The 71,404-nt window shown below is 42.8% G+C and overlaps 4 protein-coding genes across 5 annotated transcripts in view; 2 read left to right on the top strand and 2 right to left on the bottom strand.

Annotated features, from left to right (window-relative positions):
* Positions 1 to 8,002, bottom strand: part of LOC133118459 (RPE-retinal G protein-coupled receptor-like) — a 9,517-nt gene extending 1,515 nt beyond the window's left edge. Inside the window, exons 1-7 of the mRNA XM_061228487.1 lie at positions 7,646 to 8,002; positions 7,113 to 7,269; positions 6,267 to 6,388; positions 5,417 to 5,570; positions 4,756 to 4,873; positions 1,158 to 1,271; positions 1 to 589 (exon numbers count right to left, since the gene is read on the bottom strand). The exon at positions 1 to 589 is cut by the window's left edge and continues 1,515 nt beyond it. Coding sequence (XP_061084471.1) covers positions 449 to 589; positions 1,158 to 1,271; positions 4,756 to 4,873; positions 5,417 to 5,570; positions 6,267 to 6,388; positions 7,113 to 7,269; positions 7,646 to 7,724 — 885 coding nt within the window. The 5' untranslated portion in view covers positions 7,725 to 8,002 and the 3' untranslated portion in view covers positions 1 to 448. The remainder of the gene's footprint in view (positions 590 to 1,157; positions 1,272 to 4,755; positions 4,874 to 5,416; positions 5,571 to 6,266; positions 6,389 to 7,112; positions 7,270 to 7,645) is intronic.
* Positions 8,003 to 12,164: 4,162 nt separating this feature from the next.
* Positions 12,165 to 20,116, top strand: LOC133118584 (leucine-rich repeat, immunoglobulin-like domain and transmembrane domain-containing protein 1). Its single transcript, XM_061228692.1, has 5 exons — positions 12,165 to 12,286; positions 12,709 to 13,169; positions 13,589 to 13,897; positions 18,645 to 18,931; positions 19,340 to 20,116. The coding sequence occupies exons 1-5, from the start codon at positions 12,165 to 12,167 to the stop codon at positions 20,114 to 20,116; spliced, it is 1,956 nt and encodes a 651-aa protein (XP_061084676.1).
* A 748-nt stretch (positions 20,117 to 20,864) lies between these two features.
* cdhr1a (cadherin-related family member 1a) lies at positions 20,865 to 39,172 on the bottom strand. The gene is made up of 19 exons (XM_061228691.1): positions 39,134 to 39,172; positions 38,961 to 39,012; positions 38,215 to 38,310; positions 37,522 to 37,667; positions 37,081 to 37,131; positions 36,904 to 36,993; positions 36,389 to 36,475; positions 35,187 to 35,303; positions 34,224 to 34,367; positions 33,830 to 33,908; positions 33,517 to 33,617; positions 32,769 to 32,963; positions 32,055 to 32,207; positions 31,596 to 31,760; positions 30,749 to 30,816; positions 27,828 to 28,056; positions 27,300 to 27,554; positions 25,050 to 25,561; positions 20,865 to 20,901 (listed from the first exon to the last, which is right to left on the bottom strand). Exons 1-19 carry the CDS (start codon positions 39,170 to 39,172, stop codon positions 20,865 to 20,867), a joined length of 2,616 nt encoding a protein of 871 aa, XP_061084675.1.
* Positions 39,173 to 43,508: 4,336 nt separating this feature from the next.
* LOC133118566 (carbohydrate sulfotransferase 3-like) lies at positions 43,509 to 54,924 on the top strand. 2 transcript variants are annotated; one of them, XM_061228666.1, is made up of 3 exons: positions 43,509 to 43,836; positions 51,643 to 51,854; positions 52,906 to 54,924. In XM_061228666.1, the coding sequence occupies exons 2-3, from the start codon at positions 51,775 to 51,777 to the stop codon at positions 54,185 to 54,187; spliced, it is 1,362 nt and encodes a 453-aa protein (XP_061084650.1). In that variant the 5' UTR covers positions 43,509 to 43,836; positions 51,643 to 51,774; the 3' UTR covers positions 54,188 to 54,924. The 2 variants fall into 2 exon arrangements, with proteins under 2 accessions (XP_061084650.1, XP_061084651.1); XM_061228667.1 differs by lacking the exon at positions 43,509 to 43,836 and adding an exon at positions 48,364 to 48,449.
* Positions 54,925 to 71,404: the final 16,480 nt, after the last annotated feature.

Here is a 71,404-nt window from a genome sequence, read left to right as displayed (position 1 = left end):
CAAATAAATCATGGTGCAGGAAATAGATATGTTCCTATGTGGACATTATTACAGTACATGGATCCCTGGAAGTGAAGAGATGGCACCAAGGAACTCTTCAGCGTTTCAGACGACACATTTTCTTTAAACCTCTGTGCCTCACTGCCCCCATAACTGCCATTACAAAGCTGGTGTGTCCACGCAAAACGTCTGTATCAAACACGCCCTTCAACGCACACACAGTAAAGTCTGTATGAGCCAATGAAATGCATACACTGAACCTGAAATAATGTCACAAGACTACAAAATGAAACAACGCTTTATTGGTCACCTACGGTAAACTCTGTGACAGCTACACACAGCTGCATATGTATCAGAGATAAATATGATAGAAATGGAACTCTGCGAGCTGAACATGGACGTCTTCAGAGAGCTTCGGGACTTGAGGTGTGCTTAACGAACGCTTAGTTTATTTGGACTTGTCAATTTGAGGCACGTCAATCTTTTGCCCTGTGAGGAACCGCCAGATTCCTCCCCGGTAGTTTTCATTTCCCAGGGCGTACAGGAAGGGGTTGAACAGTGGAGAGGTCTTTGCCAGAATAGGAGCAATCTGACAAGCAAAGAAAAATCTTCAGTGGGCTTTTACCAGATGGAGGCCTTTTTGCTCCACCCAACACAATGTGCACAATATGCATGAATATGTAAGTGAATTATTGTACATGAATTTTACATGGATTATGAGAGACATGGATGAATACTCCCCCTGGATTACGAACAAGAACTGATTTTCTTTGTATTACTTAACCCTTGACATTTTGTATACTTCCCTTGTCCTAAGGATCAAACTAAACTAAACCCCTAAAATAAAGCAGTTTAATTGAATTTTTCATGAAGAAACAACACACATCACAAACATCAATCAAATTTCAAGTTGAAAAAATATTATTTAGGGGGTTTTCTCTGCTACTAAACATAGTGGCGGGTCATTTTTGACCCTTAAGGCAACACAAGGGTTAAGATGATTTTAAAAGCTAAATTCCATCACACTATGCCTATCTGGCAAGCCAATCTTGCCCTGAAACAGTGACGTGTGAATTTGACTGGGAATGCATTAAATAAAATGAGAGATGACTGCGAATAACATGGAAATGGGGAGTGACGGAGTGAGGTGGTCTCACCATCCTGACTTTAGGAGACACCAGGGTGGCGTCTTCCACGGTTGCGTACAGAGACAGCACTGCGTACGGGCCCCAGCAGAACAGCAGGGCCTTCAGAGGAGTGCCTGTGTTAAACTGAGACAGGAGAAATCCACAGGCATGTGACACAGCCGCCTGAGGATGAAGGCCTAATGCGCGTGTGAGTCCAGTGAATTCATAATCCCGTCAGCGGAGAGAGGCCTCACCTTGGACCCACTAAAAGTGATCAAAGAGCAGAACAATCGCCGGGCTGTGCTCACTGAGCAGAACAATCGCCGGGCTGTACTCTCTGAGCAGAACAATCACCGGGCTGTCCTCATTGAGCTGGGCTCCAAAGCCGCCTTATGTCCTGCAGTCAGGCACTTGTGTTATTCAGGATGTCTCACGATGTTAGCTGGGCAGTTTACGGTGTATATGAGCGTGCCCTGCGTGTAGCACCCGTTTCACTAATCACCAGCTCAGCACCCCGATGTGCACGTGTAGCCCTGAAGTGTGCTACATTCAGCCAGGCTGTAGTAGTGGTGACAAGTGAGAGGGTAGAATATGTGAATATGGTATGTATAAAGGGTAGGTGTAATAAGCTGAAGCGTCAGCCCACACCTTTTTCGGTCAATATTGTCATTCATTATTTCTATGTGCGTTCATTCTGTAAAAATGGTTAATAAGGACAAAAATAAATAACTGCTACTACTGCTGCTGCTGCTGCTGCTACTGCTACTTCTACTACTACTACAGCTCTTGCGTATTTTACTAGTTATGGATTTGATGCTTTTAACTTGTGGAAGAACCTATGCATTTGTAAATTGCTTTGGATTAAAAGCGTCTGCCAAATCACTACAATATAAAATGTACTACTGCTACTGCTACTATGGTAAAAATTCACTGAGGGGGGTGTTTGTTTTGTAATTGCCATTGTGAGTGGTTTGAAGGACTGGCAGGATCTAAAATGTGCTTATGGGTTATGTAACAGTGAGATACCAGAGTTGCCACTACATAGATGTTTTTGCGGATTCCGACACACGGTCACAGGCTTGCTCATACCGTAATTAATTTAATTACACAACACATGCAAAGCAAAAGCATCTGAAGCTCTGATTCATTCACTGTGGTCGTGGCCTCAGTGTAATGAGGTAGAATAACACAGTGCTTATAAAACCAGGGCTTGCAGATTGAAGTCTTGAGTAAATTGCTTAATTTGCCTCAGTAAATATCCGGCTGTAAAAATTGATTTTATTTACAAAATAAAGCAATTTATCCGTGTAAGTGTCCCTTGAGAGTGTGTGAAATTGAATATATATTGTGTCCTCAAAGTTTGGTACACTGACCTGTATCTCTGTTCATTTCTGCCCATTAGCTTGCTTGTCTACTTGTATTTGTTATTCTAAAAACTGATTGGGCTGTTTCTGAGTTTATTTCTGTGCTGCATCTGGAAAGCATGTGACCAATACATTGAACCTAGATAGATAGATAGATAGATACTTTATTCATCCCGAGGGAAATTTTAGTTATATAAGCTATACGTTACTATAAGCTCTAACAGAAGGAGGAGGTGGGCAAGAGGAGATGTGTATGGATTGGCTACTACAGTTGTGAGCCGGGTTTGCGAGAGATTGGCTATATTGGCTAACCATTAGGCAAACGGCTGGCCAGTGTTTGGTAACATTACAATAGGTGCTATTAGCTAAATTCAGTTTTGTACATCAGCTGGCTGGATATGACATCTTGGTCCCACTGCACAGTACTACTGCTTATATTTTTTTGGAGATTCAACCGGCTTATCTCCTCTCCTGGGCAGAGAGCGCATACCTAAATCCAAAAGTCTCCCGGACTTTCAGAAGAGATGTCTAATAACAATAAAGGGCACAATGAATTGATACATTTGTGTATGCATGCTTGTGTTACAGAACACTAGCTAATTGGCTGTGTGGAAAATGGCTACTAGAGCTTTACAAATCATTATAGCACAGTTTCCTTAGGTTATTGCTATCACACAATAGTCTGCAATATAATCATCTAGGAGTTGTAGGTGGGGTTGAGACTGGGGGAGTAGATGTTTTATTGTGTAAACACAGGAGTGAAGCAAGGAAATAAATCCCACATAGTAAGTCATTTGCATTTGAGATTGGAAGATGAATATGCAACAAAAGTACAGACAATCAACCTTTATTTCATTGCATTAAGATTTGTTTATGTACTTCACATAAACATCTGTTTTGGTGTTGAGACCCCCATTTTCAGCTGTGCAAAATTAAATAAATGGATCAAAGCAATAAAGTCTAAATGATGTAATCAGATCCATCATGGTCTTTGTCTTCATAAACAAAGTGCTGAAAAGTAGTTTACAATTATCAATGTTGTCAATGATATGTTTGTGTGTGTATGTCGTCATTTCCAAGTGGCTATTTCCAAACTGCTAGGACTTCAAAAGAAAACCACCTCCACAATCCACTTCTTTATTGACTTGGACTTTCAATTACATGGGTGGGGCAAATCCATTATCTTAACTCAAACAGGTATTCCAAGTATAAAGCAAGAACATATGAAGCCTTTCTAACCTTATCACAGAGACTTTTTGTCTCCTACAATACCTGCCCCTAATTTTGACTGCAGTCCACAAAATAATTACATTTCAACTGAATTCTTCAAGGCACCAAAACTTAATTCTTTACCATTAGGAATAATCCATGACGAGTAGTGTAACCCTTACTAATTTGTCCCCCTTAGAGGACAATTTCCAATTTTGCCCTGCTTTGCAAATAAGAGCCTGATGAGTCTTTAACAATCTAGCATTGCCATTTTGTGGGTTTATTTTGTCACAGTTTTTTGTGTTCTATAAATATGAACGCAACAATAATTTCAGATGTTGACGACTCAACCACAAGGGGGCAAAGTGGATAAATGGTTGGCATTTATATAGCGCCTTTCTCCAAAGTACTGTACAATTGATGCTTCTCATTCACCCATTCATACACACACTCACACACCAACGGTGATTGGCTGCCATGCAAGGCGCAGACCAGCTTGTCAGGAGCATTTGGGGGTTAGGTATCTTGCTCAGGGACACTTCGACACAGCCCGGGCGGGGGATCAAACCGGCAACGCTCCGCCTGCCAGACAACTGCTCATACTGCCTGAGCCATGTCGCCCCATATAGGGTTAAAGGGTTTGCACAATGTGGAGGTTAAGGAACCACTTGACGAAAAACTGAAGGTGGTTGCCTCCATGGTCTTTTACTCAAGATTAAAATATAAGAATGGGTTGTTTACATTTTTGGCCAATTCACCATCAAGATATAAGGTAAATCTGGCACCAACTACTTTAATTAGACTTGTTACTGTTTCAGCATGTTGTTATTGCTATAATTAACAATATGCATATTAATTTTGTTTGGTGATTAATCTTGAAGTTAAATGGTGGTAAAATAACACCATCCAGCCAATCAGAATTCAGTATTCACCCAGACCATACTGCACATGCACGTGCGCACACACACGCTTATACACACACACACACACACACACACACACACACACACACACACACACACATACACGCACACACACACGCTTGCACATCTTACCTTAGGTTGACCAGTCTTCTTGAATTTCCTCGCAATGGACCGGTATGAAGACAGAACTGTGACCGCTTGGATAACCAGGTTGCAGAAAGCCATGGGCAGCAAATATGACACATAGTTCCTGTGCAAAATCACATGAAGCCTATTTTACAAACCCTCTGAAACCACAGCTTACATAAGCTATTCTGCACATATTGTTTGCAGTGTTTTTATCGATGTGATAGGCCAAACCAGCGAATAACTTGTCTTTACCAGAAACTATTCTGTCTTAATATTTACTTTTAGTAATTAGTATAATTCAGAATAATTATCATAATTCAGTCTCCTGTTGTGTGGTGTCCTGCACCATACTGTACATGAAAATATGTCAATATTTAGAAAGTGAATTCCATGAATGTAATAAATGTATTACCACTTACAGCAAAATCAGTCCTTCCAGTTTGGCACATGAAATACTGTGCATTGTAGCATATTGATTATATGATTCTTGATACAATGTAAGCATAGGTTCTCTCTCCCTCTGTGTGTGTGTGTGTGTCTCTCTCTCTCTCTCTCTCACTCTCTCTCTCACACACACACACACACACACACACACACACACACACACACACACACACTTTAACACATCAGCAGTGTGGCCTGCTCTGCTGGCGTGTGTGAGTACCTGTCGCCCTTAGAGTAGTCCAGGGTGCAGCAGGTCCGCAGGGGTTCGTAGTCGTACTCTCCCCAGCCAATCAGGGGCATGGCAGCCCAGAAAGCAGTGAACAGCCAGATAAAGATGGCCAGAGACACTGCGGTGTTCCACTGCAGTCTCGTTCCTTAAAGAAAGGATTCGTATTACAAGCCTTAGACAGGGCTCTCCTTAACCAATATAAGTGACATACTGTGCACAATATGGTTTCTTTCTTTTTATTTGACATTTGGGAACAATGGGAAATCCTGATTAAGTGAAAAATACTGCGAAGCAGCATAGCTCACTGACCGACTCACTATTTTACTGACTGAATCACTGACTGACTCCTTCACTTATTGATTCACTCATTCACTGACTCACTCACAGCAGAGTGACTCATTTGCTCATTCACTAGCTCATTTTATAGCATGAATGCTCAGTAAAGAATCTGAGGCCGCTGAATGGTGTTTCCTCATTAAGAGTACCGGTCCACTGCCTTGAGACTTTTGTAATGCTAGTTTACAATCCATGGCTCCCATACGATTATACACTTCCTGATCTTCACTGGTATTGTTAATATGAGAACAATTCCATGAAGACGAAACCTAGATCACAGCATGCATGTTGCTTAATTCCTTCCACCCCACATCACTGGTTTCCCATTATGTTGTGCTTCTGATCTCATCTCAAATCCTTGATTGGGGGGCGAGTTGATTCCTGCCTCCTGTCATTGGCACAGACATCGCCTGGCCTCTTTCCACTGAGTGGTTTACACAAAGGGCTAGTCCTACTCCTTGTTTTAAACCTTTTTTCCTGGTTGCCAGGATTGAATGAGACTTACTGGTGCAGTATTGGTTGTATCTGTCCCAGGCAACGGCAGCAATAAAGTTAATGCTGGCCAGAGCGGTTGTGAAGCCTTGGAACCCGTGCGTCTGGCATCCGTCTGATCCGTATGGCCAGTACCTACGCACACCAGGCAGCATTTACGACGTATCAAAGCAAAATAAAGCAGGTGCTGTGCGTTGTGCATTGTTTTGTAGTGTTCACACGACACAATATCATCCTTAGGTTATATCAGAAATACATTTTTCATCAGGGTGATATTGATATTTGAACGGCTCCCTTTCTGCCCAATGCACGTTTCAAATGAATTAATTCAGAAAAAAATACAAATTTCCATATAGCTTTTTTGTATGCAGCCGATATTGGCCACATTCAATGTGTGCATGAATATCACGAATCTGTTTCATTATATTTGTAATCAAGATATGAATGATTGATACAGAAGCACCGACAACCATTGGTTAACAGAAGTTACGCAACAGACATGATCAAATAAACCATGTTTACTAGACTGCGTGCTCCCGCGAATTCCACGTCACTCGTTTAATTCATCCTTCCTGAACTGTCACCCGCATCCTTTCACAAAAATACCGTAACCTGTCTGAAACATCCCTTAACTGCAAAGCTGCAGGTTCCTAAACCCAAATCTCCTCGACGCTATTGCATAGTCCGCCTAAATCTAAATCCAAACTGTATAGCACACCAACTTGGTTAGCTGGAAGTTGCATATTTGTATTATTATTGTATTTGTAGTTCGGGTTTCCAGATTGTGGTATCACAAAATGCCGAAAGAACACATGTGGTTAACGATGTCCATTTCTAAATAAATGCGCGTAAATCCCACCTCAGAAAACTGGAAAACGCTGCGACGGTTGCATTCATGCAGATTCCACAGTCAGCCATAGCCAAGCTGAACACGAGGAAATTGCTTGGGGTCCGTAATTCCCTTATTTTTAGGAACGAGATAACTGTGAGTCCATTGAGAAACAACCCAACCAGACCTTGGGAAACAAGCATAGCAGAAAAACACAACAGCGTACGAAGGTGTGCATCATTCAAAGAAATTGGTACAATACATCTTCTTATACAGACTGGGATTTCATGCCGGTAATAATTTGAAAGTGTTGATCTAATAAAAGCTTATTGTTATTTATAGATCTGATTGAACATCATACTTGCCTAAAGACCTAGGGCTAATAAATGACAGTATAGGTTTGTATTCTGAACGAACCACCCAGACCAAATAAACGAAATCATCATATTATATTAAACGACTCTTCTTGGTTGGTACTGCCCATCCCATTTTAGTCTCTATAGGCGCCTATAAATCCTGAGATGCACAGTAGCCTACTGTTAACTGCGTTTTCGCGCACTTACCCTCTACGAGAAGAGCAGAACCCAAGGAAAACACATCGAATTCAGAGAATCCCTCAGGCAAAGGGTATGAAGTAACCATTTTGAACGGTGTCGTGCAGAGATCCCGGACCACTATTCCACTGTGTGATCGCACCTCATGCGCCTCAATGAATTAACACAAATCCTCCTTTTAAAGGGACATTTCACGTGAAAACGCATGCCCGTTATTATGTAAAGCCTTTTTCTTTTCTGCCAATCCAGTAAAGAATGTCTTCCCTACTGTTCCCGTTAATACGTATTTGCACAGCTCGGCCACGACAGAGTTCAATTAGTGACACAACAAAGCCATTGTGTCTTCAGCGTTTGTGGCAAAAGTAAGTGTTGAGTTGTAGCTGCACGGATTTCTCAGTATGCCAGACATTTGGCTGATGTCTTTGGATACAATCCAACAATTTATCCTTACAGACAATATTGAGACGTTTACAATTCACTGGAATTTAAGGTCCATTACACAGTATTGAAGCACTCTAGACACCAGCCTATCACGCACGGTCGCGCGCACATTCCACAAAACTTTTCAAACCCAGGCCCGAAACAAAGAAGTGTAATTGGCGTGTTTTCAGCCTATGGGACGACACCATAACAGTCCGACACACACGTAGCAGCTTTATCATCGGAGCATTAATTGTAAGAGTAGTAACTCAGCATAGAAATATATTTTCTGAAAGCAAGGAAACCCCTTTAATACTAAATGTGCACAGATACTGTAGATACTACAACTCAGTACATATACGAATTACCATGGAAACGCACATGTAATGCTGACGGCCGTAATTGGAGGCTTTTCATGCCACGGGTTTAGTAACAAAACAAAGGGCATTTTGTCTGGAAAACTCTGCCTTACAACACACTGCCAGATTATCAGATTGTGACCATTGGGAAAAAATATTTACAAGGGTTAATGTGCAAAGTCCGAGCATGCAAAATTAAACTAAGGACTTTGTCCCAGCTCGTCCTTAAGGATATTTTGACTGTGTAGATTCCTTTCATTTTTACCCCCACTTTTCCTTTGTATTCCCACTGGATACTACAAAAAGGCTGTAAATAAAATCCTGTAAATAAAATTGCATTTGAATTGAGCATACAGGTATATACATACTCTGTGATCACTTTATTAGGTATACCTATACAGCAGCTTGTTAATGCTAATATTTAATCAGCCAATCATGTGGCAGAAACTAAAGGCATAAAAGCATGTGGACGTGGTCAGGAGGTTCAGCTGTTGTTCAGACCAAATTTCAGAATTAAGAATAAATGTGATCTAAGTGACTTTGACTGTGGAATGATTGTTGGTGCCAGACAGGGTGGATTGAGTATCTCTGATCTCCTAGGATTTTCACACGCAAAAGTCTCGAGTTTGCAGAGAATGGTGCAAAAAACTAAAAAACATCCAGTGAGCAGCCATTCTGGACATTGTTAATGAGAGGTCAGAGGAGAAGGACCAGACAGGTCAAAGGTGACAGTAACACAAATAATGACACATTTCAACAGTGGTATGCAGAACCTCATCTCTGAACACAATCCTGTGGATAGGCTATGGCAGCATTAGACTTAAGTCTAAAAAATAAGTGAAATAAAAAAAAGTGCTCACTGAGTGTATGTTGCCTGTCTAAGGTGATTTTGCCAGGTGAATGTGGTCTGAAAGAATGGGATTAACATACTGTGTGGATGGGCTAACTCCAGGAATGGGACTGCGATGACCTGTTTAAAGCATGTACGGCTCTCTGTGAATAATTACAGTACGGCAGCCATCCCACTGTCCCAGTTTGCCCTGAAAACTCTGCACCAAAGCAACAGCCAAGTGACTGGGCTTAGCCTTAACACACATATTCAGATGTAATAATAACATACTAAATGTTAGCATTTGCTAAAAGCAAATTAACAAGCATAAAAAACAATAACAACAATATACACAATAAGTTAAATTCATAAGGAAATGTAACAGTTAGATTTTGTGGTTCGGAAACACGGTTTGAAAAATTCAACAATGAGATTCATGTTGATTGAATACAGAAATCACTGCATGGCTGTGGAGTCCTGGAATGGGTGTTGATCGAAAGGGGACACAGACTTCGGACCTACCGGATACACTACAAGCTCCTGTGTTTGGCAATGGCACAAAATAAACAGCACACTATAAATAACGCAATGGCCAGTGCTGTTTCAGTGAAGACTGCACGCACAACACACTTGACATATTAGCCCCCTTAATCACAATTGTGCAGGACCTTAGAAACAGTGATATTGAAGTGGGAGTGGCGTGTTGCATACCACAAGAGTAGACCAGTAGACCTGTCCCGTTTCTCATATGCTCTCTGAAAAGCGCCTCTCTGTTTGCTGTGTGACTATACTCTCTGCCTCGTCTAGCAAAGGCTGCCGACATCTACAAGTTCTGTTAATAGACTGTGATGGACAGGAGGTGTAGTGTGCATTAAACAGAGAAGAAAAGAACCTGCTTCCAATTGGCTTGTTGATATAGAATCTCTGGTTGGTCTAAAAACACACAGCTCACAGTGAATTTTAATGTAAGTTTTTATATGGGAAACGAGGGTCATTAAATAATTCATGCCGTGTTACCACTGATCTCTCATAACCACCAACATCTTGAAAGTAATCCTGAAACTGCACTCTGTGACTCTTTTATAATGAACCTGTTTACTGTGTTAATTATACAGTTGTCTATATTGTATATTGTATCACTTTAGTAATTATACATACCAAGGTTTCCCCTCCCTCTGGGCTATATATTAATTGAGGTGGTGTAGCTGTAATATTTTAGGTTAATGAGCTAAATAGCCCAGTATCAGTCTGGTAGTGTAGACGAGCAGAAGGCACTTAAATGCTCATATCAGTCTACCTCTCTGTCTTATCTCAACTGTAGCCTGTCGTATAACTGCCATTGTGTATTGTGCACTGTGTCATCATGTACTGTGTACTGCATACTTGCAGAGCTCATTGATTTGCCCGTATGTAGCAACATCATAAGTAACATGAGAAGCATTCATATTGTACTGTGGAAAAGCTGACTCACTCCAGACTGTCAATACTGCCTTGGTGCCGATATGCCCTGGTAAGGATTGCATTCTCTCTGCTATTTTAACAACTTGCTGCCTCCTGGCAACAGGACCACATTAAATCTTTAAATCTTTCTGTCTTTGTCCACTAGGTGTCACTACAGGCAGTAACACCACTAGTGGTAACCTGTCAAAGGGACCAGCTGAAAAGACTGTTGATGCAAGTGCCTAAATGAATGTGAAAAGAGTGAGGCGCAGGTTTCTGCAGTGCATGCCCCGAAGTCCTCTCACTCAGGCTTAGTTCCAAAGTCATCTAATCAGAGAAACAGCTTCTGCAAAAGAAGAGATTTCAACTTATACTCACATTCGTCATGAATATTAAACAGACCAGAATCTATTTTAATGTTTTGGAACATTATTATTAAGGTGATGCTGGTCTGACTTTAATTCAGCAAGAGAAGAAATTAACACCAAGAAATGATGGTGGGCAAAGAAAATGAGGACTAGAACTAAACAAAGGTGCTAAGTGCTGACATGACTGCCTCTTAGCTTAGTACAATGGAATTTGAAATGATAAACATGGATCCATTACATTACATTACATTATTGGCATTTGGCAGACGCTCTTATCCAGAGCGACATACAGTTGATTAGACTCCGCAGGAGACAATCCTCCCCTGGAGCAATGCAGGGTTAAGGGCCTTGCTCAAGGGCCCAACGGCTGTGCGGATCTTATTGTGGCTACACTGGGATTAGAACCACCGACCTTGTGTGTCCCAGTCATAACCACTACGCTACAGGCCACCCTGTATCCCACCAGTGCATCACCTGGAATAGTTATGCAGTATAGACATATGCAATATGCATTTAAAATGTCTGCTGAGACACCTAAAATAAAGCTTTTATTTTATGGCAATTTAGCACATTATAATAGTTTAAGATTTAACGAGGAATATCTATATTCTATTTTCATGTATATTCTGCATGACTACACGGTTAAAACAAATCTAACTGTATGCTTGTTTGAAGTTCTGATTAGAAAAATGCGAGTTGCACCGTTGCTAATATGTAATGACGTAAAAGCCACTTATTGTGGGAAATGCAATAAATCAACAGCTTAACTATCACGGCAGATTTCAAGTGGCTTATGAAAAAGGGATATTATGACAAAACCATTACAGCACATTTTGACCTGTTCGTGCGTATTTTCTGTAGATAAACAAGGCAGGTCTCTCAGTGGCCTATAAGGTTCCAGGACGTTGTAAGCATCTGTATTACATGAAAATAGCACGACTCCTAAAACTAATCCCTGACTATCCCTTTTATCATAAGATCCAAAGCTGTTAATATGGGACATCGAAGCAAGAAGGCAATGCGATGCGGCGGATGCTCCCATGACTTTGACAGCAGCCTTTCTTAATTTGACGATACTATAGAAGCGTGATACAGTGCAGTAGCGACGCAGAATGTTACTCCCACTTAGTTGGGTTTTCTCCCTCTCTGTAGGGGTATTTCCTCTTGTTCGGAGTTCTTGCCCATCTCAGTGCAGTTGCTTTTATCATAACCTGAGTGATGGGTCCAAGGCCAGGTGAGTTGGACATCGTTTTTTATGGGAGAGTGTGTGCGTAAATGCGCAATATGTATACAGCAAAGGTTTATACAGAGCAAAGTTTATACAGAAGCAATCGTAATTATGCCCTAAGGTTGTCACTTGCATAGTTCAATTTCAGCATGAACACCGCACATTTTTCTTCCTGTGTTTAGTAATGGATTCGTTTGCGAATCTGCATTAATTTCTGAATATTTGGCTTTGAGCTTTTTGATTAATTTAAAATAATGTATTAAGCTGTGTGTATCACATAACATGCGCGTATAAATACAACCATCCTTAACTTTTTTCATGAATGAAATTGCTTTAAATACTTAAATAACGGTCCTTGAAGAAAAACAATGTGGATTATTATCGTGTAAAATTAAAATGCCGTGACGTTTCACTCTTTTTCTTTCCAGGAGCGTCATTTGCAATGACCCCGAGATCTCTTTGGTCCCCGCCAATTTTCCTGCTGACTCCTCCAAACTTAGAATAGAGAAGACTGCAATCAAGCGGATTCCAAGCGAAGCTTTCTATTACCTCTCAAATCTAGAATGTCTGTGGATGTCTTTCAATTCGTTGTCTAAATTAAATACAGACAGTTTCCGTGGCTTGTACAGCCTTGAGGAATTAAGATTGGATGGCAACTCCCTCACGTCGTTTCCCTGGGAATCGCTTACGGACATGCCCAGGCTGCGGCTCCTCGATTTGCACAATAACCAAATGACTTCAATCCCGACGGAAGCGACCGTTTACATCAGAAACCTGACGTACCTGGATTTATCCAGCAATAACTTGGTGACCCTACCTTCCGAGGTTCTCTCCAGCTGGCTATCTGTAAAGCCCACACAGAGTGTGGATACTTCCAAGATGATTTTAGGTAAAGGACATACAATTTATTCATTAAAAAAAACCAAAAAAAAACAAGTAGGCCAAACCGAAATTGAATTTGCAGACCTATGAATTTAGCAGCTGAAATGTTAGTAGTTTTTTTATTATTATTATTTTGTTGTTCTGGTTTGTATTATTATTATTATTATTATTATTATTATTATTATTATTATTATTATATTAATTTATTATTTTTATTGTTATTGTTATTGTTATTATTATTATTATTATTATTATTATTATTATTATTATTATTATTGTGATGTAATTTATTTTTATAATTTCTCAATAAAAATAGAAAAATTAAATTGTATTGTGATAAGTCGTATTTCTTCTTGTAATTGTTTGCACTTTAGGTTACTGAATGATCTTTGAGATTTGAATGAGACTTTTTGCATGTTGTCTCAGGTCTCCATGACAACCCCTGGGCGTGTGACTGCCGGCTCTTTGACCTGGTGCAGCTGCAGAAGGCCTCCTCCTCCTCCTCTGTGGCCTTCATCGACACGCGTCTGCGCTGCTCTGCGCCGGAGGGCCTGTCGGGCACTCTGTTCAGCGACGCTGAGCTGAGGCCGTGTCAGGGGCCCCGGGTCCACACGGCCGTGGCCCGCGTCCGGAGCCCCCAGGGCAACGGCGTCCTGCTGCGCTGCGGCTCCACGGGGGACCCCCTCCCCCGCCTGTCCTGGAGGAGAGCCGACGGGAGGCCAATCAATGGCACCGGTCAGTGTGAGCTGTGAGTGTGAGTGTGAGCTGTGAGCTGTGAGCTGTGAGTGTGAGCTGTGAGCTGTGAGCTGTGAGCTGTGAGCTGTGGGTGTGAGCTGTGAGTGTGAGTGTGAGTGTGAGCTGTGAGCTGTGAGCTGTGAGCTGTGACACTGTGAGCTGTGAGTGTGAGTGTGAGCTGTGAGTGTGAGCTGTGAGCTGTGAGTGTGAGCTGTGAGCTGTGAGCTGTGAGCTGTGAGTGTGAGTGTGAGCTGTGAGTGTGAGCTGTGAGTGTGAGCTGTGAGTGTGAGCTGTGAGCTGTGAGGGTGAGCTGTGAGTGTGAGCTGTGAGTGTGAGTGTGACCTGTGAGCTGTGAGTGTGAGCTGTGAGTGTGACCTGTGAGCTGTGAGCTGTGAGTGTGAGCTGTGAGTGTGAGTGTGAGTGTGAGTGTGAGCTGTGAGTGTGAGCTGTGAGCTGTGAGTGTGAGCTGTGAGTGTGAGCTGTGAGCTGTGAGCTGTGAGTGTGAGCTGTGAGTGTGAGCTGTGAGCTGTGAGTGTGAGCTGTGAGCTGTGAGTGTGAGTGTGAGTGTGAGTGTGAGTGTGAGCTGTGAGCTGTGAGTGTGAGCTGTGAGTGTGAGTGTGAGCTGTGGGTGTGACCTGTGAGCTGTGAGCTGTGAGTGTGAGTGTGAGCTGTGAGTGTGAGTGTGAGTGTGAGTGTGAGCTGTGAGTGTGAGCTGTGAGCTGTGAGTGTGACCTGTGAGCTGTGAGCTGTGAGCTGTGGGTGTGAGCTGTGAGTGTGAGTGTGAGCTGTGAGTGTGAGTGTGAGCTGTGAGTGTGAGCTGTGAGCTGTGAGTGTGAGCTGTGAGCTGTGAGCTGTGAGCTGTGAGTGTGAGTGTGAGCTGTGAGTGTGAGCTGTGAGTGTGAGCTGTGAGTGTGAGCTGTGAGCTGTGAGGGTGAGCTGTGAGTGTGAGCTGTGAGTGTGAGTGTGACCTGTGAGCTGTGAGTGTGAGCTGTGAGTGTGACCTGTGAGCTGTGAGCTGTGAGTGTGAGCTGTGAGTGTGAGTGTGAGTGTGAGTGTGAGTGTGAGCTGTGAGTGTGAGCTGTGAGCTGTGAGTGTGAGCTGTGAGTGTGAGCTGTGAGCTGTGAGCTGTGAGTGTGAGCTGTGAGCTGTGAGTGTGAGCTGTGAGCTGTGAGTGTGAGCTGTGAGTGTGAGCTGTGAGTGTGAGTGTGAGTGTGAGTGTGAGCTGTGAGTGTGAGCTGTGAGTGTGAGTGTGAGCTGTGGGTGTGACCTGTGAGCTGTGAGCTGTGAGTGTGAGTGTGAGCTGTGAGTGTGAGTGTGAGTGTGAGTGTGAGTGTGAGCTGTGAGCTGTGAGTGTGAGCTGTGAGCTGTGAGTGTGACCTGTGAGCTGTGAGCTGTGAGCTGTGGGTGTGAGCTGTGAGTGTGAGTGTGAGCTGTGAGTGTGAGTGTGAGCTGTGAGTGTGAGCTGTGAGCTGTGAGTGTGAGCTGTGAGTGTGAGTGTGAGCTGTGAGTGTGAGCTGTGAGCTGTGAGTGTGAGCTGTGAGTGTGAGTGTGAGTGTGACCTGTGAGCTGTGAGTGTGACCTGTGAGCTGTGAGCTGTGAGTGTGAGCTGTGAGTGTGAGTGTGAGTGTGAGTGTGAGTGTGAGTGTGAGCTGTGAGTGTGAGTGTGAGCTGTGAGCTGTGAGTGTGAGCTGTGAGCTGTGAGTGTGAGCTGTGAGCTGTGAGTGTGAGCTGTGAGTGTGAGCTGTGAGTGTGAGTGTGAGTGTGAGCTGTGAGCTGTGAGTGTGAGCTGTGAGCTGTGAGCTGTGAGTGTGAGTGTGAGTGTGAGCTGTGGGTGTGACCTGTGAGCTGTGAGTGTGAGTGTGAGTGTGAGCTGTGGGTGTGACCTGTGAGTGTGAGTGTGAGCTGTGGGTGTGACCTGTGAGCTGTGAGTGTGAGCTGTGAGTGTGAGCTGTGAGTGTGAGTGTGAGCTGTGGGTGTGACCTGTGAGCTGTGAGTGTGAGTGTGAGTGTGAGTGTGAGTGTGACCTGTGAGTATGAGTGTGAGCTGTGAGCTGTGAGTGTGACCTGTGAGCTGTGAGCTGTGAGACTGTGAGTGTGATCTGTGAGTGTGAGTGTGAGCTGTGGGCTGTGAGTGTGAGTGTGAGCTGTGAGCTGTGAGTGTGAGCTGTGAGCTGTGAGCTGTGAGTGTGAGCTGTGAGTGTGAGTGTGAGTGTGAGTGTGAGTGTGAGTGTGAGCTGTGGGCTGTGAGTGTGAGCTGTGAGTGTGAGTGTGAGTGTGAGCTGTGAGTGTGAGCTGTGAGCTGTGAGTGTGAGCTGTGAGCTGTGAGTGTGGGCTGTGAGCTGTGAACTGTGAGTGTGAGCTGTGAGTGTGAGCTGTGAGTGTGAGTGTGAGCTGTGAGCTGTGAGCTGTGAGTGTGAGCTGTGAGTGTGAGTGTGAGCTGTGGGTGTGACCTGTGAGCTGTGAGTGTGAGCTGTGAGTGTGAGTGTGAGCTGTGAGTGTGAGCTGTGAGTGTGAGTGTGAGTGTGAGCTCAAAAGCTGTGGGTGTGACCTGTGAGCTGTGAGTATGAGTGTGAGTGTGAGCTGTGGGTGTGACCTGTGAGCTGTGAGTGTGAGCTGTGAGTGTGAGCTGTGAGTGTGAGTGTGAGCTGTGGGTGTGACCTGTGAGCTGTGAGTGTGAGTGTGAGTGTGAGCTGTGGGTGTGACCTGTGAGTGTGAGTGTGAGCTGTGGGTGTGACCTGTGAGCTGTGAGTGTGAGCTGTGAGTGTGAGTGTGAGCTGTGGGTGTGACCTGTGAGCTGTGAGTGTGAGTGTGAGTGTGAGCTGTGAGTGTGAGTGTGAGTGTGAGTGTGACCTGTGAGTATGAGTGTGAGCTGTGAGCTGTGAGTGTGACCTGTGAGCTGTGAGCTGTGAGACTGTGAGTGTGATCTGTGAGTGTGAGTGTGAGCTGTGGGCTGTGAGTGTGAGTGTGAGCTGTGAGCTGTGAGCTGTGAGTGTGAGCTGTGAGTGTGAGTGTGAGTGTGAGTGTGAGTGTGAGTGTGAGCTGTGGGCTGTGAGTGTGAGCTGTGAGTGTGAGTGTGAGCTGTGAGTGTGAGCTGTGAGCTGTGAGTGTGAGCTGTGAGCTGTGAGTGTGGGCTGTGAGCTGTGAACTGTGAGTGTGAGCTGTGAGTGTGAGCTGTGAGTGTGAGTGTGAGCTGTGAGCTGTGAGCTTTGAGTGTGAGCTGTGAGTGTGAGTGTGAGCTGTGGGTGTGACCTGTGAGCTGTGAGTGTGAGCTGTGAGTGTGAGTGTGAGCTGTGAGTGTGAGCTGTGAGTGTGACCTGTGAGCTGTGAGCTGTGAGCTGTGAGCTGTGAGTGTGAGCTGTGAGTGTGAGTGTGAGCTGTGAGCTGTGGGCTGTGAGACTGTGAGTGTGAGCTTTGAGCTGTGAGTGTGAGTGTGAGTGTGAGCTGTGGGCTGTGAGTGTGAGTGTGAGCTGTGACCTGTGAGTGTGACCTGTGAGTGTGAGTGTGAGCTGTGAGTGTGAGTGTGAGCTGTGGGCTGTGAGTGTGAGTGTGAGCTGTGAGTGTGAGTGTGAGCTGTGAGTGTGAGCTGTGAGTGTGAGCTGTGAGCTGTGAGTGTGGGCTGTGAGCTGTGAGCTGTGAGTGTGAGCTATGAGTGTGAGCTGTGAGTGTGAGTGTGAGCTGTGAGCTGTGAGCTGTGAGTGTGAGTTGTGAGTGTGAGTGTGAGCTGTGAGTGTGAGCTGTGAGCTCTGAGTGTGAGCTGTGAGTGTGAGCTGTGAGCTGTGAGTGTGAGTGTGAGCTGTGAGTGTGAGCTGTGAGCTGTGAGCTGTGAGTGTGAGCTTTGAGCTGTGAGTGTGAGTGTGAGTGTGAGTGTGAGCTGTGGGCTGTGAGTGTGAGTGTGAGCTGTGAGCTGTGAGTGTGACCTGTGAGTGTGAGTGTGAGCTGTGAGTGTGAGTGTGAGTGTGAGTGTGAGCTGTGGGCTGTGAGTGTGAGTGTGAGCTGTGAGTGTGAGTGTGAGCTGTGAGTGTGAGCTGTGAGTGTGAGCTGTGAGTGTGAGCTGTGAGCTGTGAGTGTGGGCTGTGAGCTGTGAGCTGTGAGTGTGAGCTATGAGTGTGAGCTGTGAGTGTGAGTGTGAGCTGTGAGCTTTGAGCTGTGAGCTGTGAGTGTGAGTTGTGAGTGTGAGTGTGAGCTGTGAGTGTGAGCTGTGAGCTCTGAGTGTGAGCTGTGAGTGTGAGCTGTGAGCTGTGAGCTGTGGGCTCTGGGTGGGAAGGGTGACCTGTGAGCTGTGAGCTGTGAGCTGTGGGCTCTGGGTGGGAAGGGTGACCTGTGAGCTGTGAGTGTGAGCTCACAATCCAATTGGTTAGAAGAAAAATAAAGATGTATTTTTTGCTGGAGGAAACATGAGTGTACTCCTATCTTGATATGTTTGTCAAAGCTTAGATTGCAGTCAAATATGACTCCAAGCTTTCTGCTACTAGAGTGCAGTTGGTGGAGAGTGTGCCAAGGTCATTTTTAATTCCAATGCTAAAGTGAGAGGACTGAAGAATAGATTGAGAAAGGGATGGGACCAAGTATGGAGCCCTGGGGAACTCAATGCCGAACTTGTAATGTTCGGCATTGATGGCTTCAACATTGCAATGGTGGCAAAGAAAGATCCATTTGTTCCAGGGTCAACCATACAACAATCTTAAAATAAGCCAGAGCCAAAAATGAAAGAGGAATTCATTTTTTCTCATTTTTCATTCTCTCTGCAGTCCAAGAATCTATGAAGGAGGGAGTGGTCTGGTCCATCCTGAACGTTGCGGCTGTGTCCCAGTGGGACTCGGGGAGGTACATCTGCATGGCCACGAGCATTGCAGGGAGAGTGGAGGCGGCCATTTCCCTGATGATAACGGATTCGGTGAGAAAGGATAATGAGACCAGCGGCACAAAGAAACCCAGGGGAAGGAAACCCAGCAGTAAAGCTGCCGCCTACCAGGAGAAACTGCTGGCCCAGTACACAGCCCTGCCGACTGCCGCCCCCACCCCCCTCCTTTACTCTGTGGGCTACAGCCCACGAGCCCCACGCACTGAGAGCTACAGCCAACTGGCCCCACGCACTGAGAGCTACAGCCAACAGGCCCCACGCACTGAGAGCTACAGCCCACGGGCCCCACGCACTGAGAGCTACAGCCAACTGGCCCCACACACTGAGAGCTACAGCCCACGGGCCCCACGCACTGAGAGCTACAGCCCACGGGCCCCACACACTGAGAGCTACAGCCAACTGGCCCCACACACTGAGAGCTACAGCCCACGGGCCCCACGCACTGAGAGCTACAGCCAACAGGCCCCACACACTGAGAGCTACAGCCAACTGGCCCCACGCACTGAGAGCTACAGCCAACGGGCCCCACACACTGAGAGCTACAGCCAACGGGCCCCACGCACTGAGAGCTACAGCCAACAGGCCCCACGCACTGAGAGCTACAGCCAACTGGCCCCACGCACGGAGAGCTACACCATGTCTGACAGTGCTCCAGTCGAGCCCACGCCCAGCCTGGCCGCGGCGGAACAGCTGCTGGAACTGGAGAAGACCAACCTGAGCGGTCTGGTGGCCGACGCCTCATCCCTCCAGCAGGGCCGGGAACGCGTGGTCCGCTCGGTCAAAGTGGTGGGCGACACTGACCACACGGTCATGCTGAACTGGAGGGCCCCCACGGCCAAAAACACCACGGCGTTCAACGTCCTGTACGCCGTGTTCGGGGAGCGGGACATGCGGAAGATCGGCGTGGGCCCGGGGAAGAACCGCATCACCATTCAGGGCCTGGTGCCCAGAACGAAGTACATCGCCTGCGTGTGCGTCCGAGGCCTGGTCCCGAAGAAGGAGCAGTGCGTGATCTTCTCCACCGACGTGGCGGCCAGCGCCAGCGGAGCCCAGAAGCTCATCAACGTGGTGGTGATCACGGTGGCCTGCGTCATCGTGGTGCCTCTCACCCTGATTGTGTGCTGCGGGGCTCTGAAGAGGCGCTGGAAGAAGCTGTTCGGGAGGAAGTCGAAGGAGACCCAGGACTCGTACGTCACCTTCGAGACTCTCTCCCCCGGGACCAGAGCCAGGGCCCAGCAGGGCGAGTACCCGGCCCGGCCCAACCCGGAGGAGTCCAACCGGCTGCTCTCGGCCCGGTCCAGCCTGGACTCAGAGGCCACCGCCAAAATGGAGGGAAACCCAAACGAATATTACTGCTGACCCTGCCCCTGCCCGCTTAAGGCCCCCCCCCCCCCCCCAGCCCCTGTTTCCTGTGTACAGGACATCTCAGAGTTCAGAGGACTGTACGGATTCACCACAGAACCATGGTGGAATGATATCTCATGTGTGGGGTGTTGAGGGAATCTGCTTCTCTTTTTCAGTGTGCGCTGTTCACACATTGTGCTGCATTCAGCACACTCTTCATTGTGTGTTTACAGTACCGAGGCTCTTGCAATGGAATCCAGAGTACTCCCCTCTGTGTGTGTGATATGGCCCAGTTGTTCTGTTTGTTAACTCTCCTGCTGGGGGTTTTAAAAAGGGAAATCATGTTGTTTTTTATTTTTTACATTGTAGAAATCGCATGTCTGCTCAGAATGTGACTCCCGTTTTCCATCTGTGATACACATTTACAAGCATACAAGCACTAACTGTGGCACCCACCCAGTCTTGAGAGATTATGTTTTAACTAACTAAGCAGGATAGGATCAGATTTCAGTCTTTGTTAATGAAGCCGAAGCCATTCATTCAGTCAAGATGTGTGTGGATAAAATAAATGTTTGTATATAGTAATCATATATGTAGTTGTTGGTTATGTATTTTATGAAGTGCCTATTTCATATTTAGGGCAGGAAATCTTTACACATTGAAATGTCCAAGGATTTTGACTCCAACATCAGCCATGATGAACTGATTAATTGGTTTTCTTTTCCAATATGTTTTACTGTAGATGTAATGCAAAACAAAATTGTCAATATTTAACTAAAAGATATGCCTTATTGTAAATAAATATTGAAAAGGGCAGTATTCTTTTTGTATAACATGTTGTTTTTGGTGTACGCTGCACATGACGTTGTACTATTCACAGTATTTTATTTGACCTGTACATTTCACACCTATAAATAAATTTAAGTTTACCATTAGTGCCCGTTGTTTTCTGTTATAAAATGCGAGTCCGTTTATTTTTCTTAACCGCCAATGAAGTCGATTATGGAGGACTACGTTAAAACGCAACATTAGGCTATTCTGTCCGGGCGCCTTTGCACAAAAAGAGATTTAACAAGGATGGAAATTGCGTTGAGAAATTCCACACAATACCCCCCATGATTGAATAAAAAATCGCATTGAGTACTCACAACTCAAGGAATTACCTTGAGTAGGCTGAATGTGAAATGTGAAACGACGTCAGTGCAGTGTAATTCATGTGCAGTGTTTTAGTCAGATGGGACTGGGTAGTTTGGAGGCGAGGTTGCATTCAGTACCATGGACAGCGTTTCCAAACCGTTTAAATAACTCTTGAATGCGAAGTTTAAACGTACGACCAGATATTTCTTTCTTTTATTTTCACGAAGCTGAATTAAAGACTTATCTGTCCGTAACAAACAAATATTACTCTGCCTTTCGGAACGGACATTACCCTGACATGTTTAGCTAAGGCTTGGCCCAATCCAGCAGCATGGTGGATAACTGGACAAATGGACAAAAATAATAGGATTTCGTGTTCCTTGGAGGAATATTTGAAATTGATTGGATGGTGAAGATATTTTGATGAATGAATTGACCTCAAACGAGGATGATGCATTTGACTCATTCATGCGTTCGTGTCATGCATGCTGCAGTGGTGCCAGGCAGACATTCTTCATGAATCTACAGCTGTATATTTGTATAGTAGCGAGTACTGCATATATTTCTAAAGCTAGTGCTAAAGGATTTCTTCAATATGAAAACACTGGTAGAGGATCAGTGGAGGTTTGTTTAGTACATTTTATTCTTCACTTCACATTATTGCTAAAGAGTAACAGTCGGTTCTGCCCCACTGACCACAGTCCAGTGTGATGTAAAAGTGAATTGTGGCCACATTGAAAGAGAGGACTATTTTATTATTATTATACTATATTATTATTATATTATTTTGGATTAATTTTACAACTACCATTTGCTTACACACTGGACCTGTGGCTCAGTAACCATCCAGCCCTTCTCTCCTGTCTCCCAGATCATTGGACAGATGGTAGAAACATATTTTAAAAAATTATACAGAGAATGTTTTCCATGATTTTTTATATTTTTTATATTCGAGACAGTGATATAGAAACACTGTTAAATCAGTCTATACAAATTCCATAAGTTACAAACAGACTGTTATTTTGGTCTTTAGATAATCTGTACAATATAATACCTTGTGTAGCTATCATTATCTTGTAGCATTCAAAAAGATAAAAACAGGTTTGGACCACAGCACAATGCATTTCATGAAACAGATTTTTTAACTTACACAAAAAGAACAATTATCACATCTGATTGAAAGTAGAATTTCAGATCATGTAAGATTTGACTGAACTGAAACCAGCAGTAGGCTATTACTCCTCTGTATTTGGGACAGATATTGAACTAACAAACACAGACCAATACTAAATGAGCATCTGTTCCTGGACCCTACCAACCCCCCCAGAAACCACAAACATGCTGCAAAGTCATTATACTTAAACACTGAAGAATTTACATTTCAATACTACGCGATAATCACATTATCCTCTTGTCCCTTGTTACTCAAATCACAGTTCTCAAGGGCGGATCACTGCTGGTTTTCCACCCTCCCTTTACTTGGGAGTCAAGTTTGAAGGCCGTCTGGCCAATCGGTAGCAAAAACTGTTGAGCAAAGCACCTGAGAGAAAAAGAAAAGCTTAGATTTGGATTTGAGGGCCAGATTCAGCATGCATGCGCGAGTCCGTTTACCCGCAGATTACATCGAGATCTTTATTCGAAACCATAAAAAACGGATGGTAAATTAGAATGGAAAGTATAGTCTACTCAAATAAGTATGATTTCAGTGTTTGGCAAACAGTAGATATCTACATGCTTAACAGATTTTGAGTACATTTCAACATTTGAATACTTTTTAGCCTTTCTGTAGCCCATCATTAATAAAGGTTTTTTTTAATAATTAAGTTGACTTCAGAACTTTCTTTGCAAGTCCCACTGCTTGCTACCCAGGGGTATTATTGATATTGAGGTTCTACTCCCAAGTTTATAATTCTGCCATAATTCACTAGCATTATTTCATAATCTAGTAAAGTAGATATTTGGCATCTCCCCAAGTTCTTCTTTGACATAACAAGCATGGATTCTGGAAATGTGAGAGTGAATAAGGTGGAATCAGACAGTCTGGCAATCAATGCAGATCTAATTCAAAACACTGGGTTCATTTAGATATCTCTATCCTGCTGTAATACACTCGTATTCAGGACTAATTCATAACCTTTCCCCATTTTAGGCAATATGAGATTTCAATATGACAAAATATGTGTTAAAATCAATATAATTACTAACCAGAATACTGTAAGAAAATCATTCAAAGGAATCTCATAATAGGCACCAGCTGGTTCCAGTGAAAAATAAAAACCCAGGGAGCGTGTTCGGTTGTATACAAAAGCATTTAACATGAGCTTTTCCTGCTACCTGCAGCAACCTGCTTGGTTACCTTTTTCAAATGACTTCAAATGAAATTAGCCTGAGAGATATGAAATAAGAAATGACAAATGTTCTTTCAACCAGTGATTCTCAAACTTGATCCTACAGTAGGAACCCCTGTAATACATAATACAGGTTTGGCTTGTTATCTTGTCTTTGAATTCTTCAAACTCTTCTATCTACCAAATAATGAATGGTTAATTTAAGTGGCCACACATCCACTAATTAGGGGTCTATTGATTCCCCTCAGTCTAATTTGATTGATCCCCCAGGAATAAGTCTGAGAACCACCACCATGACTACTGTGTAACACAACAGTTCTTGGTGCCCTATAAGGAGTCCAGTGGTTAACCCATGTGCATGTTAAAAACACCCATTTCTCAAGTTTTAACATCTGTTTAAACAACAGACCTCATTTCATTGCCACACACTCACTGATACAAAAGAGATTACTTACTAAATACCAAGGTAACATAATAAACAATCATAAATGAAGACATTTCTTTTCCACACACTCACCAATACAAAAGAGAATATTAAATATATTAGATAACATAATAAGCAGAAAATGTTTAGAATCTGAGAACTATCTATGATGAAGGTAATGCCCTTAGGATACATTAATAATCTTAATCTTAATCTTAATCTTAAAACCAAATGTTCTTTGTAATTATGACCACAGTTTACCTCATTGTCACACTCTCTACTGCAGGGATACTCAAATCAGCCAGTACTACTGCTGTATTTCTGTTCTACTGGATGGCTAGTTGATCGATTGATGCCACAGATTAATTTAATTGACGGTGTCCCATGTTTAAATCAGTCTCTGAGTACAGGTGAAGAATGAAAACCAATAGCATTGAGTGCCAGATTGACATCTTCCGGATTTAGGTGTCTGACTCTAACACAATCTCATCCAGCGGCGACTGACTGACTAGACTATATTTTCCACACAATCTTTATTTACATTTCTGTGTCAGGACTCTGAGCTGGGCAGCGTTTCACGGTCTTACATTTCCAGAGGGCACAGAGCAGCCACACTGAGTCGCAGTACTGCTGTATGAAATCCTGTCAGATTTATATATCACCTTTATCCAAAGCGCTGTACAATTGTTGCTTCTCATTCACCCGTTCATACACACACTCACTCATGACTGGCTGCCATGCAAGGCACCAACCAGCTCGTCATGAGGGGCATTTAGGGGTTAGGTGTCTTGCTCAGGAACACTTCGACACACCCAGGGCGGAATCAAACAAGCAGCCCTCTGACTGCCAGACGACTGCTGAGATACGTCTTCACTAGGGATGTGTTTCAGAAATCCTGAGCCCATTTACACAAGGGCACACATGCACATTGTAGTACTGACAGTGATGTGCATCACACGGGCTTGTTCTTGGCTCTCAGGTAACAAGCCTGTTCTGACACCAGTGCGGACGGGCTTAACTATCATTTCCAATTTGCGCTCTCTTCTGTTCCAGTCTCATCTTCAGCTCGGAAACAAACGCTGAGTTTAAGCTGGTCTCTTTGGTCCTGATGGACTTCCTGCTGGCTCTGGACGGCACGTGTCCGGGCCAGTGCCCCTGACTGGGCCGGGGGTGGTAGTGCGATGGCGGGGGCATGGCGGGGGCACTGGGGGGAGGTGGGGGCGGGGGGCGGCTCATGTTGATGTTGTTGTTGTAGTTGACGTTCTCTAACTCCTTCTCCGGGTCTCTCACCGTGAACTTGTTGGCGGGGTCGTCACGGCGACGGAACGGCAGTTTGAAAGCCAACGGCCTGCGGTCCCTCTGCCTCTTCCTGATGAGTCGCCGTGCGGGCGTAATCCTGTTGGACTTTTTGTTTCTCATGAACATTACGGTGGAGATCACCATCGTCGTGACTATTATGACGCTAATGACGCCAGCGATCACGCCTAGGACTTTGAGGGGATTGTCCCTACTTTGCATTAAAAAGGCCGCCATCGGCCCCTTGAGCTGGGTCTGTAAAAGAGCACAAAGAGAAGACCTGAATTAAGTCTAGAGTAGGACCCGCTTCTTCATCCAACAACATGTGCAGTGTCAGCCCTGGGCCACGGGGAGACCAGCCAGCGAGTTAAACCACAGCAGGAAGGCAAGCGAGGTAAACACCCACACTTTTACTGCGTTTGCTGTGGTATTGTGATCGCCTCAATAAGTGTGGAGAATTGAGCACTTGCATTGAAGTGAGTATGAAAGTTTAGAGCAGAATTTAAGTGTTAAATGTTGACAAAATACAGGCCTCTGGGCAAACTTGATTGCTTGCATTATCTGGTTGCTTCTGGCTGAGGCAGGCATTGGTGTGATAGAATAAGTGAATCATGGCCTGTTGTATTAGAATGGCTGAATTGTTGTTCTCACAGACATGGCCTGATTAATTTCATATGGCTGAATCGGTGTCTTCACACAACACATGCCTGTTGTATTAATATTGCTGAGTCATTGGCTGTACAAACATTGGCCCAGAGCTTGCACTGCACATACAGACAAGATCAGAAGGGTTGAATGGGGCACCTATGCATGTTCTAAGATGGTGGCCTGTATTCAATCAACATTTGTCCTTAGGTTTTAGTCATGACCAAATACAAATGTTGTTCCTTTTATACATACACAGGTTTGGGACAAAAGGATTGCTTAGTCACATGATTCAGGACTAATGCTGATTGAATACAGGTCTATATGTGGTCTCATGCATCCTTGATCGAATTATAACCATGTACTTTGATCAACACATTACACGTACTGTATATAACTGTGCTCCTGTACTCTTTTACAGACCAATAATGTGCTCTAAGAATATACTTCCTGTTCCATAAGAGTGGGTTTTCTGTTCATGAGAATGCAGTTCCTGTTCAGTCACTTTGTGTCATATTGACATGCAGTTCCTGTTCATAGTTACTGTGATTGTGATATTGACATGCTGTGTGAATGACAAATTTAGGGATAGGCCCTCCGTATAATCTTTCTGATCTTGCCATGCGGTTGGACCCGAGACTTTTTCATTGATGTCCAGTACATTAGCGAGGATATAACGACTGTTATTGAAATGGTGCCGATGACAATGCTCAAACAAATCCAAAAAACTGTCCCCGGACGCTTTCTGAGACCCAGGAAGTATGAAACCATTCGGGATCTGATCTGAAAACATGATACAACAACAAAACAACTTCAATCATGTTCTACCAGCACGCTGAACTGCAGGTTTATGGATAGTAATGGTCATAATGAAGTTGAAATGAAGCTGAAATTGAATATTGCATATAATGAATTATGATAATCAGTTTGAGATGTAATTATAATTATAATGAATAATTATCTTCCATCATAAAATCGAATGATAATAGTTTAGAATCTGTAAGTGAGACTGGTGGAAGAGTTGGTTCAGTTGTTTTTTGTGGAATAGTACATTCTTCCAAAGTAAAACCCAACTTGTTTTGGTCATATTAATCAGCCATTTATAAAATGCTGGCTACGAAAGATACTCATAAATGGTAGTGATGTTTTTGTAATAATTCATTCTTTATACAAAATGTATATAATAACTCATTAGAATATGCATATGTATATTGCCTATTGCCACTGCAGAGCTTGTTGTGACTACTCTTATGATGTGGCAGTTTTGCATCACACCATGATGTCTTTGTAATTTACTGTGTAATAATAATAATAATAATGATGATGATGATGATGATAATGATCTCACCGCCTCAGTGATGTCGATCTTCACCACGGTGGTGGTGCTGAAGGAGGGGGACCCTCGGTCCCGTGCCTGCACCACCAGTGACCAGGTGCAGTCCTTCTGCTTGGTGATGTTCTGCACGATGTCCAGGGACTTGATGTAGGGCTTGAGTTTGATCTCGCCGGTGTCCGGGTTGATCTCGAACACGTTGTCTGGGTCCGCTTTCATGATGGAGTACTCGATGATGTTATTGGGTTCCTCTGCGTCATCGTCCACTGCCTGAAGACACACGCACACACACACACACACACACACACACACAAACGATGCATGTCCAAATTTAGATTTTTCTTACAATAGAAGGCAACAGATATGGACACAGAAACAGAAAGAATGTGTAATATTGATGATGTGCAGATAGACTGATCCCAGAGCTCAATTTGGAGTAGCTGGCATCGTCAGTGAGAGGGATATGAAAATAAAGTCTGTGTGGAAGTGATGTCTTCCCCGATGAAGCTGGCTTCATCTCATTATGCTGCGCTTTAAGCTCACCTCTATCTTGACCGGGGCGCCGATCACCATGGTCTTCTCCAGAAAGTCCTGGTTGAACTCGGGCGGATGGTCGTTGAGGTCCAGCACGGAGACGAACACCTCCGCCAGGCTGTACTTCCCCTCCATGTCCTCTGCCTTCACGTAGAAGCTGTACTTGGACTTGGCCTCAGCGTCCAGGCTGGCCCAGGGCTGTGTGTAGACGATGCCCGATGTGGGGTGGATGAGGAACCTACAGCACACCACAGCGTTTCACCACCACCACCACCACCCACACAGGAGGCCATCTTTAGCATGGTGCAATCATTGAACCTTTGAACGTTTATGTACTGTAGCCTGTAGGTGATTTTCCAGTTCCTGGGAAAATGCAAGACAATCATTCAGATCAACCAACATTAAACTACTTCAGTTTAAAATTCTCACCAGGCTGTATTGGACTTCAAAAAAAACATGTCTACAGTGTACACACAGATGGCACCTGTTCCATGCAATGCAAAACACACAAAGGCTCACTACACATGTAATGGGAGTGCAATTAGATTTCCAAAAATACAATCAGAGATAACTAGCCACTTCAAAATATCAGTACCCTTTTCCACTGAAATGTACAGTTCTGTACACTATTGGAGGATTTATCCAACTGAAATATCTCCCCAAAAAAATTCACCATCATTGATGGATCGGGTAAATTGGGCCATTACTGTCTGAGACACAGATGAGCCTTTTCAAATCCCTTCTTCTGTGAGTGTGTGAGAGAATAAACCAGCACAGCCTGTGCAGATGGAAGTGCTATTAACCCAAGCTGTGGTGTATGCTGCCCATGAGGTTGTGCTAAAAATACAATATTACTTATCCTTATTTCAACCTTAAAGTATTTCACATACCTTTGGGTGAAATATACACTAACTTGTTGACTTTAATTTGAGTGTTTTCACTCATAAGTAGTCAAATTGTTGTTATTTTGCAGATGACAATGGCAGTTTTTGAAAACTGAAAATTCCAGCTTGCAGCTCTGACATTGTGCCTATTACAGGGGATAGCCCACACACACTCTATTTTTTACTCCAATCCCATTACAAGATTAGCCAGTAAAAGTAGGCTGAGTGGACAGTAGTGGGTCTAGTAGTACTGCAACTGAGCCTGCAACCATACCACTTAAAGTGCAAGATCTATTATACTTTTTACAATCATTTTTACAATTCAATCAAAAAGACCACTTCCATCCTTCGAGGGTAGTTGTAAAACATAGACCTTTGATGTTATTAGCAAGTTTTGTGCTGCCTCACACGCAGGTAATAAGTCAAACATGGCCTTGCAGGGCATGGTGACACTTATCGGATTGAGGCCATATACTACTGATGAATTAATAGAAATGCTAGCTAGCCAGCAATGTAACTAACTTGCTTGCTTGTAAGCTATATTGGGTTTTGTGCTGCCAGAAGGCGAACCATCTCTGCAGGCCCTTATGGCAGAGACGGAAGCCACTCCTCAGTAAGGCACATGACAGCCCACTTGAAGATTGCCAAAAGGAAACTAAAGGACTCTCAGACCATGAGACACAAGATTCTCTGGTCTGATGAAACCAAGATTGAACTCTTTGGCCGGAATGCCAAGCGTCACGTCTGGAGGAAACCAGGCACTGCTCATCACCTGGCCAATACCATCCCTACGGTGAAGCATGGTGGTGGCAGCATCATGCTGTGGGGATGTTTTTCAGCGGCAGGTACTGGGAGACTGGTCAGGATCGAGGGAAAGATGAATGGAGCAAAGTACCGAGAGAACCTCGATGAAATCCTGCTCCAGAGAGTTCAGGACCTCAGACTGGGGTGAAGGTTCACCTTCCAACAGGACAATGACCCTAAACACACAGCCAAGAGTGGCTTCGGGACAAGTCTGTGAATGTCCTTGAGTGGCCCAGCCAGAGCGCTGACTTGAACCTGATCTAACATCTCGGGAAAGATCTGAAAATAGCTGTGCAGTGACAGTCCCCATCTAACCTGACAGAGCTTGAGAGGATCTGCGGAGAAGAATGGGTGGAATACCTCAAATGCAGGTGTGCCAAGCTTGTGTCATCATACCCAAGAAGGTGGCTCGACAAAGTACTGAGTGAATGGAGTGAATACTTATGTACGTTTGGTATTTCAGTTTTTTTTTTAATATAAATTTGCAGAAATGTCTAAAAAACCTGTTTCACTTTGTCATTATTGGGTATTGCGTGTAGAAAAAGAAGAATTTAATCCATTTCGGAATAAGGCTGTAACATAACAAAATGTGGAAATAGAGAAGCGGAGTGAATACTTTCCGTAGGCACTGTTTATAGCCACAGAAATTAAGCAGATTAGGGCTAGCAGCCTTTCAATAAACTCCCATAAATATTACAGTCAATGAAACTTGTATATTTTGGTGGGAAATTAGAGGTACAGTGCGTTATTGTACTTCAAAAGGCCACAGTAGCATTCAGTGCACAAGAAAATTAAAGAAAACATTTAACTTAAGGCAGGATGTTGCCATTCAGGAATAGATATTAATCGACAGAAAACTATGCATGGCTAACACACTGCACAGTAGAACACTACCCCACACCATACTATCAGAGAGTTTATAACAGTACTGTCGTGGTATTCTGAATTTGGAGGCACAGCAATGGAAAAGGTTGATCAGATTTCTCTTCACGCCCCTTGGCCTCAGGCCGACAGCAAGTGTAAACATGGCTGCTGTAAAAGGTTCTCTGGCATGGTTCCTCAGTGTTACATAAAGAAGCGATTGTTGCTCTGACCCCCCCCCTTTCTCAGCAAATTGTCATGGGAACTAATGGCATTGCATAAGCCAGCGTTTCAGCTGGATTTACCCCGGGCTGCTGCTGTGAGGGGTATAATCAGCTGACCGGTGTGGGCAGAGAGGGGAGGGGCCCTAATTCTACTCACAGATCTGCACCAGAGCCATAGATGGAGTATTTCACATCGCCCCAAAGACCAGAATCGGGATCTGCGGCCTGCAATGAAAAAAAGGAAAGGAGATTTGGGAAATGTCACATGACTGGAGGGCTACATCCCCTGAACAGTCATTAGTGACTGCATTGTCACACCCCAACAAAGCAGCCATGTTATGGTCAGGTGTGAGGCAATGCAGTTAATAAAACAACAGAACAGCAATAGTCTAGTCTATAAACATGCAAACCCAAAGGAAAGAATAACCTTTTGAAAGTTAATGTGGGTGATTGGAGTTACCTTTATATCTAAACATATGCAAATTAATGTATTAATCAGAAGATCATTTGGATGGCATCCTGGTGTGGTTTGAACCACAGGCTTATAGTCTTATAGGCTCCATAACCATTGACATGAGAGGTGAGCTCATTTTATGTACAATGAAGCCACACACAGTGAGGTACCATTTGAAGACCAGTTGTGTGTGCTGTGCAGTGTGGTGTACAGTGGCTTTGTCAGACCTCATAGGCATTTAATATTGATTTATTTTTTCTGAAATAATTTGTATGAAGCTGTATTATATTTCAGAACAATTTGGAGTGTACTAAGTCATTTAGCATCCTATAACTCAGTGGAATGAGTTTAGCACAAACAAATTCATGCAAATTTGATGGAAATAATATAATGACTATCTGAATGCTTAGCTCCCAAAATATGCTCACCAAATTATGGTGTCAGCTGCTCATATTGTTCATCTCTCTAAAATCATCATTGGATAAACCCCATTTGAATTCTTGCTTCTTTTAAACTATTGCGTTGGCAGTGGAGAAGAGGTGAATCGCACCGTCACAGTGATGACATTGGAGCCTCCGGGGGAGTTCTCAGGGATTCTGGCAACATAATAGTCGGAGGAGAACTTGGGAGTGTTGTCGTTGGTGTCCAGGAGATGGATGATGATATCAGCCGTGGCACTGAATCTTTCCGGGGTGTCAATCTCCACAGCGAGGAGCTGAGGACAAGGGCATAAACAACAATACAAGCTTCCAGAAGTTTCTGAATGTCAGTTCCACAGCCTCGTGTTAATTATTTTTGGTGCAGTATTATTTACAATCAATTTAACTGGGGTATGTTTAGTCCCTGTGACCACTGCTCAATAAAAGAGCTGTTTTATAGAGACTTTAAACTATAAAACAGCTGCTTCTTACAACATGGAAACAAACAAATCTGCTACATCTCCATCACGTTCATAAAATCTGCTTGCTATTAGTGAAGAAAAAGGCATTTATCCCTGTGAATATCTTACCTTGAAGGTGAGGAAGTGGAACTGCTCGTAGTCGATGGCTGCAGAATCTTCCACGATGATGGTGACTTGGGCCTGATTGAGGACCGTCTGAGGGACCACCCGCAGCATGGTGCCTGGGCCCACCAGCTTCAGGTTAAACTTAGCATTGACACCCTGTAGGACACACACACATACCCACATATTACAGACACACTCTCTGTGATCGCTCGCTAAAGTCGCTGAAATTAACTAAAACTTGAATTTAACTTGAAATAATAATGCAAAATGCTGATTGTTTTCAAGCCAATGTGTATTACGGTTTATTCTTTTTGTAAACAATCAACCTAGAATGCAAATCAATGGTTATGATTCCACCAAAAACCCAGTGTAATATGATATAATCCAGTGTTAGACTAGTATGCAGCTGTGTTAATTTGAATAGCATACAGTGTATCAGAAATGACATTTTCAGGTTGATTGTCAGTTCCTTCAAATACAATATGGAATGCTAATCCTGGATCATTATTTAGAGACATTTCCAGATTACCAGCCCAGCATCAAGCTTGTCTTCACCATGTGACCTTCACCAGGGCTGCATCATGTGACCTTCACCAGGCCTACATCATGTGACCTTCACCAGGCCTACATCATGTGACCTTCACCAGGCCTACATCATGTGACCTTCACCAGGCCTGCATCATGTGACCTTCACCAGGCCTGCATCATGTGACCCACCTGGTCCGAGTCGTTGACCGTGACCTTCAGGCTGCGCAGTATCTCTCCCTCGGGGGGGTGCTCGTACATGGTCAGCTCAAACTTGCTCTGTGGGCCGCTCTCCCCAAAAAAGGTGGGTGGGTGGTTGTTCAGGTCCACTACGCGGACCGTCACAACTGTGGTGGAAAACTGTCCCTCTGTGCCCAGCTCTGTAGCCTGCTCAGAGAACACAGTGATGAACCAAAATCAACTCTGTACTCCAAGTACAACTGTATGCTTAGCAACTATGTGCTTAGTTTGTAAAACATGTCATTTCTTAACCCAGCCTATGGGGGCAGCTTCAGCACATGGACATTGTTTTCTACGCAGCACTACAGGAGACAGAGCAGAAGATTGCCTCTCATTAGTTGCAGCTGAGAGCCGCAGGCCTCCTGGCTGTTCATTGGTCGGAGATTCAGCGGAAGCCTGGCTCACCTAAACCCACCCTAAACTGGTGGGATGAATTTTAATCTTATAGCCCAGATTAGAGATAGCTGTGTTCAAGCTAAAGAGCTGTAGTTTGACTGAAGCTTGCAGAATGTAAGTGTCATTCTCATCCATCAGGAAAGAGTGCATTCTCATCCATCAGGAAAGAGTGCATTCTCATCCTTCAGAAGTGACACTGACACATACATTTGTATCATATTTACCATGAATATGATGCATTAACTATAGTTTTTGAGGTAACAGTAATTTCAATTTAAGTTATTGAAATGAAACCAACACTCACCTTGACTTTAACTTCATATCTTTCTTTTTTAAGATGAGCTGGATACGCAAGAAGCTTAATGCATCCAGTGGATTCATTGATGGTGAAAACACCATCAGCCCCTGCAAGAGCCCAACACCTTCAGAATATTACATACAGCAGCACGCCACACACTACAACCTAACTTGACTCAATCAATAGAGCAAGGACTAATACAATGACCAAAGTAATGGCAAAACCATTTTTTTAAATGAATGACTTGATATATTTTTTTATTCAGGCTCTATAATGTTTAAAATTTTGACTGCAATTTCATATTTTCATATAAGCTCACCGTTCACTATTGAATATTGGATTGGATTAGGGTTGCCAAGATCTCCATCTTTGGCATAAACAGTGTAGATTTCAGAACCCTGAAAACACAGACATTTCACACATGCATAATCAACATACCAGCATACTAGTGCAATCAAACAGTTTCAGAGTAGAGTATGTTGTGCATCTAGAGATTTGGTCAGAGTTATTCATTAGAATACTGTAAAGCTCTTTTTCCCCTGTAATTTAATTAGTGCTAACTATTTAGATATGTTTCTGAGGGTTGAAAGCTGGGATATTTGCGAAACTAAGGTACAAACAACATGACACATGTAGAATTATTATTCATGGCAATAATAAGTTTGTGTGTCCTTTTGTTGGGATAAGTGCTAGAAACATAAAGATTTACTTACTGGTACTGAGACCTCGTAAACGTATCCGAAATATGGCGTGCCAACGAAGATGGGAGGTGTGTCCTGGGCATCGATCACATTGATGGTGACAGTGGCTGATGATGACAGCACCTGTTCCCTCCCTTTGTATGTGCCACCCCCATCCTGTGGCAGAAATGCATGCGTTACACCACCGTGAGAAACTACACGTTTGATTTGCTCAGCTTAGGACAGCAGGACTGTGGATACACATGCCACCCCCAACTCCAACTCTTTTAGTCTGGCCTGCATTCATGCCACCCACCACTCCCACCCCCTCTCACCCCCTGCAGGTGAAAAGTAGCTGTGGTAGCAGAATCAGGTCAAACTTTCAGTTTCTCATCCCCTAGGAAAGAGTGCATTCTCATCCTTCAGGAATCGATCGCATTCTCATACTGTAATTGATCATATTTACACCTGACCCTTCATATCAATATAGGACACATACATTTGTATCATATTACACTCCCACCCCCTCTCGACCCCTGCAGGTGAAGAATAGCAGTGGTAGCAGAACCAGGTCAAACTTTCAGAGACACTGAGAAGGACTTTGCAGCGTCATTGGCTTAGGAGGTAAGAGCAGTTGTAAGAGCAGTCATCTGGCAGTCAGAGGGTTGCTGGTTCAATTCCACCCTGGGTGTGTCGAAGTGTCCCTGAGCAAGACACCTAACCCCTAAATGCTCCTGATGAGCTGGTTGGCACCTTGCATGGCAGCCAATCACCATGAGTGAATGGGTGAATGAGAAGCTTCAATTGTACAGCACTTTGGATAAAGGCGCTATATAAATTCCAACCATTTACTTACTCCCTTCTCAGTCAGTGAAGCGCTAAAAACACTTGACGGCCTTAATCTGTTCAGATGTCATTTTGATGGCAGGTGGGTGATCGCTCTGCCTCAGAAACCAGACCTGCAGCAGCCCACAGAAACCCGCAGAGCCGTCTCACCTTGGCCACCACGGTGATGAAGTGGGTCCGTGACTTCTCATAATCCAGAGTGCTGTGTGGTCCAATCCGCAAGACCCCACTGTGCCCGTCAATGGCGAACTGAGTCATGTGAGAATTCTGGGGGAAAAATGTTCATACATTTAGAACACTGTACAAACCACCATAAACACAGGGCCATCTCTGTACACTAAACAATAGAAATATGGACAGAGACTCACAGTAAAATATCCAGTGTTCATTAGGGGGCAACATTGGCTCAGGCGGTAAGAGTCGTCTGGCAGTCGGAGGGTTGCCAGTTTGATCCCACCCTGGGTGTGTCAAAGTATCCCTGAACAAGACGCCTAACCCCCAAATGTTCCTGATGAGCTGGTTGGTGGTTTGCATGGCAGCTAATTGCTGTTGGTGCGTGTGTATGTATGAACAGGTGAATGAGAAGCATCAGTTGTACAGCGCTTTGGATAAAGGTGCTCTATAAATGCCAATCATTTACCATTTAGCATGATTCAGCTCTTGAAGAGTACATTTGAGTCTAGTAAGGACTATGTGCTCTGTATGAGTTGATGTAACGCTGAACATTTGCGCTGTTTTTCTAGGTCACAGATTATACCCATTTTAGCATGTTCACATATCCTGTGGCACGGGGCACACAGAGGAAGTAAGCAGTATTATGGGAGTCATTTTAAATTAGTGATACTGCACATATCTGCGTCAATCCACAATATCCGTGAGCCTTACTGTAGCAGTTTTCTCTGTTAGAATCCCCGGGGCCAGATGCACACTGCTACAGTGCGGCTCATACCCGGAGGTTTCTGTGCGCGTAACGTAAACACACACAAAGTGCCACCTCACATTTGCCACCAGCTCCCTACAAACGTAAGCTGCGAACTAAGCCGTCCGGATCTTACCCAAATGTAATTGTAATTTAATCCAGGAACGCACTAGTGCATCTCTGACCACGTCTGAATTCAAACGTGCTTATGCTGTGTTATTGTCATTATGCTGAGATTAACCTCTCAATCCACCCTTTTTAACAATGCTTTTTTTATTTTTGCTAAAGGCTTTCAGAAGCATTTTACAGGCATTTATATGACCACTTATGCTGGAAGCCTGCCAGGCTGTAGGATAATGGAGGTGGCCTCTCGTTTGGCGGATAATGGCGGTGGGCGGGGGTCAGCTGAGGTTGTGGGGTCACCAGATGTTACCTGGAGGAAGTAGGAGACACTCCCGCCAGAGCCGGTATCTCTGTCCACAGCCTCGACTTTATAAACACTGCTCCCCGCGGGGGTGTCCTGTGAACAACAGTCACATCATCGTGAGGAAAAACACTGCAACATCCTGCTAATGCTAGCACTACACACCGCAACCCCCTGCTAATGCTAGCACTACACACACTGCAACATCCTGCTAATGCTAGCACTACACACACTGCAACATCCAGCTAATGCTAGCACTACACACTGAAACCCCCTGCTAATGCTGGCACTACACATTGCAACATCCTGCTAATGCTAGCACTACACACTGCAACCCCCTGCTAATGCTAGCACTACACACACTGCAACATCCTGCTAATGCTAGCACTACACACTGCAACATCCTGCTAATGCTAGCACTACACACTGCAACATCCTGCTAATGCTAGCACTACACACACTGCAACATCCTGCTAATGCTAGCACTACACACACTGCAACATCCTGCTAATGCTAGCACCTACTTCTGGGACATCCACAATGAATGGCAGGTTTTTAAAGAAGGGCCTTTCGTCATTGGCATCTGTTACGAACACCCGCACTTTCTCCACCACCTAAAGCACCAGAGAATTACCATCAACCCACTAAAAACACTAATCTTACATTATTCATTTTATGTGCTTTTCATCAGATGCACTTACTTTATTAGGGCCATCTGAAATGCTGAGGGACACTCGAATTTCATCTTGTGTCTGAGGAAACAAAGCATAAGATTTTATACTTTATTATGGCTTATTCTACTTTTTAATGAATGGATATCTGTTTTTTTTTGTTTTTGGTTTTTTTCAAGCTAGTTAATGCTCCAATTTGAGGTGATGAAATCCTTTTTCTCCCTAAAGAAAGAAAAATCGAATTATTTTTTTAATTGAATTGGAAAATAATATATTGTTTTATGATAATTTTTTGTTGAGGAGAGAGACCAGAACATCGCCCCAGGTTTTAGACCACAACACTGAAAAACATGGTTAATTAAATTAGATATTATTTTCCCTACAGACCGGACACAAAATAAATAAAAAGAAGAATCAAAAGAACAGAGTAGGACTGTTATTAATCTGATGTCTGTTTACTGTTAGACTTACTTCTCTGTCCAGTTCATCAATGAGGCTGATATTCCCAGAAATAGGATCCACTTTGAAATATTCCTTAGATCCGGGTTCAAAGGTCAACCCATATCTCACACGCTGGCCTTCTGGGTCTGTTCCGTTCAGAATATATATCTGAGTCCCTGTGGAGGATGCAGGATTTTATATTTCCTATTTATTTTATCCTCATTCAAACATCTGAAGAGGAAAAGTACTGCAGATTACATGCTAAAGTGGTTTAATGGCCTAAATATCAACTGTCTATTGGTCACATAAAAAGATCAACATCCATCACAGTAGATCAGTCTTGGCAGTTTCTGAAGAAACTGTTAAGAACGGTATATGATTTAAATCGCGAAATGTTTTCTTAACGGAGCTGAATGGAGCTGCCAGATGATTCGTGCAGGTTCTGTTTGGCTGTGCGGCCTGACTACTTGTGCTTTACTCTGTAAACTCTGTTTACCTTAAGCCCTGTCAAGAGACGTCACTGGAATTCCCCTAATCAGCCTGCAGCTTAAAGTCAACTGTGATCTCAAGCTCATCCCTACTTTTCTGTCCAACTGTATGTGTGTGTGTGTGTGTGTGTGTGTGTGTACATAAGCAAATGCTATACATTTTAGCCACCTTTTTGTTGATCTGAAAAGTTTTGGGTTGCCAGAAATGTGGCGATTGATCGCTGTTTGAGCTTACCCACTGGAGTGTCCTCAGAGAGGCTGAACAGAGCCATGTTTCCATTTCCACTGCTCACCCCATTATCAAAGAAAGAGGGCGCGTAGTCAGCTTGCACTACAAGAAAACAATGCCATTCCAAGTGATTATTTATTGATAGGCAGCTACTATAGCATCTAGAAGAGATTCAATACTGTATATTTCCCTGTATTAAAAATACCCCAAAATGATAATATGAATTAAAAAACCGATAATTTATCTAGGCACTGCAATCCTCTCATTTAGAAGAAGAAAAAAATTAATTATTGCCTTTCATTTCTACTCCCACTTACTGAAGATTAAAATTAAGTTACACTGACAAAAAGATGCTAGGAGAACACAATGTGTATTTACTCCTTTGACATTCTCAGGTTTAAATGCAGCCATTATACTCTGTAGTATAAGAAATTCTCCCAGTGCGAGCCTGTTTAACGCAGGAATGCGTGTCTAACCAACTCCCATTACAAAGGAATAAAAGACCAAGTGGCTCTACATTGTTAAAAAAAAACACTCACTTACTAACAGCGGAGTAGAGTAGCAGACAAGGCAGACGATAATGGATTTACCCACACATACACAGTATGAACAAAAGACTGTGAATAAACAACTCATGAAGCATCGCACAGGGCTGTAATCATACGGTGTTAAAGAAGGAGAAGTAATCGGAGACGCTCACCGAAGCACACGAGCAGCAGAGTTATAAAGAGCGGGAAAAGTGCGGTTCTCACATTCTTCATCATAAAGGACGGAGCGGAGACTCTGGAAGCTGCATGAAGGAGCCTGAGGGTCACGCACACACAGGTGTCCTTCTGGAAGTTTCTGTGCTCCCTGCTGCGGCCGAGGCAGATGCTCTGGGGCTAATCCAATCACGTCTTAATGCTCCGGGCTCCTGTTTTCTCACCCTCTCCTGATTTCTCACAGGGACGAGGACTGAGGCCATCACTGAGATCATCAGACGGTTTACTGTTATTTATGGTGCTGTTTCCAGGGAGAAATTCAATTCATTTTGCCTGAGGGAATTCATATAGTAACATGCATACATGTGTAATGAGGGTTTTAGGAATGAGAACCTTGAGAAGAACCAATAGGGGGAACTCATTCTCCTGTTGGATAGAGGTATGGGTTCATGGAGATTAAACATGGTCTGTCTCAACAATTCACAACCAGTTGTACAAAACAGCTGGAGGAAAGGTAATATATTCTGACCTGTCTTTAATGTACAGGATATATTTAGTCAGATATATTATCCCTGAGAGTTTTATCATCTATTGAGTTTTGTAACATTTTGTCATAATTTCAGCGTAGCAAGTGAATACTTCTTCAGCACTTCTGGCCACCATTAAAAAAAATGGGAACACCAAACCTGTTTCTAAAGAACATTAAACCCGTTTTTAATAGGAATACCAAAAGTGTTTATTGAGTGTGAATCCACTATGAACAGCTTGTCAATAAGTTATTTTGTACCTATCAGTAAAAACAGGTAGTATGTTAGGTTAGTCCAGGGGTCGGCAACCCTGGTCCTGGAGAGCCGCAGGATGTGCTGGTTTTTGTTTTTACCTTAATACCAGCAACTGATTCAGACCCAAGAAACCAGGTGAGGCCAGTTAACTGAGTAATTGATTGCTTTAATTGATCAATTAAGTGCTGAGTAACAACAAAAGCCAGCACACCCTGCGGCTCTCCAGGACCAGGAGTGAGGACCCCAGCACACCGTGCGGCTCTCCAGGACCAGGGCTACCGACCCCTGGGTTAGTCTAATGCCTACATTGCACCAGACTTAGAAAGCCTGCTGATAATAAGCAGTTTCCTATGGGTTGGAAACCTAAACACTAGTCAACGGGGTGGGCTATTCTATAGTTCAGAATATCCCACTACACAGGCACAAGTTTTAATAAAATGTCTTAAATAAGAATGTATTGAATATCAATTTGGTTTTAAATATTCAGTTTCACCAACTTACAAGTACAATCAGAATTTTTTTAATGTATTTGCATACATGGAGTACATTTGATACAGTTCTGATATTTTGTTAAACGTAGGCTGTATTGTACATTGTGTTGATACTGTTTGGTAGAGCATGCAGTGCAAACCACAGCCCCTCATGGTTGGACCGGAGACAAGAGCACATGACACAACAATAGCCAATCAGAGTGGATTAGCTAACCTTTCCCTTTCACTGAATTTTAAGTAGTGGATCAGGCTAAGCCACTCGCTCGCCAAGCCAATTAGCCTTTCAGAGCGGCCCTTAAAACACAGTGTTTAAAACATTGTGTGATATTTTATTAATATTATAGATGGTAAGATTGAAGTATTGTTGGATATTGTGTCATCTGAATATCGAGTGATCTGCTGGATTGGAAAGTCATAGTAAAATGATTAATATGGTCATGGAACCCTAATGGAACCGCCTGGTAAAACTCCTTGTTTGTGACTGTGGGTATACTGTATTTTAGTGCCATCTACTGGTGACCATCGCAGAAGCAGCTGATAAGTAAAGGAAACAAGAGGAGGATCATATGCTCTTGATTAATACATTATATAACATTATTGGCATTTGGCAGACGCTCTCATCCAGAGTGAGGTACAGTTGATTAGACTAAGCAGGAGACAATCCTCTCCTGGAGCAATGCAGGGTTAAGGGCCTTGCTTAAGGGCCAAACGGCTGTGTTATTGTGGTTACACTGGGGATCGAACTACCGAACTTGTGTCTCCCAGTCATGTACCTTAACCACTACGCTACAGGCCACCCTGTACGTACTTGTAACATACAGACTTTTTGCTCCTAATGGAAACTAACCTTGGGAAAATACATTTGCATTACATGTTGTTCTTCACACTTTAACAAATGACTACTACATGCAGTCCGTTGAAACAGCTTTTTTTACTAAAGCAATTCACATTTAGTAACTTGCTCAAGGATGCAATGGCAGTATCTCATTTGAGAATTCAACCTGCAAACTTTGGGCTATAAGAGTAGATAACCTAGAAGATTTGGAAAACATATTTTCTACATTATTTATTGAAATCTGCTGCCGTGTTAGCTAGGCCCTCTCAGGGTGCTAAAATGGCTCTTCGGGTGCTAAAATGGCTCTCAGTGGTACCACCCAATCTGCTGCTGTTTGCAGATAGGATAACGGCACATTGACACATGCTGAGGACAGCTGTAAGTAATAAGACTGGAGCTGTGCTGGCCCATGGGTGATCATTTTGTATTGAATGAATGAACTCTACACAAAAAACCAACAAATCTTCATGTTCTTGCTTCAGTTGAAGCACCTGCTAATTTACAGCTGTAATCATCTGCCTGGGGCCTGGCTTTGAGCTGTAAGAAGATGAAGTGCCTGTAACTCCTGGGTGTGCTGTAAGGGATGGGGTTCTATGGAAGCAGGGCACATAGGTACATGATTAACTTTAAAGCATAATCCTTTTCCACTTTCTCCCCTTTCATAAATTGCCTTAAGTTATCTTATTTCTGGCTTTGTGGTTGTTTTGTGAGTTTCTGTGGACATTGGCTTATTTTTTTAGTTCTGTATTTGTGTATGGTTAAGAATTGTACACTTCTAGCTACAGAATGAAGAAAGCCGCATGCTTTAAAACCTGTCACATAATTGACATCTTTTTCAAATATGCAGTTCAACAAAATATTGACTTGGCAAAAAATAGGCTTTAAGTAAATATTGTGATGTATTTCCACACACATTTAAGTATAAATTCCTATATTTAATGTTAAATTACATTGAGGTTACAAAAGAACACCCAGGAGTTTGAGAAAATGTAACTAGGCTATTAAACTGTACTGCTGTGGAACCATGCAACATTTCACCCGGGTTATGGTGCTGCTTTCTCAAAGAATTTGTGAGCTGCAGACTCAATGGCTCAGAAGGGGTTAAATTCGATTTTATTTGTATCGTGCGACTTACAAAAGGCACTGTCACAAAGCACCTTTGCAGAGATCCAGGCCTGAACCCCTAAGAACATGCTTACGATGGCAGTGGCAAGGAAAAAACTCTCTGGCTGGTAACAGGAGGAAGCCTTGAGCAGAACCTGACTCAGAGGAGGGGCCCAACTGCCACTGGCTAGAACTGGTTCATTTGAACTGAAATAAGTACGCCATTTTGACTCAAAAAGGCGAAAGTTATGAAACCTAGTTAAATTTAGAATAAATACACATTGCTCGGTTTGTTTATGTTTTACCTCTGAATGTGTCTGACTTAGAGAAGCCAGAGCTGGCACAGAACATAAAGAACAAAAAGAACAGCTTTATTGAACCCCATGGGGTAATTTGTCCTCTGCATTTGACCCATCATAGTTACTTGGGTGCAGTGAGCTGCAACCACGCGGCACCTCGGAGCAATGTGGGGTTAAGGGCCTTGCTCAAGGGCTCAACAGCTGTGCAGACCTTGATCCACCAAACTTACAGGTCCCAGCCATGTGCCTTAGCCACTACGCTACAGGCTAAAGGCACACCACTGCTGAAGCAGACACACCACTGCTGAAGCAGACACACCACTGCTGAAGCAGGCACACCACTGCTGAAGCAGACACACCACTGCTGAAGCAGACACACCACTGCTGAAGCAGGCACACCACTGCTGAAGCAGACACACCACTGCTGAAGCAGACACACCACTGCTGAAGCAGACGGAGCAGGCAGACTGCAGCTGAAGTCCCTGTCATTATCATTAAAATGTATAAACAAAAAAAATGTATAAACAAAAAAAATGTATAAACAAAAAAAAACAACCAGACGACTGCACAGACATTTAGCAAAGAATCACCAAACTCTAATGCGCAGACACACACACACGCACACACATACGCACACACACACACACACACACACACACAAACCAGAAATAAAGTTATAAAATTGTACCTGTCTAATAACTTCCTTGCTGCTGTTTACATGACAGAAGCAAATAGCTATGACTAGGATCCGAAGTGGCACTTCAAAAGCATCACATCCATGTCCCAATATTAATAGATAAAGGGTTGTTTTGCCTTTTGAAAATATTTTCGATTGTCGTTTATTGATACTGTTTGAAAATATAAAAAAAAAGACTGATTAAAATAAGATATTTCCTTTGAATACATTTTTCTTTGACCTCCAAAGTTTTCCACATCTTGGAAACGTAAAGCTCGACAAAATGAATGACAAGAATGGGCACGTTTGTGCAGGTGACCTTAATGCTGAAGATTGTATGTGCTACTACTGAACCGAATCACACAAGAAGTCCTGTGTTAATGCACCTGAACAGCGCGACCCTTGTCTAGAGACCGTCGACCTACGAGGGGGTTGGTCGCACTGACCACGTGACCATCTGCGGGCTCTTTTTGATAGAACAGTGTGCTTTTTCGTTCACCCAACCCACGTATACTGGGGGACGCAGGACATGTGTTCATGAAGTTTTCGTTTCCTTCACTAATTCATGTTTCAAAGAATAGCGTGGAAAATACATGTTTGCCGCTGAAATATTCGGTGCTGAAATATAAGGTCAGTATTACGGAGTTTCAGCTACGACGTTAGCGGACTGGGACAATGAGGGATGCCGTGGGGCGCGCAATTGTTCATGAAAAACCTTTGTCAAGAAGACACTGAGTTAAGTAAGTAATTGAAATAATATCAATGTACCTTTCGCATGTGTGATACTTTATATGTGTTTGGGTATATTTGTTTTGCACGCGTAATACCCTATGTTACAACAGTGGGGTAATATCAATGTGACTTTATCGATATTACTGAGATGCGGTATGGTCGTATATATCTGACATCAGGGAAATTACTGCTTCGGGTAAGGACCTGTTTTATGAGCCTGTAAAATTGACCGTTCGATTGCGGTGCACAGCTTAACTGAAAACCCGCAAACCATTGTTGTTAGCTCAAGCTAACAAAGGCGATCTGTGAGCAGGAATGTGACGGTCCATCACCATACGGTAGCAAGGCTACCCGCAACCTGAAGCTTCGTGTATCCTGGAGTAAAAATATTCACTCGGTTTGGATTTTTCCGCTCTTCTAGCGGAAAGGGGCATTATCGTCGTCACAGATTGCCTACCCAACACAAAATGCCATGCTCTAATATTTGATACATTTCACATGTAATCGTTTCTGTACACGGTTTGTTGATTGAAAGTAATCATTTGTATTTGTATATGTATTATTTATGCTCAGTTTGGTTTTAAAATGACAATCGTCTGCCCTGTTTCTTTCCATTGTTAGCACCATTATCAACTCTAAATATCTAAATGAAACTATCGGTTTATTAACAGGTATTATTATTATTATTATTATTATTATTATTATTGCTATTGTTATTATTAGTAGTAGTAGTAGTAGTATTGGTATTATTAGTATTATTATAATAAATTATACTAATACTAATAATAATAATAATAATAATAATAATAATAATAATGCCTATAATCACTGTCATAACTTAGTTTGTTGAAGTTATGTTAAATTACTGTTAATACTCTAAATGTTTAAGTTCAAGAATTTAATTAGAATTTCCCACCAGTGTATTATTTGCAATGGTACATGTGAACTGGAATCTTAAATGAAAATAAACAAATGTCTTTATTCACTGTTATGCCTCATTGATTGAAATGACATCAATTCACAAATCTCCATTGCAGCCATTTTAGCGGTCTGTCCCAGTAACCATTTGCCTCATTTCACGTACTGCTGTGTGAAGCCATGAAGGAGAATCCACTGATACCTCATTCCCCGCAATCTTGGTATCATCACAAACCTGAAATATACTCACTGACCACTATATTAGGTAGACCTGTACACCAGCTTGTTAATGCAAATATTTAATTAGCCAATCATGTGGCAGGAACTGAATGCATAAAAGCATGCAGACATGGTCATGAGGTTCTGCTGTTTCTCCGACCAAAGAAATGGGGAAGAAATGTGATCTTAGCAACTTTGACTGTGGAATGATTGTTGGTGCCCGACAAGGTGGTTTGAGTCTCTCAGAAACTGCTGATCTCCTGCAATTTTCACGCACAACAGTCTCTAGAGTCTTCAGAGAATAGTGCGGAAAACGTGTTGTCCTGCGGGCAAAAACGTGTTGTTAATGAGGGACGTCAGAGGAGAATGGCCAGACTGGTGGAAGTTGACAGGAAGGTGACAGTAACACAAATAACCACATATTGCAACAGTGGTATGCAGAAGAGCATCTCTGAACACAAAACATGTCAAACCTTTATGTGGATAGACTATAGCAGCAGAATACTTAATTAGTCAAAAAAATAGGTGTAAAATGCCTAGCAAAGTGCTCACTGAGTGTACTTGCTATATACCGTACACAGCAGGACTGCAGCATTATTCAAGACTGTACAGTAATGTAAAAAATGGCTTTTGGGGTTGAGGTGTTCTGTAGGAGATGGCTTTTTGGGTTGAGGTTCTGTAGGAGATGGCTTTTGGGGTTGAGGTTCTGTAGGAGATGGCTTTTGGGGTTGAGGTGTTCTGTGGGAGATGGCTTTTGGGGTTGAGGTTCTGTAGGAGATGGCTTTTGGGGTTGAGGTTCTGTAGGAGATGGCTTTTGGGGTTGAGGTTCTGTAGGAGATGGCTTTTTGGGTTGAGGTTCTGTGGGAGATGGCTTTTGGGGTTGAGGTGTTCTGTAGGAGATGGCTTTTGGGGTTGAGGTGTTCTGTAGGAGATGGCTTTTGGGGTTGAGGTTCTGTGGGAGATGGCTTTTGGGGTTGAGGTGTTCTGTGGGAGATGGCTTTTGGGGTTGAGGTGTTCCGTGGCAGATGGCTTTTGGGGTTGAGGTGTTCTGTGGGAGATGGCCTTTGGGGTTCAGGTGGTCTGTGAGAGATGGCCTTTAGGGTTCAGGTGGTCTGTGGGAGATGGCCTTTGGCTCAGGTCGATGCAGTTATTCCATCAGGGTTTTGTGAGTTTTGAGATAAAAACATTGGTGGGCAGATCGATAGTTGAAGGTTGGTAAACATCTGCTGTGTCAGTAAAGTGGGTCAGTAAAACAGTGCGTAGGCTGTGGGGAGATGAACAGTAGCAGATTCAAGGTTTGGCAAGTTTAATGAACAGTAGCACCTGGATTGAATCAATGGGACCACTTTACCTTCAATCATTCTGCAGTGATGATTGACAGTTTCACTTCTGTTCATACACACACACGCACACACACACAAAAGTATTCAGACCCTTTGCTGTGGCACTCCAAATTGTAGTCAGGTGCATTTGGTTTGCTTGAATCATCTTTGATGTGTCTAGAAATTGATTGGAGTCCACGTGTGGCAAATTGAATTGAACTGGGCCGACAATTCACCTTTCAGCACGACAATGACCCGAAGCATACTGCCGTGGTGATGCTGGAGAGGTTTTGGGACGAGTCTCTGACTGTCCGTGAGTGGCCCAGCCCAAGCCCAGACTTAAACCCCACAGAACACCTGTGGAGAGACCTGAAGATGGCAGTTCACCAACGCTTCCTGTCCAATCTGACCAGCTTGAGACGATATTGCGAGGCCAAGAAAAATGGGATAAACTGCTCAAATCCAGGTGTGCAAAGCTTGTCAAGACTTCGCCAAGAAGACTCAAAGCTGTAATTGCTGCCAAAGGGGCTACTACTAAGTACTGAATACTTATATACATGGGAGATTTCAGTTTTTTCATTTTTAATTTGCAAAAATGGCAAGGCCATTGTTGGTAATGCTTTTTGTAAAGTACTAAGATATGTCAGTTGCTTTATTTTGTTTTATACTGGCTTTAATATGTTTCATTGAATTTTTATGATCATAGAATTGCCATTCACCCAGTGAAAATGAACTGAGCTGTATACTATATACCTAGATTAAACAAGAAGCATCACGCGTTGGCAGTGTACACATCCGGAGGAAAACTGAAGAACGTGGTTTAGGAAAGAATTGTCTGCATAATTAGAAACAGATCTCAGGTCCTGTTACTGTAGTTCAGCACACACCAGCATTTGTTACCTTTTTTCCTTTTTTTTTTATTAGCACTGCGTTTAATCCGTGACTCAGCTGGCTGTGTGTTTAATGCCCCTGTGTGCAGCATGCGTAGTACTGGATATGTACACATCTGTTTGTAATAAACATCTGGGCCAGTTTCCCAGCCTCTCACTCTTCCAAGAGAGACTAGACAGACTCCAGCAATACAGAAGGGTTTTTCTATGGTCCAGACAGTTGCAAGCGTTTTTTTCAACAATGCCTACATTCAGGAGTGCAAGACAAAATGTGGATTATTCATTTGTATTGAAACATATAGACATTCATAAGAGGACGTGTACATTCCCTGCTGAAAAAAACGTCTCAAGCTCGGTTTTGAAACAGCTGGTAGCTGGTTGACCTGTTAGACCAGGTCTATACTCAACACGGTTGGACCAGCTCCGGCTATCTTTTGAAACAGCTGGTAGTTGGTATTTCAAGCCGGCCATAGCTGAATTTTACAGCAGGGTTTATAATAAAATATGCTGACATGTATTTTTTAAAAGCCAGTGCTGAGAGAGCTTAAAAGCTCTGGAACCGAATTTGGTCTTAAATAATGGCGGGATTCTTTTTTGCTGGTCCATGCGAGACCAAATGTACATTTAATTTGTATGTTGGCATGTTAGCATTCTCACTAACATTCTGTGATTTGCCCTATAGAGTGCTTTGTTGGTGCTGTACTTGTATTTTCTCATTATAAACAGCGTTATGATATCTAGTGTTAAGCAATCTGGCTCAAGCTACCTGGTAACCTTTCTGGAAGCTAGCTTGTTATCTAACTAGCATTTAGCATGTATTAAAACAACTGTGAAGCTAGATGCAGAGTATGCAGGAATTCACTTTTCCAGCTTGTGCGTGTCACATAAATACTCGTGGTCAGTGGCAGATTTAAGTCTTAGCTAACACTTATAACAGCCTGACTTGCATATGGGTTTGCTGTTTGAATGCTCTGCATTAAGGAGAAATCCTCACTGGTGGGATTTCAGCTCGCCGTTTAAGAGGAGGCATCCTGTTCTTCTGATCCTGCCCTGAAGCAGACTCTCTGGACTTGATGTGTTCAGCGGCTGTTTTCTGGCTGCCCCGCTGCACACTGATCTTTACAGTACTGCTGAGGCTCCGTAAATCTGAACAGGCACATGTCTTTGTCCTGCAGCCTATATCCGAGCCTGGTAAAAAGGACATACAGCCGACTAACACAGGATCTTTCACCTTCACTCACAGTGCAGTGCAGCAGTGATTCAGAGCGTCTGGTAAGGAATACACTTTTTCAGCTTAGTTTATTCCTATTAAAAACTAAAAAAAAATAACAAATGTTTTCATTGTACTAGAGAGTGTCTTCTAGTCAGGCTTTAGCAGTCTGGCCTTTCCCACTTGCGTAGTTTGCTTGGTTCTCCTGCTGCAGCGCTCATCAGAGCAGGGCTGTTCCAGCCCCACATTGAGGAGCAGTCCCAGCTCCTGCTGCTCCTTCTGTCTGCTGCTCCTTCTGCTCCTTCTGCTCCTGCTGCTCCTTCTGTCTGCTGCTCCTTCTGTCTGCTGCTCCCTGGCAGAGCGTGAGCGGGGCTCTACATGGCCCCCGCCGGGATCACAGGTCACTCCACTCTACGGGGGTTTCAAAGGGAGCGTGATAAATCTCCCTGGTTCCGTGCAGGAGTGCTCCAGCTCCGTATGAGCCTGTTCCTGCTGGGCTGGACCTGGTTCCAGAGGGACTGAATGAAGTCCATTTACCAGGTGTTTCTCAGCCCCGCTCCCTCTCTTAGCTCACACCTGCTCTTTGGAAAAGCATGGCTGATGTTACAATTCATTTATCATGTTTTATTTGCGTATAATTTATTCCGTAAATGTACGCGGCACGACAAGCACACACATTTTGGCCGCAGCCATCAATGTGCTGAACTACTAACGAGGTCCAGTCACACACAGTAAAACGAACTTGTGTCAACTTTATTTAACAATTTACTGTCCGGGTCCCTTAAAATTTTAAAAAGGTTTTACATTTTTAGTTAACACCAAGTTTGTCGTATCAAATACCATCTCGGTTGAAGGACAAACAATATTTTTTTCCAGACAAAGCATCTTTATGTGGAATAGCCTACTACTGTACATAAATGCATAGTGGAAATGCAATCATCATCACAAAGATAATCTACTGCTGACAGTTTATTTAAAAACAGTAAAAGACAGTAAAAAGACAGTAAAGCGTAAATTAAATCTCTAATGTTATCAACATGTGAAAGTGGTTGGGTATTTAGTTTGTTTTGCCATCTCTGATAAATCAGTGCTGATACCCAATATCTCTCTGATAAATCAGTGTGAAACCCTGTATCTCTTTGATAAATCAGTGTGCGACCCTGCATCTCTCTGATAAATCAACACTGATATCCTGTGTCTCTGATAAATCAGTGCTGATATCCTGTATCTCTGATAAATCAGTGTGAGACCCTGTATCTCTCTGATAAATCAGTGTGAGACCCTGTATCTCTCTGATAAATCAGTGTGAGACCCTGTATCTCTCTGATAAATCAGTGCTGAGACCCAGTATCTCTCTGATAAATCAGTGCTGAGACCCAATATCTCTCTGATAAATCAGCACTGAGACCCAGTATCTCTCTGATAAATCAGTGCTGAGACCCAGTATCTCTCTGATAAATCAGTGCTGATATCCTGTATCTCTGATAAATCAGCGCTGAGACCCAGTATCTCTCTAATAAATCAGCGCTGAGACCCAGTATCTCTCTGATAAATCAGTGCTGATATCCTGTATCTCTCTGATAAATCAGTGCTGATATCCTGTATCTCTCTGATAAATCAGTGCTGATATCCTGTATCTCTCTGATAAATCAGCGCTGAGACCCAGTATCTCTCTGATAAATCAGCGCTGAGACCCAGTATCTCTCTGATAAATCAGTGCTGAGACCCTGTATCTCTCTGATAAATCAGTTGATTTTTCTCTGTGTGAAAAGAAGCCCTCACACTGCTGCCTACGCATGGTACACTCCGGACTCACGCTGAACGAGGGTTATAAAAGTAACCTCCCACTGGCAAAGGGCAATAAAGCTAACTTTCCATACAGGAAGGGCAGTAAAGCTAACCGCCAGTACTGTTGGCAGAAAGGGAGGAAAAATGAACATGAGTGTATGCTGTGCGGGTCTACTATATTACAGACCATATCAGATACTTTCAATTTGGCTAACTATTATGCAATAATAAAGTAACAGAGAAATGTGCAGCTCTTATATTGGAGTGTAGCGTCCTCACATTCTGCATGAAAACAAAAGGAGCTCTTAGTTACATTTATTAGTTTGACATTATACGTAATTGAGTGAATCAGGGAAGAAAGTCTTAATCTAACCCAGAACCTTTCCTTGGCCCAGAGCTTCTGCTTGTGCCGGGAAGGATTCGCAAGCCCTCAACACTTCCTTTAAAAAGCAGGGAAGCAGGCGTCCTCTATTTACCAAACGCACAGAGGGGGTTCTGTATCAAACTCGAACATTTTAGATGAGAGCTGCTCTGTTTCACTGCAGTGTTTAAAGCCAAGGAAAGATTTTTCCATCTGTGTCTCGTTTTCAGTACCAGTTTCAATTTGGCTGTGATATGGACGGTTGTTTCACAGTTCTTTAAATAATTAGTTTTTGTTTCAACCACTTTAGTCCTCGTTTTTTTTTTAATATGTTTGTGGAAGCTTAAATGTAGCACAGGGATTTCAGATTAAATTGACATAGCCTTGTAACTAGTTTAAAAACACATACAGGTACTTTAATTCTTGGAACAAACATGGCTTTATTTGCTAATTTTGGTCATTGCTGAACTATATAAAACAAATGAATCACAGATAAAAGTTGTAAAGTCACAGGGGCAGCCTGTCTAGTGGCTAAGGTTCAACACTGGGACCAAGAAGCCATGATAAGATCCACACAGCTGTTGGGCCTTTGAGCAAGGCAACCCCACATTGCTACGAGGGGGATTGTCCCTTGCTTTGACTGCAAGTCGCTTTGGATAAAAGCATCAGCTAAATAACTCATTAAGTACAAATATTAACTCTCTGGGCCTTTTTAAACAGGGGCCCCAGACTCTGGCTCAGAGCCAAACTCTGACCAGCCTTGTTCCAGTACTGAAAAAATATACTTGAGCAGATCTTTGAACAGCGCACGTGTTGATGCACCGAGACAGCACTTAAGGCTAGAGAAGACCTCATAGAAAGGTGTGGAACTGGAAGAACTGGATGGTGAAATGACAGCCCTCCGGGAATTGCCCGCCCTTGAAAGAAATGTATTAATAACATTAGCTCTCAACATCAGAAACAGCTCCGCAACTATCCTGAAATGTCTCTGGTTGTGTTTTATTAGGGAACCCCCCCAGTTTAAACACTTGTCTGCGTTTTATTGCGTTGTGATATTGATTGTCTCCACATGCGGAGTGTGTTGATCTGCCCTTTGTCGTTGGCAGGATGGAGCTGTACGTGAAATGAGAAATGCATCAGGGCCACAGGCTTTCTGAAGAAGTGCTGGAGCCTCATACTTTGGACACCACCGATTAGAAAAGCAGCTTGTGGTTGGTGTGGGTCGACTTCATCCAAGAATGAGGAACAAGTATGCAGTGATCTTTGTCTTTATCGTGGCACTCGTCATTATTGAAAAGGAGAACAACATTATCGCAAGGTACGTGTGAGACCACTCCCGGAGATTATCTAGAGCAGGGGTGTCACACTGAATCCCCAGGGGGCCGCAGTGTCTGCGGGTTTTTGCGGTTTCCTTTCAATCTGCTGCCAATTAAGGCCAATTAAGGCCTTGAGAACAAGGCGTGTGGATACTTTAACCAATCAGTGACTTGAATGAACCCAGAACACCCCAAAAACCTTCCAGGACTGGAGTTTGACACCTGTGATCTAGAGGTACCTTAGAGCACTCTTGAACTGTACATTATTTTGAGGAAAGTTAGAACGCTCATGGAGATTATCTTTATATACAAAAGTCTTAGGTACCTGTATAACATTCTATACAGATAAGATTCTTTAAAAAATAATTAAATGAAAGGTCCTAAATAAACTTACTGTACATTTTACATTACATTTTGGTAATTTGGCAGAATAGTTAAAAACTGAATCAAATCAATATTTTTTGTGACCACCCTTCGGCGTTAAAACGTAAGACAATCAGCAGGGAGGTTGTTCCAAGCATGTTGGAGAACTTGCCACAGTTCTTCTGCAGACTTTGGTTGGCTCCTTGCTTCTGATCTCAGACAGCCTTGATCAAGTTTTTATGTAAAAAGTAGTCAATTGCTTACAGTTAATATGATACTTTTTTAAATTAAATACTTTTGGAAAATGAATATTTGGAAATCTCAAATGTGTTCTTTTATACTCACACACACCAAAAAATGAATATATATATAATAAAGTCTAGGGTGCCTAAGACTTCTGCACAGTACTGTAGGTCATTACAGTCACCAACAAATAATTTGTATGTGACAACATGTTAGGCAATATGGATAGTATGTTTTTCACCCTTTTTATATCATTTGTGTGACTTGTGTTGAATAGCTGCAGGTAGATGTTGGTAATAGCGCAAGTTAACTTGACTGGCTCCTACAGTGATGGACAGCATATAGCAGCCCCATTCACAGTGAGGTTCCAGAAGCTTCTCCTAGGTTTCAGATTGATTCAACAGCTCTTCTAACTGGGACCTGTCTGTCTGTATGTCTGTCTGTCAGGGTCTCTGATAAACTCACCACGAGGCAGAATCCTCACACTCCCCTGAAGCCCACTGTTTCCTCCATGGATCCACTGAAGCCCACTGTTTCCTCTGTGGATCCAATGAAGCCCACCGGGTCTTCCTCCTCCTCCTCCCCCTCCTCCTCCTCCTCCTCGTGTCCCCCCAGGGAGCCCAGCACCACGGTCCAGCCCCCCGGGAGGCGTGAGGTGACCCTCACGGAGGCGCCGCGGAGGCGCAGAGACGTCGGGAAGCACATCCTCCTGCTCGCCGCCACCAGGACCGGCTCGTCGTTCGTGGGCGAGTTCTTCAACCAGCAGGCCGGCACCATGTTCTACCTGTTCGAGCCGCTGTGGCACGTGGAGAGGAGGCTGGTCTCGGCCCCCGGGGGCACCAACTCCTCGGTGTCCTCCCGCACCTACCGGGAGGTCCTTCAGCAGCTGTTCCTCTGCGACTTCTCCCTGCTGGAGCGCTTCATCGAGCCGCCGCCCGCGCGCCACGTCACGGCCGCCCTGTTCCGCCGCGAGTCCAGCGCCTCGCTCTGCGAGGAGCCCGTCTGCACGCCCGCGGTCAAGGACGTGTTCGAGCGCTACCACTGCAAGGAGAGGCCCTGCGGCCCGCTCAACTTCACCCTGGCCTCGCTGGCCTGCCGGCGCAAGGCCCACCGGGCCATCAAGACCGTGCGGGTGCGGCAGCTGGAGGCGCTGCGCCCCCTGGTGGAGGACCCGCGCCTGGACGTGCGGGTCATCCAGCTGGTGAGAGACCCGCGGGCCGTGCTGGCCTCCCGCATGGTGGCCTTCTCCTACAAGTACAAGAACTGGAAGGTGAACGGGGAGGTGCCCATCGACGACGAGGAGGTGAAGCGGCTGAAGGGGAACTGCGAGAGCGTGCGCCTGTCGGCCGAGGTGGGCCTGAGGCGGCCCGCCTGGCTGCAGCGCCGCTACATGCTAGTGCGCTACGAGGACATCGCCCGCTACCCCATGCAGAAAGCCACGGAGATGTACCGCTTCTCCGGCATCCCCTTCACCCCGCAGGCGAGGGAGTGGATCCGCAGGAACACCCAGGCCTCCAGCGAGGCTGGCGGCGTTTACTCCACGCAGAAAAACTCCTCCAAGCAGGTGGAGAAATGGAGGTTCACCATCCCCTTCAACCTGGCACAAATGGTGCAGAAGGTGTGCGGTCCAGCCATGAAGCTATTCGGGTACAGATTTGTTTACAACGAAGACATGCTAACTAACAAGTCATACAGTTTGCTGGATGAAAAGACATTTCGATTTGTATAGTCTATTAATGCCAGGGGTTTTGTTGTTTTTCAGTACAGTTTTTTACCTTTTTTACCTTATTTCAGTTTTGTTGAAATAAAAAATGTTTTACAGGAAAACCTAAAACATGCGAAGGGAAGACCATGTACTGTTTGAATTTCAAGATGTCGAACTCTGTTGAGCTGCGTTTTGGGGATCAAGGTTTACACTGCTGTCTCATTGATTTATGGTGAAGCTTTATTTATAAATGCCTAAAAATGGAAAAGTTTAACTTATTTTGAATGGGTTAACTGGTTACTATTATGTACTTTATTCAAAGGATCATAGTCATTCTCCAGAAGATGCTGTACAACATATTAGCAGCGGGTAATGGTGGGTTTCTGTACCTGTGACTTCTGTGTATTTGCATTGTGTTGCTGTCACATACAGGACTACATCCACCATTACCAGGGTATAACTCCAAACTGAACGCAGTAAGGACACCAGTGTGTTAATGGACAAAGACCATTGAAGCTGCTTGTAGACCACAGGCGCGGTCTTGAGATTGTGGATATTTAATATGAAAATGTGTTTTCAAAAAGAAAACTTGAAAAGAAAATCTACGTTCATTGAAGAATATTTTCTTGTGACTTATTTAACAGGCTGTTTTACAGTGTTGTCCTATTGGAATGTGTAAAGTCCATGGGAGTTATCCTCTTTATGGAGGTGTGTGTGTGTGTGTGTGTGTGTGTGTGTGTGTGTGTGTGTGTATCCATGGCGTTTCATACTTGGAATTGTCAATGGTTATTTGGTCTTTTGAAATAAATGAATGAGACATTTGTGTCAAACAAGGATTTGTGTAATGTGTTTGTGTGCTATTTGTCATACAAAACTATAAAGATACATCCAGCTCTTTTATTCCGAATGGAATTATCTTTTATTGTATTATTGCAGCCAAATTGCCCAGAATCCAGGGACACATAAAGGCTGCATGATATGGTTGTGTATACACAGTACAGTAACACACAGTGCAGGCTAATTGATGAATTGATGAGTCCACTCTCACCAGTTAAAGACGTCTTGTAGATGGTGTCTGTTTCTCTGGCGTGGAGTACAGGTAATAAAGTTGATGGTTGCCCTGTTTATGATTTTGTTCCTCATTTTGTCACTCTGAAATTAAGCTGTAAGAAACTCAAACTGTATATGCCAGCAGGTCCTCACTAGAGTGTATATGTTCACGAAAGTCTTAGATATAGTCTACATTACATTACATTACATTACATTACATTATTGGCATTTGGCAGACGCTCTTATCCAGAGCAACGTACAGTTGATTGGACTAAGCAGGAGACAATCCTCCCCTGGAGCAATGCAGGGTTAAGGGCCTTGCTCAAGGGCCCAGTGGCTGTGCAGATCTTATTGTGGCTACACCGGGATTAGAACCACCGTCCTTCCGTGTCCCAGTCATTTACCTTAACCACTACACTACAGGCCACCCTTCTATGCTACAGGCCGCCCCTCTATGCTACAGGCTGCCCCTATCAACCAACTAATGCCAGGATTTGATTTTAAAAACTTGATAATGTTGACATTACATCCTGGAAATGTGACCACTCCAATTTTTGCCAAAATAGAATTTCTCATTGTAGAGGTATTGTCATTCAAGCAGGAAATAATCTTAAGAGCTGAACACAATTTTATGTCTACTTTATGTCTACTAATACTGCTCAGAACAAAAGTTATGGTCATTCAGAAATGATCACTCATGCCACTTAGCAATAACTTTTTTATATTTGATGGCTTACTTGAATGAATGACTTGAATGAATTCCAAACTTCTAAAACCAGTTGATATTTTGGTTAAGAAGAGCCACAAGGTAAATTTTCCCAATCAAAATTAAACTTGGTGTACTTCATAAGGTATAATAAAGAGTTGTTATTGCTATGTCTTGGCATGTTTTGATCATTTCAAATAGAACCTTAATTCATGAAAAAAACATACTACATCAGTTGTATGGCATCTAAACTAAACACTAGTAAATAGCTTGGTTAGGAACAAGCAAAATGTAGTCAGATAATTTATTTAAAAATGCCCACAATTTGGGCCATAAAATGGGCCATAAAATGACCAAAAGTGTTAGCTATTCAACCAAGTAGATTGTAAGGTAGAAAGTATCTAATCACTATAAAACTTTATGTTCTTCAAAAGGTATAATAGTCTTACTTATGTCCAAAAATTTGAATTGATACTGCAATGGCTTTGTATGTTTAGCTCAGTTAAAATATTTACCCAATGTTACCGAAAGGCTCCTATCAGCCCAGAATCCACAGAACGCAGGAGCAATCAGTACAGTCTGTTTAATCAGGTTTAAGGAACAGCTGACATATATTCATCTCCATTAGACACTGTGCAATACATTACAATGCAAAGCACCCCAACATAAATTAAGAGTTTGAATGCACCCTTTATAACTTTTTAACGAGTTACTGTTTTAAAGGGAATTGTGAGTAGTCTGGTCTTCACAATAACCTCTTTCTCATATGTGTCCTGTGTGGACTGAAGTTCACAAAGAAGTGTTCTAGGTGAGCAAGCATATGTCCACCTTAAATAATTAATCGCTATGTGCAACAGGTAACAAATCACAAATGAAAGCCAATCACACACCTGGCAGTAATATAATTAACCAGGGTTAAAATCAGATGTGTAGCACTTGTGTCTGTCTGGTAAGAAGCAGAGTAGGGTGTGATATTGTTTGTGTGAAGGCGCCTTATTTTTTAAAATATATATATATTCTATAATGAGGTTTCATTTGGTGCATTTTGTTAGTACCTCTGAAATTATTTGAACAAATTATTTTAAAATGTAACATGGAGGGTTCCAAGCTGAACTTGGTTAAAACACTAGATTTTCTTTTTATTGGAATTGTGTGTTTGTTACTGGTGCTTGAGAACATTTGTTTGTACTTCAGGAAGAAAAACAAATTTAACATGACCACGGGCTATGTGCCACTTAATGAATGCTCCTGTGTGCACCATCTGTTCAGCATTACCATGCCTTATCGTTTGGTCCATAAGCGTTTAAACTCTAGCATTTTATAGTACCTGTTTCAGACTAATGCCTACAATTATGGGGGTAAACCACGTATAACTCATTCTATAACTTTGTGTTTAAAGATGGGCCAGTGAGGACTAGTATTGCACAGAACTAGTGATTTGTTATGATTTATGTGAAGGCCTTTTTTGAAAATGTATTTCATTTTGATAACATGAAAGATTCCCACAGCTGTTGAGCCCTTGATTAAGGCCCTTAACCCTGCATTGCTTCAGGAGGGATTGTCCCCTCTCCTTACAGTCTAATCAACAGTAAGTTGCTTTGGAGTGTCAGCTAGATAACAAATTATTTGCTATCTTGGTCTACAAGCTTGAAATCCTAGCAGTTTTTCCTTTAGGGAAAAAGAACGGATTAAAGAAATCTAAAAAAAATAGTTTGGTGGCTGAAATGGTGCACAGTAAGTGGGTCATGCACTGTGTAGATGTGTAGAGCCGTTCTGTTCCTCCGTATTGAATGCTGGGTGTTAACATGTTTATTTCATGCTGGCTTCCTGCCCTGCTTGTTCCTAGTGCAGTATTCCTGCTGTATCAGTGTAGTATTCCTGCTTCAGGTATGTGGCATTCCCACTGTATCAGTGCAGTTTTCCTGATTTATTAGGGCAGTATTCCTGCTGCATCAGCGCAGTGTAATATTTCAGCCCTATCCGTGCAGTTTCCTTGATTTATCATTCAGAATTCTTGTCCAGGACAAATGGGTCCCGTTTCCATTAGTCTGGGAGTGCAGCACATGCTGTGCTTTTGACCAAACTGGCTGAATCTTTCACTGAAATGGTTTGTGTTGTAGGACAGTGTTTTGGAGTCTTGTCTTACCCAATTAACACGCTCTATAAGAATCATTTAATTCTTTGTAAGCGCCTATGGAGAGCCCGTTTCCACGGTTGCGCTGGTTTTGGGTGGTTCTCCGTGTCCGTAGAGCAGTGCGAAGCAGGCATGCTGATATTCAGCATTTTTGTTTCATACAAAATGTGGTCTGAAGAGTCTTCCAAATTGTAGCCTTGGGGAACTGAGTCTCAAACAGTAGGGGTGCTTATGTAACTGAGACTTGCCGGGTAAAGAGGGCCTTTGAAAGGGGGTGTGTTGGGGGAAGGGGCACTGAAGGAGATTTATTCAGGACATTCATCAGTCCCTTTCCTGAGAGAGGAGGGCGGAAAGCAGGGGGGCCGGGTGCTAAAGGCAGCTACATCTCCTCAATCGGGCCACGGCGCCCGCGACTGTCCTATTGCTGCGATGGTGAAATACACACCGCGTCAAGACCGTTCCTACAGCACCGCCTGCTCTGCCTGTGTCTGTGAAGGCGCTTCCTGCTTAACACAGGTTAAGATTGTCAGATAATGTTATGATGAGAACTCAGAACATGTATATTATTTCAAACAAGTCACATGCTTGTCTCTATAATTTGTGAATTATGAAAATATTATAGTTTTCATTCAAGGTGAGGGTGTAGCTCTGTTGTACAGTGCGTCTATGTGCACTGCGGAACCACCCAAAATCAGCGCAGCGCAACCGTGGAAACGGGCTCTCCATAGGCGCTTACAAAGAATTAAATGATTCTTATAGAGCGTGTTAATTGGGCAAGAGGAGACTCCCAAACACTGCCCTACAGCACAAACCATTTCAGTGAAAGATTCAGCCAGTGTGGTCAAAAGAAGCACAGCATGTGCTACACTCCCAGACTAATGGAAACAGGACCCATTTGTCCCGGACAGGAATTCTGAATGATAAATCAAGGAAACTGCACGGATCATGGTATAGCACAGTGTATGTGCACTGCAGATGGTATAGGTGCGTGCGTGCGTGCGTGCGCTGCTGATGGTATAGCACAGTGTGTGTATGTGTACTAAAGATGGTATAGTTGTGTGTGTGTGTGTGTGTGTGTGTGTGTGCACTGCTGATGGTATAGCACAGTGTGTATGTGCACTGCTGATGGTATAGTAGTGTGTGTGTGTACTGTTGAAGTTTGATCAAAATGCTCTTATTGAAAACCAGGAATGTTTAGAATAATGATGAAGTTTGATTTAAATGCTTTTATTAAAACTGTGAAATGGTTAGAATTGAGAATAAGTCAGCATGAGTAATTAGAACTGTGTGTCTGTTCAAACACATTGAGCTCCGAAGTACAGTGCAGAGAACATTTAATCAGGTGTTTAAAAAGCCACAGCATTGGATATGACCAGTGATGCCAGTCAAGCAATATGTGTCTTTGCAGAGAAATGTTTTGAGTTATTATAGAGGCGAAAGGTTAAGACGGCTCAGCTGTCATAGAGTGACAGAAAATATTAAGGCGGGTTAAGAGAGACAATGTGATGTTATATGACAAATGATTGGTTAGCTATAATGCATAAAGACTAGGATACTTCCTACTGTTACTTTGGAATTCTCTGGTCTCTGGAAGCTTCTTGCATGGAGCACACAGACTCCCGAGATTAATCTGTTTTATTTTAAACTAAAGATTTGTAATGAGCAACTATTGACTCTGAATATTTCTTCAACATCATTGCTGCCAATACAACTTCACCAACATAAAAGGGACAAAAAATATTTCCTCAATAGTACTAGAGATGGTATATTAGTGTGTGTGCACTGCAGATGGTATAGTAGGGTGTGTGTGTGCATGTGCGTGTGCACACTGCAGATGGTATCGTAGATGTGTGCTGCAGATGGTATAGTAGTGTGTGTGCACTGCAGATGGTATAGTAGGGTGTGTGTGTGCGTGTGCGTGTGCACACTACAGATGGTATCGTAGATGTGTGCTGCAGATGGTATAGTAGTGTGTGTGCACTGCAGATGGTATAGTTGTGTGTGTGTGTGTGTGCGCTGCAGGAAGGTGGGGAGTTGAAGTGCATCATGCACATGGCTGAGCCCCTGTAGTATTCACCATGGCGGGTTCATAAAGAACGCCCTGTTCTCTCGATGTTGACCGTTCATGCAGGGGCCCTATCATCAACCACACACACAGCGGCCTTTACAAGCCAACACACTGCTCCTTAGTTTTACACTCCAAATCTCCAATTCATAAATATTGGATTATGTTTATCACTTCCAAAATAAATAACTTGGGGCCTGAGCCAAACACATAATGAGTATTTCAGTTGGAATGGGTTCATAAGCTAATGAGGATTGATTAATGAAAGGTTCATAAGGTAATGACAGTGCATAATGAGGGGTTCATAAGCAAATGGGGATGGTTAATGAAGAATAGTAAGCTACAGTAATGAGAACGTATAATGAAATGTTCATAAACTTATGACAATATTTAATGAAGTGTCAGCTAATGCCAGTTGTTAACAAAGGGATCATTAACTAATGCAAATTGTGTGTGAGAGAATGGTTAATGATGGGTTCATGAAGTTTTGAACATACTACTCTGTGCCCACTTCAAAACCGAACCCTTCAACCCCCCAACTCAATTCTTCCCAGGAGCAAAAAGCATGGAATTAATTTCAGTGACCTACAGAGGGCACTATACCCTAATATAAATAAAATTCCACTGTTATCACCCCTAATAGTGAAAATATTTACAATGAGGGACATACTTATGGAGGGTTTCTTGCTTTTTCAGTCTTACCTCAAAATCTACTGTGGAAATGAAGACCGTGTTATTACCGGATTACGCATTTGTGCGTTAACAGGTTTTACTGCGGTTCTAAAAATAGATTTTAAATATGCACTCCAACTCTCGCATTCCACTGAGTGAGACCCAGGAAGACTGTAGTGAATAAATACCGTCTTCTCAGCATCGTCAGTATCCAAGCCTGGCGTCCCCTGATGGCTGAAGCTGGGTATTGCAGGAGGGGAAAACGGCAGACGTACTTGCTGCACTGTATTTTTACTATTGGGAAATAAATTATAATTTGGTTGTTTATGGCCCTATAATGTACATGAGCCACACAATATAAAACCAAATAGATAACTATGTATTAAGGAATCGAAAGCCTTTCTGTACGGAAAGCATTTAGCCTAAAATTCCACACCCCATGCGTTAGCGTCATACACCGATGAGTTAAAACATGATGGCCACTCACGAATAATGTTTGCGATGAAGCGAATAATGTTTACTATTTACTTGTAGCTTGTAACTTGAACATACTTTAGTACTGTTTTAGTACTCCCACAGCAGAGCTGCTGGAAGAAATTCCCAAGACAAGACGCATTTTTCTATATGTGTATGATTCAGTTATATTTGCCACAATTATATTTATGACAGACACTGTACTCAGCTGAATTATAAAACCCTGATTACCACGCATGCACACACAAACACACAGAGACACACACACAAACACACAGAGACAGGCACACCCACATACACACGCATATAAACACACACACAATTTTACCTGTACTGACATTATTGGGTGGGAAAGCGCGCAATGTCTGATCTCTAGTTATCCAAATCCTTAACCCACCACTAGGGGGCAGCAGAGGACTTAATTCGGCGTTGTTCCATGAGCGCGGACCACCTTCATGGTAAATTATTTCTTAATTATTAAATTAAATTATTAGTTCAGGATGTGACTTTACAGTGAAAGTAGAATTGAATTAAAACAAACAAAGAAACAAACAAAAAACAGGTTTAATACATTTTAAATAAGTTATTTTGTCTTTGACTTATTTTTGTTTTTGACAACTAATTTATTTCAGGTTTATTGAATGAAACCGATACTGTTGTTTGGTTGGAATTAGTTAAGTCTAGTTGTCTCTTCACTGATACGAAACGTAAAACATTCAACAGGCAGCAGAAATAAATACAATATCCACTTTGATAACAGTGCTTGTACAGTAACTGATGACTCACATACTTAAATTAAATATATTTTCATTTGCGTCGTCCCCAGTTGACTCCCGAATTCCTCCCCAGCGCGAGGAAGGACAATGAGCCACTGACCTTCCGAGTTCAAGGCTACCGTAGTCCTTGCCGCTGTTTTCGTCGGAAGGAATGAAGAGTTTCGCGATGAGTGGGAAGCTATGTAGGGGGTGTAGAAGGAAGTCTAGAACAGACGCCTGAGAGGGAAGCGTGCGACATCAGTGTTTGCTGTAGGTCTGCGGCTAGATCAAAGCAGGAACTCTCCCTCCCTCTCCTGTCAGCACTTTTTAATGTCAGCTTTGATGTCAGCTTCGCCGTTGATTGTCAGGCGATTCTCTCCCCGGAAATCTGTGTGTGTCAGATGGATTTTTGATTTCATTGACTTGTGTCTTTTTTTCCCTTTCATTCAGTTTCAGTTTGAGATGGGAAGTGAGTTTGTGTGATGGCTGCGCTGTGGTGTGAGTGGTTGTGGGTGTACGAGTGGCACAGTGCTGAGTGTTCCTCTCCTTGGACTGGTTCAGTTTTTATATCCATGCGCATGTTATGAGCGTCTTACTGCATTCACTAAACACTGAATTGAAAATCAAGACTTGACTTGAATTCATTAGATACATTCTCATTAAATTGGGGTAATAATGATATGTGTATAAAACACACACACACACGCACATACACACACACACACTGACAGACACACACACACACACACACACATACACACACACAAGCACATACAGGGATACTTTAAAGTTATTTTACTCCCCAATGTGCACTAAGTTCAAACAAAGGGTTAATAATGCAAATTGCATTCTAAAACACTACTTTATTTTTACTTAAGATATGTTTACTCTGGGACATGGTCCTTAACAAAGGTCTGTATTGGTTTACCCCAAAGACATTTATAAGTCTCATTAGTAATTCTTCACTTTTAAGTGAAGTCCGTTGCATAATGAAAATCACTAACTAATTTACAAAGTTTGTTACAATGTATAATTTTTTTGTCAATGTTAAACTCACTGACATAACACCTGATTTCAGGTGTAGTGGTATTATGCAGTATAGCCTTTTGATTGTCTCGTTTTTATGCATGTGTTTTTTCTGTGTTTATACGTGTATGCATGTGTGTGTTCTCTAGGGTGTTTTTGTGCATTTATTGGGTCATTGTTCATGTGTTTTATGACTTTAGACCATATCAGATCATCCCCCAGGTCATTCCGTACATTGCTCCTGCAGATTAGGGGAAGTGATATCTGAGTCCCCACAGAAATCCAGTGTAGTGTTTTACTGTTTGACCTCGAGTCTGGCCGAAAGCTGAGTCTCCTTATCTCAGTCCCATTTCCTAGTGATTAATGCATTAGAGCAACACAGTGTGATGTGTATATCTGATTTAGGAGGAACCTTGGCTGCATAATAAGAAAACAAGTCATAAAAATAAATATTGTACAGTGGCTTTGTTTTATGAATTTGTTTTATCTACATTTATTTTGGAAGAACTATAATTCAAATATTAGTGAACATTGCCATTTTCCTCTATATTTCAGAGGAAGAAACAACATACACAAAAATAATTGTTATGAACTGTTTTAAATATACAGCTTTTAAGCCAGCAATTCTATAATATAATATATTTATATATTTCGCTTAAATTATGAAAACAAGAAAAAAGACTGTTGAATGTTCAGTTTGAGAAATTTTCTTGAATAAAAAAACCCAAAAACAAACATTGATCACGAAAAAACTTGCAGATGGACCCTCAGGTTTTACCCTTTTTTGGGTGAGTTGCGTTGGGTGAGTAGCGTTGGGTGAGTTGTGTTGGGTGAGTTGTGTTGGGTGAGTAGCGTTGGGTGAGTTGCGTTGGGTGAGTTGTGTTGGGTGAGTTGTGTTGGGTGAGTAGCGTTGGGTGAGTAGCGTTGGGTGAGTTGTGTTGGGTGAGTAGCGTTGGGTGAGTTGCGTTGGGTGAGTAGCGTTGGGTGAGTTGCGTTGGGTGAGTAGCGTTGGGTGAGTTGTGTTGGGTGAGTAGCGTTGGGTGAGTGTGTTGGGTGAGTTGTGTTGGGTGAGTTGTGTTGGGTGAGTTGTGTTGGGTGAGTTGTGTTGGGTGAGTTGCGTTGGGTGAGTTGTGTTGGGTGAGTAGCGTTGGGTGAGTTGTGTTGGGTGAGTTGCGTTGGGTGAGTTGCGTTGGGTGAGTTGTGTTGGGTGAGTTGTGTTGGGTGAGTAGCGTTGGGTGAGTAGCGTTGGGTGAGTTGTGTTGGGTGAGTTGCGTTGGGTGAGTGTGTTGGCTGCCAGTGTGTGTGTCCTGAGGTGGGCTGAGGCATAGAGTGCAGTCATATGATGGATCTCTGCAGCGGGATAGAAAGGATCCTCCCACTCACTGGGATCTCTTCTTTTAATTAATAATATGCCTACAAGCAAGGGAGAGATCATTTAATTATGTATTATCATTCTAGCATTAACTATGTATGGCAGCAAATTTGATTAGTAGGCTATAGTATTGATAAAATATAATACTGTGCAGGCAGCAGTTTCTATTTAAGGGGCATTCTCCACTCCTGAGAGCTCTTGTGATTTCTGCATTTACATGTACATTTAGAACACAGTAGAGGGGTCCCAGAACCTGCTAGCACTATTAAATCCATTACTTGAGGGTACCATAGAGTTTGTGTTTACACCGTCCATTACTCAAGGTACCATAGAGTTTGTGTTTACACCTGGTGCATGAATGATCAATCCCTGCTCACAAACCTGGCTAAGGAGGGAGAAGTCCAGACTTGGTAAACTCATCATGCAAAGAGAGGCCAGTGTGGTCCACACTCATTAGGCTTGCGGAGAGAGAGGCCAGCAGTGGGTGATTTTAAAAGGGCAGCGAATAGCAGGATGTATGCTCCAGATGAGTAATCTCATTACAAGCTCCAAGATTACAGGCTTAAGACGACAGTGTTTGTTACGGCAGGAAAGCCGCTTGTGTGACCGAGCTCAGAGCGTCGGAGCTGTGGCGGTGTGGATTTCCTCTGAAAGCGAGGAGCCTGTTTGTTTGGCTCTGCTCACTTTCACTGTCAGCCAGCCTGACATCCTCCATGGGTAGGCCCTGCTGCCATAGTGACCCTGCTGCCATGGCAACAACATGGTCTGAACTTGGCCCACCTCACACATGTAGTGAAGTTCTCATGTGATGTTGGGTCTGAAAACTGCTGTCAGAAAAGTGCTTCCACCCGGCCAAACTGAACACAGACTCCAAAAACAGCCTTAAATTGTCCACAATCAACAAACAAAAGTGTTCCGGTATACGGGCAACAACCATGGTTAAAAACATAAGCAACGTTAAACTGGTTACAAGACACATTATTAAGTGTTTTGTGTGTGATTAATATGTGTATCTGTAATATTTTTGACCAGGCATATTATTTTCACAGCCATGGGCCTGGAATTTTGGGCTTCTGCTTTCAACAGTGATTCATGATGTGTATCTCTGGGATATAGGAACGCAATTATGAGCATTAAAATTCAATAAACAAATAAATAAATACATATTTTTATGCTGCTGTGATGTGCTTACCCACATATTCTCACATATTGTTTTAATAACATATTGAAAACAGATTAGAAGAGCGAAATGAAGTCACTGTCCAGGAAAATATGTATTTTATCAAATTGTCAAAAATGGAAACAATCCAATAAAGGCACAGTGATTAGATCGATGTTGAGCAGATCTATAACCCTACAGAGTGTCTGTGTGTGGCAGAGGTCAAGCCTGACTAGTGGGTGAAGGTGATTGATTCTGGTGCCTCAGAATATTAAGAGATTATATTTCCAATCTATATACGTAAGACACATATGTACACCCACCCCTACAATTATGAAACATTCTGGAGATTATCCTTTAATTGGCCTGTTAAAATACTATTACACGACTGCCTATTGTATAAAAAACATGAGAGAGAGAGAGTAATCATTATTAGTCCAAAGCCCTGCAATGTCAAGAGCTAAACACTGAAAGGAGACCCGTTAGCCTACTTGTCCATACTACTAACCAACACAAACATGATACTCACACTAATAACACCTATCTGCCTCAGGCAATGATACATTAGTTCAATCATCAAACCGAATGATGATTCAGAGAGGGTAAAGAACTGACCACACACTGAGTGGGCGGGGCTTGTCCTGGCTGCCCAATGAGGGCTGGCTGTGGTCTGCTGTGATCAGCGGGCGGTGGAGACAGACCTGCGTGTCCTTACAGAACTCCCCAAATTACCCAGATGTAAACAATGGCTTCTATTTTTACACTTCCCAAATTTCATTAATATAGAAAGACTATACTATAACCCGACGATGTTGTGGAAGAATCTACATGAGAGGGTTGCAATTATTGCAGCAAAGGTTGGTGCAATCAGTTCATTTCAAATTAAATTACTTTTTCACTGGGGTGATTTGGGCGTTTGATTACTTTTTTCAATAAATGAAAAAAATTCTAATATTGTCTAACATTACATTTTGTCTAAAGTTCTGAAAGCATTCAGTGTGAAAAATATACAATGATAGAGGAAATCAGGAATTCCAGGAAAAGGCAAATATTTTTCCCAGTACTTGTACACCTTTGGCACCTTTGACACAAACAGCAGCCAAAGCAAAGTGTCCAAAGCAAGTATACCTTGGGGGTAATTAAAAGCCTGCTTAAACTGATAGGCCTTTAACCTCTTTTTTAAAATGCTAACCGAGCTCTTTATCCTAGGAGTGTTGGACATTTTAGGGGCGTAAGAGCAGAAGGCGGCTTCAGCAGCTCTGTTGTGTGAAACCGTTCTCCAGGTCACGCCCGACCCACGAGGTAAAGTAGCAGCCAGGAGGACAGGTTTTACACCCATCTCCGCTAATACTGGATGTTGGAAAGCTATCGCTCTGCTCTGACCTGCAGGTAAGAGCTTAATGTGTGAAAGTACACACAGACAGGTCACCTCAGTCTTACTGTATGATTGTATAGTACATGCAGACAGATCGCAAAAGTAAACAAACCGCATTAGCATTAAAATCATGCTGCATTGGATAGCAATGCATCAGCATTAGCATTTTAGCTGTATTGGCAACATACAATAAATTAGGATAAGAAAGGTGAAAAGAAATTTTAGGTTTAAGTTTTTTTTGGTGCTGCTAGTAACCAGTTTAGGTGTAAATGTGTGACAATGTCATTTGGCTCATTATAGGTCAGAGGTTAATAGCATGTCAGGCTTTAATGACATCTCTAATTGTTTAATGGTGACCCACAGTCTTAATTAATCAATGTTGACTTCCAAAGAGTGCTTTTAATTGTACTAAACATGTTGCTCTCTTTAATCACAGAGGAGTCAATTATTTACGTGTGATTGTCCATTATGTCAGGAAAAATTGCCTTTTAATGTCATCAACCTGTAGCCAGGCAGAACTTCATTAATAAGCACGATTAATTGACCTGAGGTTTTGTCATCAAGTTGTAACCTTTAACTTACCACTAGACAAGTAGCTTTTACACTAATTACTGTCCAGTCCTTTTAAGGGTCATGAATTAATCTCCGTGCTCACCTGTCAGATGCTAATACACATGCAACTAATTGACTTCAGAAGCTATCAACACACAAGGACTAATTAAAACGAAGGCGTAAATAGATTTAAGATTGTTTTATCAATGGCCTGTCACAGGTTTCACATTAGAAGTGCTCACATATAGCTACTTAAGAGTAAAAGCACTTTTTTATAGCAGCGTGTGCTATTTGTGTTTCTGGTTTATTGGAGGGCTATGGTCACATGGCCCCCACACTGAACTGCATGATGGGGGAAAGAGCAATCGGGCATCATATGGTCATGAACCAAAAGAGCTGGAAGTGCCATTAAGTCCCTTAATAGAATGTTGGGCCAGTATAACCTGTGTAGTGTGCTAAGATAGCGTCCGCGCATTTAGCACTATACCAGTATGACACATCAACAAACGTTGCAAAAAATATTATTTTGATTCAAAAATAGAGGATATGAAAATTTTTTATATAAGCAATTGTTATACCAGTGATATCACACAAATGAGAAATGCTTGAATGTTTGAATAACAAAATAGTTCTAAAACCTTGCCTGTGTCTGGCAACGCATTATACACTTTTTACAGTTTCACTGACTTTGCTGAGTTGCTGAGTGCTACATGTTCAAACCAAGGATGGAAAAAGAATGATTAGAGAGAGATGAACTTGCCAGGCAAGAAATATTTGGTGTCTCTGACGCATGACAAGTTCAATTCAATTAAATTTTACTTGTATAGCGCTTTTGTCACAAAGGCGCTTTACAGAGAAGACAGAAAAGGAAGATTTAGCAAAAACCAGGTCTATTGTAAGCCCAACTGTGTGAATTTGATGTGCAACTGTGTGACTTCACTGCACAGTATTATTTAGCAAGGTGTGTGGGCTATGTGACTTAGTCACTGAGGAAATATGTATGTGCTGCACATTAAATGAAAGATAATTATTGTCTTGTTATTTTTTATTCCAACCTGTAACTTTCCTGTTGCCTTCTTTTCCTGGAGTGCATTCAGGTACCCTGCAAATACAAGTTTTTAACTGTAAGAACTGTAAGAAGACCACGTGTAAAAGGAGCACACATAAACACATTTATTTTCAATCTTATAATATACAGTAGTCGTTTTTCACTTATTGTACAACGCTTTGAATAAAAGCGTCAGTTTTCATCAGATGCTGTTAAGACTAATAATTTTAATTTAATGCAAATAAATGTCATGTAATGATAGGAATATGATAGGATATATGTGTAAGAGACCACTTTATAAGGTACGCCTTTCTAGTATTGGACATGACTTCCCTTGAACAGTCCCAGAGCATTCTTTGTGACATGGATGAGACAAAGTGCTGCAAATATTCCTTAGAGAGACTGGTCCAAGTGTTAGTTTTCCACTAGCTTTACTTCCATAAATGCATAAAAGGTGAAAATATTACAACCTTAAGCCTCTGAACTGTTGTTTATGTGACAGCCCAACTCTGACCTGGCCATCGCAGGTTAACACTTTTTACAAATGGCAAAAAATTATATTAGCACCCAAATCAATAACCATTGTTCTTTTGTTGTGTCATCTTTAAAAAAAATCAATGACACAAACCACAGCAACAGTAGTCTTTAGACTGGTAGGGCACAGTACAGTTAATTGACATTTGAATGGCACTTTTCTGCATTAACGTTGATTGCAGAGAGGTCATTTGCAGGATTAATGGTATGTTTGAAGGAGCACCAGGGACACTAATGGCTGTGCTCTGTCATGTGCTCTGTGCTTCATCAGTGTCTCTCCGCAACACACCACAGCTATCATCTCAGGAAATTGCGAGAAATTCAATTAAAAAATGTGCAGCAATCCAATGGCAATTCAACATGGTATAAACTACCAAAATGTCTAATACCAGTATTGCAAAATTTTAATTGTGCACTTTAATACTAATTTCAAAATGTCAATAAAGTCCTAACAGCCATAAAGCCACAACGGATATGAAATATACTTGACGCAAAATGAGTGATGAGTGTGTTTGCTCAAGGTCTCCATTTTGGGGAGGATCCACTTTGCTTCATTAGTTAAACATGCTGAGTGGGTTGATCCTCTTCGCAGAGAACCTCAGTTAATACGTTCAGGGCCGGCAGCATAATTTCAGTATGAGTGTTGGTTTAAATTGGACTTGAGTGCAAGCAGCTGAATTCAGCTGAATTAATGTCTCTTCCTCACAGCTCACTGGAAAAGCACTGAGTCCATGTTCCCAGGGACCCTTTTGGTAAATGGTAAATGGCAGGCATTTATATAGCGCCTTTATCCAAAGCGCTGTACAATTGATGCTTCTCCATTCACCCATTCATACACACACTCACACACCGACACACCGACAGCGATTGGCTGCCATGCAAGGCCCCGACCAGCTCGTCAGGAGCATTTGGGGGTTAGGTGTCTTGCTCAAGGACACTTCGACACAGCCTCGGCGGGGGATCAAACCGGCAACCCTCCGACTGCCAGACGACTGCTCTTACTGCCCGAGCCATGTCGCCACCCTTTTCTTTATCAAGATGCCTGTCTAGGTCTAAAATGTGCTTGTCTGCTTTATGGAGGTCTAAAATCAGACCTTTGAGATACTGATGTGTGAATCGGCAGGTTTAAATGATGTACTTACTTTCCTTAGTGATTGCGAGCTGACTAACATGTAAACGATCAATTCAGAACCCCGGAACTAAAAAATGTTATTTGAATGAAATAGTAATGATGTAGTAAACACTACATAAAACTGGAACAGATTGTTCAGTTATAAATTGAATATAGACAGTTTATTACCATTTATTTTATTTTACAGTATATAGACAGTGAATAACAGGTTATTGTGATAAGCCTATTGTTTGGCCTATGTCTGTGTTTTGTTTTCTTCTAATTTCTTAGCCTCATAATGGCTTCCTTGGTTTTCATTGGCACAATTCTGGTCCTCATGTTGATGAAGGACAATAACAGACTCCAAATGCAATCAAAAGCCAAGAATCAAGACCAATATGGAAAGGTCTCTCATACCTGCACTAAGCAAGCGAATGAACACACTGTGTATAAAAAGGACTGTAACTCCTACAAGGGCCCAGATGTGACTACCCAAATTAAAGTGAGAGTATCCTCATATTCATTGTTTCATTTCTAACCCAATATGCTGGAGTACAGATTCAAAACAAAATGGATTGTGCCACTGTCCCAATTCCTATGGACTAGTTTTCTATTGGCAGAACAGCTTGTTTTGTTTCCTATGCAGGCACGATTATTTGAAACATTTGCCAGGATGATGTAAGACCAATAAGAGGACGGCTGCTAGCCTGTCTGGAACCGTGCGCTTTTGATGTTCAGAGTTGCGGAGATATACTGCAGCGGGGAGTGTTAATTCTGGAAGATTCCTGGACACTGTGGGCGATTTGTCATGTCATTCAAAGTGTTTTTGTAAGATATGGGCTGTTTGCGCAACTCCTCAGTACTAATTCATTTATTATTAGCAGGATGAAATATGTGTGAGCTTTTCATCATAGCAGGGCTTCTATCTTCAATAAAGGATTTCCATTGAGTGAATAAATCAACAAATTAATTAATTAATTTTGTATGTAAAATATGAATTCAGGACAGCTCCAACAATCAATCAGTAGTTTAATGTAACCACACACTCCCACACACACGCACACAGACACACATATTTTTGCCGGATGTCAGCACATACAAATGGTAAATGGTTGGCATTTATATAGCGCCTTCATCCAAAGTGCTGTACAATTGATGCTTCTCATTCACCCATTCATACACACACACTCACACACTCTCAGACACCA

The sequence above is a fragment of the Conger conger genome, chromosome 18 (assembly GCF_963514075.1).
Source record: "Conger conger chromosome 18, fConCon1.1, whole genome shotgun sequence".
Taxonomy (NCBI): Eukaryota; Metazoa; Chordata; class Actinopteri; order Anguilliformes; family Congridae; genus Conger; species Conger conger.
This window is presented reverse-complemented; position numbering and strand designations above follow the sequence as displayed.

Coding starts and splice junctions, on each gene's coding strand:
- LOC133118584 (XM_061228692.1), top strand. CDS start 12,165: ATGTTACTCCCACTTAGTTGGGTTTTCTCCCTCTCTGTAGGGGTATTT. Junction 13,898..18,644: donor GAGGCCAATCAATGGCACCG/GTCAGTGTGAGC, acceptor TTCTCTCTGCAG/TCCAAGAATCTATGAAGGAG. Junction 18,932..19,339: donor CCACCCCCCTCCTTTACTCT/GTGGGCTACAGC, acceptor TACAGCCAACAG/GCCCCACGCACTGAGAGCTA.
- cdhr1a (XM_061228691.1), bottom strand. CDS start 39,172: ATGGCCTCAGTCCTCGTCCCTGTGAGAAATCAGGAGAGG. Junction 38,311..38,960: donor CGTCCTTTATGATGAAGAAT/GTGAGAACCGCA, acceptor GTTTTCTTGTAG/TGCAAGCTGACTACGCGCCC. Junction 25,562..27,299: donor AGATCGACATCACTGAGGCG/GTGAGATCATTA, acceptor GCTCTTTTACAG/ACCCAGCTCAAGGGGCCGAT.
- LOC133118566 (XM_061228666.1), top strand. CDS start 51,775: ATGAGGAACAAGTATGCAGTGATCTTTGTCTTTATCGTGGCACTCGTC. Junction 51,855..52,905: donor GAGAACAACATTATCGCAAG/GTACGTGTGAGA, acceptor TCTGTCTGTCAG/GGTCTCTGATAAACTCACCA.